Source organism: Carcharodon carcharias, chromosome 7 (assembly GCF_017639515.1).
Source record: "Carcharodon carcharias isolate sCarCar2 chromosome 7, sCarCar2.pri, whole genome shotgun sequence".
NCBI lineage: Eukaryota > Metazoa > Chordata > Chondrichthyes > Lamniformes > Lamnidae > Carcharodon > Carcharodon carcharias.
In genome coordinates this window covers 163,175,779-163,247,867 of record NC_054473.1, presented here as the reverse complement: position 1 = coordinate 163,247,867, position 72,089 = coordinate 163,175,779, and positions in this window count along the sequence as shown.

The window sequence follows — 72,089 nt, the reverse complement described above, 5'->3', positions numbered from 1 at the left end:
CTGAGTTTTCACCATGTTTGCAAATTATTCACATTCTTTACAATATGTTTCGGAAAGGGTTGTACAGTATGAAACCAATTACATTTCAGGAAGTTTTAATTATGTTTTAAAATATTGTGCTCACTGAAAATTCGCTATGAATTTTTTAATATGAGAAAGGCAATTTATGTAACAGAATTTAACAGCATAATACTTATACACTGTGTTGGGGGAAACAGCTATTTCATTAAGCTAATTTACTTGATTATGTATAACCTGTAATAACTTGTAATAGCTAAAGACCTTATGTTTTGCTCAGGGCTTTGATGGTTCTTTTTAAACTAAGGTTGATACAATGAGAGGACCACGCTGTTCTTCTGGAAGCCTCTGATGTAATTTATATTGGTTATATCTTGTTATTAATAGGGAATCTAAATAAAACATTTCTTGTAATACGTTTTGAATTCAAAAAGTGATCTACTGTACATTGTGTCTGATATTGTATTTTTAAAAAATTCCTACTAAGAGCATTCTGATGATAAAAATAATCGCTTCCATTTATTCCATGTTAATAGTGAATGGTACTCTGAATTATAGATTGCCAACAATATAATTGCATAAAAATATGTTTAGAAGTGGTTTCTCATGGCACAAAATGCCATCATCAAACACACAGATCGCTCTCGTTGAAAAACCATTCATTAAATATGCAGGCCTCTTTTGTATTAATAGTAAGCATTCCAAATATTACTCAGTGCTAGCGAATGTAGATGTCATTAAGGTTTCAAGTGCTAACTTTTCATTTGCACAGAATTTGACAGTCTACAAAGACGCAAAGTCAGTGCATGCATATAAATAAGTACCATCTTACCAACAACACTGAAAAGAGGTGCCCTGAGTGCCAACTGTGTTAAAGTCATCAGTGACTGAGTGATAATATCCGTTGGGTAAATTAGTGAAAGCCGTTGGAGAGATTTTTCTGTAATTCAGCTATGTATGTAAAGTAGATCAAATATTCAGAAATGGACAAAAGGTTATCCATATTGATAAATCCATTGAAAGGCAGTTGAATTGGTACTATTCAGGACTATAATAGATGAATGCATGCACACTTATGTCATTATGTTTATAATTCCATGGCAAACGCTCCAGAATTCCAACACCATTTGATTCGAGCTACAGTTACAGATCCATTCCTCCAGTAGAAAAAGCAGAGACTTCTTGAAATAAAATTTAAATTATTTTGTATCCAAGTGATGTTCGCTATTTTGCATATTATTATACCCATGTAAAGAACAACAGCGACATCTGCATGTTCACTGCACAAAATGTCGCAGTCAGCAGTGTCTGGCTTTTTTTTGCCAGCTAATTGTACAGTAGAGTCACGATGTAGCTCATTTGAATATTAATATTGGAAACAAAAGCGAGAGCGAAGGAAAGAACAAAGTGGCCTAATTTCCAAATGAATTCATGTGTTGTACATCAGCAACAGATTTCCATGCTTAATTGTCTTTCTAGTTTTCCCAGGAAGTAATTTTGATTATCTGCCAGAACTAAACAATGTTGGGGTGAATGAATTAAACCATTGAGAAGATGCACAAAGGCCTGCGATTACTATGTTATTCATGTATGAATGTGACAAAGACTCCACTGTATTTGTCGTGTACGCATAATAGGCTTTCAGACTAAAATAATTGATTAATCACATTAATGGTTTAATAGTGGCTATCAAAATCAGATGCACGCTAATTTGTGCAGAAATAGTTGATGCATGTTCTCTCTCTTTTAGACAAACAAACGTTGCAAGGTAATGATCCACCATTTCACTTAATCTTCACTTCTTACATTCTCCTTTTTAATTATAAAAAGTTTCTATTTTCACAGAAATTAAGAAATTATTAGCACAGCTTCCCTGTAGAGCAACATTTCCGTGTTAAAGGGATCCACGTTTCCTTAAATCTCCTTTGCAGTATCATTTTGAATATTTTTTTTCAAATTGCTGTTATAATAAAATTAGGAATCCACAATGATTTCCAGCCACTGTGTCTCAGATGTAACAAAGTCAGCGGATTAAAAGGGGAAAAAAAGCAGTCCATTGAGCAGGCTAGCTTCTCTGATATGGATCATATGAGACTCACATTGTATTCATCCCACTCTGAATACCCCATGCTTAACCAGCTTAATGATATGCAAATGAAATATGCATAAAACCATTCTACTGTAAGATGATTAAACACTGGGGACGTTAACTGCCACCACATGACTGTTTGACTGTAATAATTTTAGAACATTCACTTTGATTGCGGCGTATGGAACCTAGCAGCTGGTAGAGCCCGTGACCCATTTAACGTTATCCCTCTGCAGAGAGCTTTTTCCCCTGAACGTCGGTTTTCACAGGCGCCGCTGCCATTGTATTCCAGCCAAACGCTCGTAGATTCTTTCCACAGCACAAACACCTTGTTAACAAAAATCTCCTCCGTTTACATTCATAAGCGCACACTTGAAAATGAGAATGTACATTAAAAGATAAATCCAGAACTCATTATAAATTGCCCAGAAGATGCCAGGTTAAAATCCATCACCAGCAGGTTGAGTCGGCAGTGTATACAATTTGCATCATTCGTATGGCACTTGAAGAAGTTGCAGAAGTATTCCCTTCCATTGCTGCTGTTTCATGTTGTTTTGTAAAATCCATTTGTAATTATTTTCAAAATTTCTTTTGTACTTTTTGTTCCTTTTGTTTTCAGCTCTCATCGGTAACGCTGCGTGCGATGCCAACTGAACACCTTTCGGGATCCACGGCAACACTTCCACCGTAAGTAAAAGGCACTCCCTCCCAGATAGAGAGAAACATTTCATTTTCCCATTCAATGTACTGCAGGATTTATCCAAGTAGCACCTTTAAACCTTCTCACTTCAAGTTTGTACACGTCTCTGTGGCATCCCTCCTCCTTCATTCCCATAGTGGATCTTGTAAAAGGCTACAGATCGGCCCATTCATCTCCCTGGTGATAGCACTGAATGCAGATAAATCTCAGGCTGCCTGCCTGCTGCAAGAGTATGATTTTTATTTTCCTTGTGTACCTGGGTCAATTGATGGTTAAAAACACGCTCCAGATTAAACAGTAAATCTCCAATGTCCTGTCAGTAAGTATGTGAGCACCAAAATTGCCTTTATTCCCATTTTTGTAAGATGCAAGGTATTTTTTTCATACAAATCCTTGTTTTTTCCTCTGTCAAGTGGCAGTACCATGCAGACATGTACGCTTGGTTCACTGTCATTCCCCATGGCATCGGCTAGAAAGCATTACTCCAAAATAGTTCCTTTGTTTTTTTTGTTGGTATTGTTTTGTAAACGAACTTGAATAGAAAACAAGTCGACATCGAACAAAACACTGGCTCATGCTTTGACAGTTGGCCATATTGCCCCTGGCACCATGTCGTTACTACTGTTTTTTCATCTCCTGGCATCCTTCGAAAAGGCTGTCGATGGCATGGCGGCTTTTGTCTTCGAAGGGGGGAAAGTATCCGCAGTCGCTTCTGCACGGCCAAGCAAAAGATGATTAAACACAGACAGTGCACACATCCTTGTTTTCAACTTGAAACATGTCCTCTGAGGAAGGATTTACAGTGGAGCGCATGGTAATCCTGCCAGTTGCGCCTTCAGATATGACTTCGTGTTTGCTGTAGGGGTCTGGATAATCTCCCTTGGCTCAACAGTTCTGACAGACGTACATACGGGCCCTAACATACCCGCTGTTATCAAGAGAGCTGTGGCGCTGCCAGTGAATGGATGGCAGTGTGCCAGCTCTTGCCATTTGCGCGGCTTTCTATAGACTTGACACTAATTAACATAAGGGTTAATTGATTTTAAAAGCTGAAGAATTACAGTTAACATTCCCAAAGGGTAAACACACCAATAGCTTGGCATTACTGCCGTGCTGGCGCAGGGAAGCCCGCAGCAGCAGCAGGAACAGCACCGGCTGCTTATTGGACTATAGCTGATGGGAGACGACGCTTTACAGTCTCATCTGCTACAATATGTTGCAATGATATTTTGTTATAAATAATCAAAGCCTATTTAAATAAAAGCTGGAATGAAGTTGTAGAGAAATTTTTGTCATAACACCCTCGGGCTTTATTGTAATCAGTAAATTAGTCCCTTCTGTCATATTTGATTAAGTAATTATCAGCATGCTGTTTTACCTAACATTTGAAAAGATGAGGCAAAGGGGAGAGGCTTTTAAATTTTTTAAATACTACTCTTCTGTAACCTTCTTTCTTTGCAAGACAAGGTCAGAGCTGACTAATTGGCTCAGGTGCTAATTTAAATAAAGTACCTCATTAAGGCAAAGTTATTTCCCGCAATTAAGGAAAAAGAAAGAAATGAAATGCTGGAACACAGGTACCTGCTTTACTTAGATAATTTCTGACGGTTACTGAAGGAATTTACTTGACAAATCGGAGGCATGTTGTACAAAATAAAATCCTTTTTCAGTAAAAAGAACTTGGTTTGTGATATCAAAGCTTGCTGAATAGGAAGCAAAGAAAGGAGCGGTAGCAATGACAGGAATCCATTATGTAAACGACCTTCATTTGCATGTACCCTATGACTAGAATATGTAAATGAGTTGCATAATTTAGATCTGGCTGCATCTGTCTGAAACTGTTACAATAAGTTACAAAATGGAATGGCAGAATTCAAAATTAAAATGTGGCATATTTACCAAAATAGATAATTGTTTTTCAAGACAATAGGAAATTTAAATTGTTATTACAAGGACAAATACTGGATCAATATCTTTTTAATCTGATTTTTAAATTTAAATCTAAAAAAGATTTTCCAATGCATACAGCTGTTTTGTCACTTTCAAACTGGGAATATAAACATATTCATGTATTAAATTGGAATCGCTTTTTGTATTTTTTCAAGTATTTTTAAAAATGATTTAATGCACCAAGAATCGAGCAATGGAAGTAAACTTACTTTTTAAAAGTATTTTTCATTGTCATTTTTAGGATTAAAAAATTTAATGGACTACAGACTTAAAGTTGTTATAATGAAACTAAATAAGAAAACTTCTAAAAACTGGAATGGAACTTTTAAAGTGATTTGAAGATGCATTCAACCTAACGCAAAACAACTGGCTAAGTGGAAAAGAACAAATTTGCTATTCCTCCATCTTTAACTTTGATAATAAAATGTAAAAAAATCGACAAGTTTATTTTGCACATAACCATTTTCAGTATAAGAGGGAGGCATGGGGTGGGGTAGAAGATTCTGTCATTATTTTTGCTTTCAGCACCATCAAGTTTCAATCCAAGATACCGATTTCTTTTCTCTCAACTTGTGCATTCGCATTTTACTCCTTATTCAGCTGTGCATCTTCTAATTTTCCACCTCAATTACTTGCAAACTTGAACTTTTTTTCATCATAATATTTGTAATATTGGATGAACTAGAAAGTGCCCCTGCAATAACTTAGACTGCATTGGAACTTAGCAATACTTATTTTGTTTTCTGTCATTGACACTGAATAATTATTTTTAAAAATGAACAGTGATTTTTGCAAAATTAATATGTCAAATATTGCATGTTATAATTGTAGCTGCATGTTGATAAACAGTTTATAGTTTTACATAAGAGCAAAATAATTTTGTACAAAATATTTTCAATCCTTAGCAACTGTATTTAAATGTCTATAAATTCCATATTTCATTATATTTTACACTATTTGCTCACCCTTTCATATCACAGTTGTGATTAATAACATACAGAATTATAATATCAGTACATGAAAATTGATATGAAGTCCCTTAGACCCAAAGTTAGAAAGCACTTCTTCACATCAGAAGGTTGGATGGTCCTGTCTGAGTTGGATCAGTGGTTTTCTGCTTGTTTTAAACTTCTATTAGCACTGGGTGCCTGAGATGATGATGATGATGTATTCTGGTCATAGTACATTGGTTCATACGGCATTGGGAATGAAAAACACTGGCTGAAATTGCATTGTTTATTATTGGTAACATGCATCTTTGCATTGAACTTAGTCCATAAGATATTAGAATTGGATGTTTTACCACATAGGTATGAAATTCGTTGTCTTTTTAATGAAGGTTTCAACTTGTTTTACTTGTAATCTGTAAATCCTTTGCTGAATTTCTACATGGAAAATTTTTATCCAAACATGTTCATTATTAAAATCCCACAACATGATTTTAGCCGAGTTAAATTTTACATTGTTTTATATAAAATGCACAAAAAGCTTGTCCTTCCATCTACTTGGCTTTGTTGCTTTAGCTATATTCAGCTGTATTCCTTTTAATTTGTGCCTTACTGTTACCAGCTTGCTAGCATTGTCAGGGAAATTTTACCACTTTACTATTAGTTCATGTAATTGATTCAGCAATTGTATACATTTTTTAATGAATTAAAGTAATTGGCATTGTATTTTATTGAATGTCGCAAACAAAATTCACTGCTCATGGTGAAGCCATGATTGTTGCTGAAGTAAAATTAGATTTTCACCAAATGTTATAGTTGCATGAAAATTCTGATAATTATGGAATGTTTTTAAGTACAGAAGAAAATCTGGGTTTCTTACCAAAACACTAAGAATATGGTATTCCTTGAAAACCCTGCTGATGGTGTTTGGTTAAAGATCATCTGACACGACAAAATTGCCACAGCACTTTTAAGCTTCTGTTTCCAATATAGACTACTATTGTAGTTGCATTTCAGTCACAATTCTAAACCCTGCCTATAAAAAAAACTGGGATACTAGGTTTGGTTTTTAATATTGAAGTTTAATATTTTTTGTGCTTCAGTTAGTGCATGTGCTAATTGTGTGTGATATAGTAATTTTATGTGCCAGCACTGGTGAAGGGTACAGCTGGTATTTATCAGTGCTCCTAAAATCATTCTGGAGAGTAAACAGGTGAAACCCAGTGTTTCATGGAAATTTCAGCCAAACTTGCCGCCAACCACAAGTTCTTTCTCCCAGTCCCGCCTCCTTCGGCCTCCACCTCCCCTCCCCCATCCCACTGCCGCAGAATTACAAGCAGGAGAAATGTGAGAATTGGAAACTAGAGAACTACAAGAAATATAGTAAGCTTTTACAGTAGATCTCTTAGTTAATCCCAAGATCTTGGGCTCTAGGTTGGACTTTCATGTTAACTATTGGGTTTGCTATCAAAATGAACAATATAGCTTCGGTTTCTTCCATTCCTGCTTTTTATGTGTCTTCTTTGTTCTACCAGCTCTTCTCTCAGTCCTGTGTCTCCCAATGCTGACAATTCTCCTCTTCTGTCCCTCCTGGTTATTATCCCATTGCTCTTGCTTCCTGAACCTGGGGAATCTGAGTCATTTCTGATCTATTTTATGCATTCTGTTAGCTGCTGGAGCTTGTACTTCAGTTCCTGCTGTGCTGTTTTTCTTCTTTCCTCCTCATCAAGGACCATTATGTCTATAAAACAAAAAGAGAAATTTATTGAAGCATTTAGGTCAAATCGATCTTAGGACAGAACAGATAAGTTAACAATTCAGGTGTGGACTCTTCATTAGAAGCATCCCAGTTATGAGGAAGGGTCCACATTTGAAACAACTTGTCTGTTCTTTCTAGAGATGCTGCCTGACATGTTGAAATTTCCAATGTTTTCTGTTTTAGTTGCAGATTTTCAGCACCTGGACTACTTGAATCTCCCATCCTAATATTTTCCCATAGGAACATAGGACTTAGGAGCAGGAGTAGGCCATTCAGCTCTTCGAGCCTGTTCCGACATTCAATAAGATCGTGGCTGATCTGATTGTAGCCCCACTTTGTCGTCTGCCCTCCATAGCCCTTGACTCCCTTGTCTCTCAAAAATCTGTCTAATTCTGCCTTGAATAAATTCAATGACCCAGCCTCCACTGCTTTCTGGGGCAGAGAATTCCACATACTAATGACCATTTGAGAGAAAAAAATTCTCCTCATCTCTATCTTAAACAGTGCAGACCTCTTATTCTTAAACTCTGTCCTCTTGTTCTAGTCTCTCCCACAAGTGGAAATATGCTCCCGGTATGTACCCTATCAAATCCCCTCAGGATCTTAGATGCTTGTATAAGACCACCCTTCGATCTTCTAAACTCCAATGGTATAGGCCCAGCCTCTTCAACCTTTTTTCGTAAGATAATAAACCCCTCATCCCAAGAATGAGTCAAGTGAGCCTTCTCAGAACTGCTTCTATGCAATTATATCTTTTTTTAAAGAAAGATACCAAAACTGTACACAGTATTCCAGATGTGGTTTCATCAATGTCCTTTGGTTTGGTGTCCAACTTTATCAGATTATGCTCCTGTGAGGTGCCTTGTAACATTTTCCCATGTTAAAGGCATTGTATAATGCAAGTTTTGCTGCTTTGATCTTGCCGTTAAGTTTTGATCTTGCCATTTTGATTAATATGCCAGTCTTCAGCCAATTTGATTCACTCTATGTAATATCAAGAAATGGCTGAGTGCACTGGATACAGCAAAGACTATAAGCCCAAAAACATTCGGCTATAATGCTGAAGAACTGTGCTCTAGAACTAGCTGTGCCTCTAGCCAAATTGTTCCAATACAGCTATGACGCTGGCATCTACCCGACAAAGTGGAAAATCACTCAGGGCTATTCTATCCAGAAGAAGCAGGGCAAATCCAATCCAGCCACTTCCCACCACAAAGTGATGGTAGGTGTTGTTAATGGTGCTATCAAGTCACCAATAACCTGCTCACTGATGCTCAGTTTGGGTCCTGCCGGGCCCACTCAACTTAAGATGTCATTACAGTATTTGTCTAAATGTGGACAAAAGAGTTGATGAGGTAAGGATGATTACCCTTGTGATCAAGGCAACCTTTGACTGAGTGCCACACCAAGGAACACTTGCAAAATTGAAGTCAATGGGGATCAGGGAAAAACTCTTCTTTGGCTATAGTCATACATAGCATAATGACGGTTGTGGCTGTTGGAAGCCAATCATTCCGGCCTAGGACATTCCTGCAGGAGTTCCTTAGGGCAGAATCCTAGTCCAGATGTCTTCAGTTGCTTCATCAATGACGTTCTGTTCAACATGAGGTCAGAAAGGGGGATGTTTACTAATGATTGCACAGTGTTTAGTTCCATCTGGAATTCCATAAATAATGAAGCAGCCTATGGTTGCATGCCAGAAGACCTGGACAACATTCAGATGTGGGCTGGTAAATGGCAAGCAACATTTATGGCAAACAATTGCCAGGGAATGACAATCTCAATAAGAGGAAATCTAACCATCTTGGTAGTCAACAGCATTACTATTGTTAAATCCTTCACCATTAACATCCTGGGGTTCACCATTCACCAGAAACTTAAGGGTACCAGCCACATAAATACCATGCCACAAGAACAGGTCTGAGGTCAGGTATTCTGCAGTGAATGACTCACTTCCTGACTTCCCAAAATCTTCCAGCACCTATAAGGTATAGGTCAAGAATGTAATAGAATGCTGCCCACTTGCTGAATGAGTGCAGCTCCAAAAACACTAAAGAAGCTCAATACCATCCAGGGTGAAGGAGCCTGCTTGATCAGCACCCCATTCATCACCTTAAACATTCACTCCCTTTATCACTGGTGCAACACAGCTGCAGTGTGTACCAGCTACAAGATGCACTGCAACAACTCACCAAGACTTCTTTAGTAGCATGTACTAAAACCTATGACCTCTACCTCCTAGAAGGGCAAGGACAGCAGGTGCAGAAGAACACCATTGCCTCCAAGTTCGCCTCATAGCCACACATCATCCTGCCTTAGAAATATTGGATGGAATTTTCCGAGCCCGCTGGTGGCGGGCGTGATAGGTGGGGTGCGCGGAAAATATGGTGTGACCTGCTTCACAATGTCGTGAAGGCAGGTTGCAACCGTCTGCTCAGCCCACTGGCAGGCCGCATTTCCCTAATTGTAATACATCAGCATATAATTAAAAGGCCATCCCACCAGGCTCTTGGAACCCCGCCATATCGCCCGTCCACATTGGCGGGAAAGCACACCGACGTGTTTCACAACATGCAGGAAACATGCACTTGGCCTTCACTTTGGGGGAACTGAGGTGAGTGAGCAGCAATGTTCTCCACAGCTCGCCTGTTGTTTGCATGCCTCAGGGCCTCCGGAGGCCGGGGTCGGGGGGGAGTGCTGGCCATCCTCGGAGGTGACTGCTGAGGGCGGGGGGGGGCATTGTCAGGCGGCTAGTGCTGGCCAGCCTCGGAGGCAATCATTGTCAGTGGGGTGGGGGGGGGCCAAGTGCTGCCCTGGCACACACGCAATCGAGGTGGGGGGCAGGGTAAGCAAGGGAAGTGGCCATGCATTAGGGGCACCTGTATAAACTGACCATGCCTCTGCAACTGAGACAGATCAGGTGCAGCCACAGTGATATGATTGGGGTCGGTTTCCTAGCCTTCCCGCCCATGCAAATTGAACCACGGAGCAGTTGGACTGCACATGTTTTACAATCTCCTCGTCAATGCTGGCCATGTAGCAGTCACTGCTGAAGGCGCTCACAGCCCCTTGAAATCTCAGCATCTCGGTTTGTACCAGTGTCTCCCATGTCGCAGGTTGACAGGACAGACATGCAGAGTACTCATCTCTGGCCAGCCGATGGGTGACCAGCACACTCTGGGAAGCATTTAGAGGCAGTCACACAGGGCCAGGAAAGGTGCTAATTACAGCCATAACCATGTCTCTCTCTCTCTTTCATGCTGCTGGAAGACCACGTCAGGATCATGGATCCTATTGACCTAACTATGCCTGATGGCCTACAGAGACCATAGAAGATGGAGGAGAGAGTGACTGAGGCTCCTGGCTGCGCAAAGGCAGGAACAGTAACCTCATGAAGAAGGGGCAGCAGGGGCTCCCACACACGCTGCCCAGGAGCGACAGCGAGCCATGGCTGGTTGGCGCCTAGCAATACCCAGGATCTGTAGACGTCACCTGTCATTCCTGCTGATGACTGAGAACCAGTGTCGCCAATGACTGCACATGTCTAGGGATCTGGTGGCTCACATCTGCCACTTATTGCAGGACTTGGCGCAAAGGGGACATGGAGGGCATCCACTGCCAGTGGCTATAAAAGTGACCGCGGTGCTCAATTTCTATGCCATTGGCTCCTTTCAGGGCTCTACAGGTGACCTCTGAGATTTCACAATCCGCCACCCACAAATGCATCCATGAAGTCAGCTTCTCGCGGGCACACAACTTTGTGCATTTCACCTGAGACCGGGAAAGCCAGGACGCAAGGACCATTGGATTTGCCCTGATTTCGGGATTCCCATGCATGCAGGGTGCGATTGAATGCACTCGTGGCGCTCAGGTCTCCGTCGCTACAATCGGTGGACTTCATCAACCGCAAGGGCTTCCACTGACCACCAGAAAAGGTGTGCTCGAGAGGCCCTCATAGCTGTCAGATTTGTGGAGGATGATGACGACATGCAGTGAGGTGTCTCCATAGATCCCCACATCACAGTTGTGAATGTTTAACTCTAGTCTGGCTTATGGCAGCTCCAATACCCTCTGCAAGAACGCTCCTGTCATGGAGATGCAGTGGAGGCCCTAATAGTCGGTCGATCGCAGGAGGATGATGACAACATGCAGTGAGGACACACCATAGATCTTCACATAGCCCGGCCGAGAGCAGCTTGCTTGCGCTCCATGACCAGGGACATCTCAGATGCAACCATGAAACTTTACATGCATCTGATGCTGTGTCTGCCTTCAGCACCTCAGCCCTTCAGGAGCTGGTGCACAGCATCACTGGTTGCAGATGCTGGTGTGATGGGGGCCAGCCCCATCTTAAAGGTGCTGAGAGCACACAGAGAATGAGAGAACACCGTGACGCCTGCCCAGCACTGCAGAGGTGCAGGCATCAGTAATGTTTCCAGGGAGTGTGAGGCTGGACCATCACTGTGGTCTGAAGGCGGCACAGAGCACAGGGAAAAGGCCTTGGACTGAGACACCTGCCTTTATCTTGTGCACAAAGGCTTCACATCTGATTGACAAGAACATTGCTCATCAGAACAAAGAGCCATAGGCAGGGAGACATTCTTAGGAGTTCATTGACGATAGTGAACAATATGTACAAGTGATTGTCACCCGTGGCCAGGCTGTGCAACTACTTTTACCTAACCTTTGTAACCCTGTTGCTATGTCTTGGTGTTCCCCAGACACCCACAGCGGAGGTGGAGGCAGCCTGTTGACTGTGACATCCTGCCTGTGATGACTTTGGTGGGTGTCCTCTGGAGGGCTGAGACTTGGAGGGCCCCGGCCTGCTCTGTGGCAGTAGCACCCTTCTCGGCCTGTGAAGCTGGAGCAGTGAGGTCACAGGAAGAGAGGGCTCGGACGGGCCAGTCACTCCCAGAGTCACCTTGGTGGATGGTCCTGGAGTGTGCCCCTGCTGATCCTCCTCCCTATGGGTGCTGGAGGGACCCTGGCTGACTCCATGAACAGAAGGGGTAACTGGAGTGAGATCAAGCTGCCCAGCACCCCTCTCAGGTACATACTGTTGGAGAACAACTGTGGCATCAGCGATGGAGCTAAGCCCGCGCAGCTGTGCAGGAGTGATATCCTGGACCAAGGTCTCCATGGCGGCCGCCATCCTGATAGTGTTGACCTTGGTACATTGCAGTGCCGGCACTATTACCTCAGCCTGAAGAGGGACGGACTCCTCCATCTTGCCTTACAATCTGAGGAGTGCTGTGGACATCCCTTCCTGTTGTTCCCAAGCTTGCTTTTACAGCTCCAGCAACTGTGACATGACCGAGCCCAGAGGCCTGTCATATGACTCGGACTCAGCAACGTTCTGACCTCCAGCAGAACTCCAAGTGCCAGAGACCTGCAAAGTCCCTGCCTCCATCTGCTGTAGATCACAAAATGCGATGTGCTCACCAGATTGTGATCCTGAGGCTACTGTAAAGCTAGGTTCCACCAACCACTCTGCTCTGCTGGAGGGTCTGGGTGAGCGCTGTGACGGGACTTCAGGGAGGGTGCCTCCAGATTCCTCTTCAGAGGTTTCTTTGGGGCTTGATTGGAGGCCCTGGGTCATGGACTCTGTCGGCTGTTTGGCAGATGTACCTGCGGAAGCAAGGGGAGATTATTAGTGCATGGCAGTGGCCTGTGAAAGAGGACACGTTACGGCATGGTTGTCTGATGGATATTGCACTGCTGGATCCTCACTTGGTAGATCAGCGCCGAATTCACCATCAGCACAGGACCGGTCCCGATTATTGCCGGCCAGCTGGATTGCTTTGTTTTCGAAATCTGTCAGAACTCTGATCTCTAGCATTCCTCCACCTGCCTGAGACCTTTTCCTCCTGTTGTGTGCCAGCTTGTCCTACATGGATAGAGATGGGGAGAGTGAGTCAGGACACCTGCCAGACCAGATGGTAAGTATGCCTGTCCTGTGTGGGCGGTGAGTGGTTCCATGGATGGGATGCGGACAATGACGGTGTGTGTAAAAGAGTGAATGGTGATGTTCCTTGCACTGGCAGTGAGTGAGGGCCCTGTGGATGTGTGATGGGTTTGTGAGTGTGAATTGGAAGTAATGAAAAAGTGACTTACCTTGGCGGAACGGAGGAGATCATTCATCCTTTTGTGGCACTTGGATACTGTCCTCTCCTGCAGGGTGTTTGCAATGACCAACGCTGCCACTGCCTCCCAAACTAGTTGGTGACTTTGCTACCCATCCTGCGGCCAGAACAGGGGTGGAGCACATCCCGGCGGTCCCCCACGTCATCCAGCAGTCACTCGAGAGACCTGTCATTGAAGCGGGGGGCTGCAGTCTTTTTTCCTTTTGCTGGCCATGTCTCCCAGGCAGTGCTTTGCTGGAGGCTGTCTTTTAAAGATGGCGGCTGCCGTTATGCAACAGCAGGGTGATGGCAGGCGGGCGATTGAGAGCCTGCTCGCCATGGAAACGGCATGTTTCACGGGAGTGAGTAAATAATGAGGCGGGCTCAGGACGATATGGCATGAAACCCCCCCCCCACCCCCCCACAGCCTTTCTCCTTGGTGGGCAGGACTCCATTTTACCCACCCGCGACTGCATTCAGTTCTGGGAAAATTCTGCCCATTGTCATAATCATGGAGAATAAACTTATGGACTATAAATATAGACTCATGAAGTATATTCTGAAATGGAGATGTCCTTCTAACATAAAATGGAGCTGAGAGGTTGGGTGACATTTTTTCTTGTCAATACATATGCAACTGTAAAACACTGGGTTCTTATGTCTTGACAAAGTGATTAAAATGCAAATGACCTTTTCTGTGATAATGGCTGCATTTCTCCAACTAATTCAAAAAACTGGGGTAGGAATTGTCCCAGAATTGCACTAAGTGCGGTCGCAGGCGTGAAAAAAGACGTTCGCAGTACCATCCGCTTCCTGCCTCATTAATTATGCAGTCACAGGAAAGACGCCATCTCTCTGGTGGGTGGCCTCTGAATCGCCGCCATGCCGTCACTTCACCCTTTTCTCATTGCGGGTGCCATATCTAAACTACAGCCACACAAACAGTTCTCAATGCTTGCAGCCCAGGACTGCTCCAGTGAAGACATGGTCCTGAAAGCCAGGAAGAGTTCAATGACCTGCCACTGTGATGCCTTTTGGAGGTCGGTCGTGATGTCCTCCACCCCCGATCTGGCTGCAGGAGGTCCAGTAATCTCACCACTCCAGCTTGGGAGGTGGTGGCAGTGGTGGTCAATGTCAGTGCTGCTCAGAAGAGGTTGGCCATCCAGTGCAGAAACAGGATGAATGATCTTAACTGTGCCACCAGAGTAAGGCAACCACCTCATCAGCAAACTCACACACCCACAAGCCCATCACTGGCATCTCATTCCCTGCCAGCTCAAGGGATATCATCACTCACTCTCTCTCACACACCCTCACATCTCCATCTGGCCTCATCTCCTCTGGAGACTTCCTCCTCAGCCCTCACCATCTTAGAGTAGAGTCCTTGAAGTATACAGCACAGAACCATACCCTTCGGCCCATTGTGTCCGTGCCGGCCATCAAGCATCTAAATAAAGCTAATGCTATTTTCCGGCATTTGGCCCAGACCCCTTAGCCCTGTGTGCTATGGCATTTTAAATGCTCATCTAACTACTTCTTAAATGTTGTGAGGGTTCCTGCCTCTACCACCTCATCAGGAAGTGTGTTCCAGATTCCAACCACCCACTGGGTGAAAAAATTTTTCCTCAAATCCTCTCTAAACCTCCTGCCCCTTACCTTAAATCTGTGCCTCCTGGTTATTGACACCTCCGCTAAGGGGAGCTGTTTCTTCCTACCTACCCTATCTATGCCCCTCATAATTTTCTATCAGGTCTCCCCTCAGCCTTCTCTGCTCTAAGGAAAACAACCCTAGCTTATCCAGCCTCTCTTCATAGTTGAAACGCTCCAGCCCAGGAAACATCCTGGTGAATCTCCTCTGCACCCTCTCCAGAGCAATCACATCCTTCCTATAATGTGGCAAACAGGACTGCGCACAGTACTCCAGATGTGGCCTAACTATTGTTTTATACAGCTCCAGCATAGACTCCCTGCTCTTATATTTTGTGCCTCGGCTAATAAAGGCAAGTATCCCATATGCCTTAAATTAATTATCTAAGTCGAGATGGCTGGGCAAGTGATGTGCTGTAGCTGTATGATATGGGAGCTGGCAGATCCCATTGCGAGCCGCAGTGACCACATCTGCAGCAAGTGTTGGTTGCTGGAGGAACTCCGGCTCAGAATTGATGAGCTGGATTCTGAGCTCCGGACGCTGTGGCACATCCGGGAGTGGGAGAGTTACCTGGACACTTTGTTTCAGGAGGCGGTCACACCCGATAGATTAAGTACCTCTAGTTCGGTCAGGGTCTGCAGGGTGAGACTGCAAGGGAGGCAGGTAGAGGGATCCTCTGTTCAGAAAGAGAGGAGCCTCAGCTCTTGACCTTGTCCAACAGGTACAAGGTACTTGCTCCCTGTGTGGATTAGGAACAGGGCTGTAGGGTAGATGAGCCAGCTGACCACGGCACCGTGGCACAGGAGGCCATTCAAGGGGGGGAGCAAAAAGAGAAGTGGTAGTTGTAGGGGATTCTATAATTAGGGGAATTGATAGCATCCTTTGTAAGCAGGATCGAGAGTCCCGCATGGTATGTTGCCTGCCTGGTGCCAGGGTGAGGGACATCTCTGACCGGCTTGAAAGGATATTGGAGAGGGAGGGGGAGGATCCAATTGTTGTGGTCCACGTCGGGACAAATAACATAGGTAAGACTAGGAAAGAGGACCTGTTTGGGGATTATTAGGAACTAGGAACTAAATTAAAGAACAGGTCCTCAAGGGTTATAATCTCCGGATTACTACCCGAGCCACGTGCAAATTGGCATAGGGACACGAGAATAAGGGAAGTAAACATGAGGCTAAAGGAGTGGTGTGGGAAAGAAGGGTTCCATTTCGTGGGGCACTGGCATCAGTATTGGAAAAGGAGGGATCTGTACTGTTGAGACGGTCTCCACCTGAACCGATCTGGAACCAATGTTTCAGCGAAAAGGGTAAATAGGGTGGTCGACAGGACTTTAAACTAGAAAGTGGGGGGTTGGGGGGGGTGGAGGAGGGAACAGTAAAACTCCAAGAAGTTTGACTAATGGGAAACAAAGCAGCAGGTTAGCATGTTGGGGCGGGGGGGGGGGGGGGGGGTGGATTCAACTTCATGGAAAGGTATGAAAAAATTGAAAAGAAAGGAGAGCCCAGGAGAGGCTATTAAAGTCTCCAGAACACAAAATAGGACAGAGTGTTTGGAAAGGGCGAGGCATCTAATTTCAAGCACATCAGATAAAGGGACGACAATGAGAAAGGGGCAGGGAAATACAGGACGGAAGGTGTTGTATCTGAATGCACGCAGTATACGAAATAAGGTAAATGAGCTTGTGGCGCAGATTGAAATTGGCAGGTATGATGTGGTGGGCATCACGGAGACATGGCTGCAAGGGTATCAGGACTGGGAGCTAAATATCCAAGGATATACATCCTATCAAAAAGATAGGCAGGTTGGCAGAGGGGGTGGGGTTGCTCTCTTAGTAAGAAATGAAATTAAATCGATATTGAGAAATGACGTAGGGTCAGATGATGTAGAATCTGTGTGGGTAGAGTTGAGCAACCGCAAAGGTAAAAAAAACCATAATGGGAGTTATGTACAGGCCTCCGAACAGTAGTCAGGATGTGGGGCACAAGATACACCAGGAGATAGAAAAGGCGTGTAAGAAAGGCAAGGTTACAGTGATCATGGGGGATTTCAATATGCAGGTAGACTGGGAAAATCAGGTTGGTAGTGGATCCCAAGAAAAGGACTTTGTGGAATGTCTACAAGATGGCTTTTTGGAGCAGCTTCTGGTGGAGCCCACTAGGGAACAGGCAATTCTAGATTTAATGATGTGTAATGAGGCAGATTTGATAAGGGAGCTTAAGGTGAAGGAACCCTTAGGAGGAAGTGACCATAATATGATAGAATTTACTCCGCAATTTGAGAGGAAAAAGCTGGAATCAGATGTAACGGTATTACAGTTGAATAAAGTAACTACAGAGGCATGAGGGAGGAGCTGGCCAGAATTGACTGGGAGATGAGCCTAGCAGGAAAGACAGTGGAACAGCAATGGCAGGAGTTTCTGGGAGTAATTTGGGAGACACAACAAAAATTCATCCCTAGGAAGAAGAAGCATACTAAATGGAGGACGAGGCAACCATGGCTGACAAGGGAAGTCAGGGACAGCATAAAAGCTAAAGAGAAAGCATACAATGCGGCGAAGAGCAGTGAGAAACCAGGGGATTGGGAAGCCTACAAAGACCAACAGAGGACAACTAAAAAAGAAATAAAGAGGGAGAAGATTAAATATGAGGGAAAACTAGCCAGTAATATAAAAGAAGATTGCAAGAATTTTTTTAGATATATAAAGGGTAAGAGAGAGGCAAAAGTGGACATTGGGCCACTGGGAAAATGACGCTGGAGAAGTAGTAGTGAGGAACAAAGAAATGGGAGAGGAACTGAATAGGTACATTGCGTCAGTCTTCATGGTGGAAGACATGAGTAACATCCCCAAAGTTCAAGAGAGTCGGGGGGGGGCAGAGGTGAGTATGGTGGCCATTACCAAGGAGATGGTGCTAGGAAAACTGAAAGGTCTGAATGTGGATAAATCACTTGGACCAGATGGATTACACCCCAGAGTTCTGAAGGAGTTAGCTGAAGAGATAGAGGAGGCGTTAGTGGTGATCTTTCAGGAATCACTGGAGTCAGGGAGGGTCCCAGAGGACTGGAAAATCGCTAATGTAACCCCCTTGTTTAAGAAGGGAGTGAGGCAAAAGATGGGAAATTACAGGCCGATTAGCCTGACGTCGGTCGTTGGTAAGATTTTAGAGTCCATTATTAAGGATGAGATTTCAGAATACTTGGAAGTGCATGATAAAATAGGGCAAAGTCAGCATGGTTTCATCAAGGGGAGGTCATGCCTGACAAATCTGTTAGAATTCTTTGAGGAGGTAATGAGTAGGTTAGACAAAGGAGAGCCAATGGATGTTATCTACTTGGACTTCCAGAAGGCCTTTGACAAGGTGCCGCATAGGAGGCTGCTCAGTAAGATAAGAGCCCATGGTGTTAGAGGCAAGGTACTAGCATGGATAGAAGATTGGCTGACTGGCAGGAGGCAGAGAGTGGGGATAAGGGGGTCCTTCTCAGGATGGCGGCCGGTGACTAGTGGAGTTCCGCAGGGGTCAGTGTTGGGACCACAGCTTTTCACTGTATACATTAATGATCTAGATGAAGGAACTGAGGGCATCCTGGCTAAGTTTGCAGATAATACAAAGATAGATGGAGGGACAGGTAGTATTGAAGAGACGGGAGGCTGCAGAAGGATTTGGACAGGTTAGGAGAATGCGCAAAGTGGCAGATGGAATACAACGTGGGGAAGCATGAGGTCATGCACTTTGGTAGGAAGAATAGAGGCATAGACTATTTTCTAAGTGGGGAGAGAATTCAGAAATCTGGAGTGCAAAGGGACTTGGGAGTCCTAGTCCAGGATTCTCTTAAGGTTAACTTGCAGGTTGAGTCGATAGTTAGGAAGGCAAATGCAATGTTGGCATTTATTTCGAGAGGACTAGAATATAAAAGCAGGGATGTGCTGCTGAGGCTTTATAAGGCTCTGGTCAGACCACATTTAGAATATTGTGAGCAATTCTGGGCCCCATATCTCAGGAAGGATGTTCTGGCCCTGAAGAGAGTCCAGAGGAGGTTCATGAGAAAGATCCCAGGAATGAAAAGCTTAACATACGAGAAACGTTTGAGGACTCTGGGTCTATACTCGATGGAGTTTAGAAGGATGAGGGGGATCCGATTGAAACTTAGAGAATACTAAAAGGCCTGGATAGAGTGAACATGGGGAAGATGTTTCCATTAGTAGGAGAGACTAGGACCCGAGGGCACAGCTTCAGAGTAAATGGAAGACCTTTTAGAACAGAAATGACGAGAAACTTCTTTAGCCAGAGAGTGGTGAATCTATGGAATTCCTTGCCACAGAAGGCTGTGGAGGCCAGGTCATTGAGTGTATTTAAGACCGAGATAGATAGGTTCTTGATTGGTTAGGGGATCACAGGTTCCGGGGAGATGGTGGGAGAATGGGGTTGAGAAACCTATCAGCCATGATTGAATGGTGGAGCAGACTCGATGGGCCGAATGGCCTAATCTCTGCTCCAATGTCTTATGGTCTTATCGGCTTATGCCTTCTTAACTGCCTTATCTACCTGTGCTGCTGCCTTCAGGGATCTATGGACCTGTACACCAAGGTCTCTCCGATCCTCTGTTTTTCCTAAGGTCCTACCATTCATTGTGTATTCCCTTGCTGTGTTAGTCCTCCCAAAATGCATCATCTCACACTTCCCAAGATTAAATTCCATTTGCCACTGCTCTGCCCATCTTACAAGCCCATCTATATTGTCGTGTAACTTAAGGCTACCCTCCTCACTATTTATGACATCACCAATTTTTGTGTCATCTGTGAACTTACTGATTATATCTCCTATACTCAGGTCTAAATCATTAATATATACTACAAACAGCAAGGGTCGCAGCACCGATCCCTGCAGTACACCACTCATCATAGGCTTCCAATCGCAAAAACAACCTTTGACCATCACCTTCTGCCTCCTGCCACTAAGCCAATTTTGGATCCAATTTGCCAAATTGACCTGGATCCCGTGGATCTTTATCATCTTGACCATTTTCCCATGCAAGACCTTGTTAAAAGCCTTACTGAAGTCCATGTAGACTACATCAATTGATCTACCCTCATCTACATAACTAGTCACCTCCTGTAAAAATTGAATCAGATTTGTTAGACATGATTTCTCCCGACAAAGCCGTGATGACTATCCCTGATTAATCCCTGCCTTTCCAAGTGGAGATTAATCTTGTCCCTCAGAACTTTTTCCAATAGTTTCCCTACGACTAATGTTAGACTCACTGGCCTGTAATTACCTGGTTTATCCCTACTACCCTTCTTGAATAATGGTACCACAATTGTTGCTCTTCCGTCTTCTGGCATCTGCCCTCTGACCAGAGAGGATTTGAAAATTAGTGTCAGATCCCCTGCAATCTCCTCCCTTGCCTCACACAGATGAAAAGTAATCATTTAAAACCTTGCCCACGTCCTCCAGCTCCACACAGATTGCCACTTTGGTCGCTAATGGGCCCTGCTTTTTCCCTGGTTATCCTCTTGCTCTTAAAATGCCTTGGGATTTTCCTTTATCTTGCCCGCCAGTGTTTTTTCATGCACTCACTTCGTTTTTCTGATTTCTTTTCTAAGTATCCCCCTACATTTTCTATACTCTTTTAGGGCTTCCGTTGATTTGGGGAAGTGTGAGGTCATGCACTTTGGTAGGAAGAATAGAGGCATAGACTATTTTCTAAATGGGGAGAGAATTCAGAAATCCGGAGTGCAAAGGGAATTGGGAGTCCTAGTCCAGGATTCTCTTAAGGTTAACTTGCAGGTTGAGTCGGTAGTTAGGAAGGCAAATGCAATGTTGGCATTTATTTCGAGAGGACCAGAATATAAAAGCAGGGATGTGCTGCTGAGGCTTTATAAGGCTCTGGTCAGACCACATTTAGAATATTGTGAGCAATTTTGGGCCCCATATCTCAGGAAGGATGTTCTGGCCCTGAAGAGGGTCCAGAGGAGGTTCACAAGAATGATTCCAGGAATGAAAAGCTTAACATATGAAGAACGCTTGAGGACTTTGGGTCTATACTCAATGGAGCTTAGAAGGATGAGGGGGGATCTGATTGAAAATTACAGAATACTGGAAGGCGTGGATAGAGTGAACATGGGGAAGACCTTTCAATGTCTCCTTCTTAGTAGGAGAGACCAGGACCCGAGGGCACAGCCTCAGAGTAAAGGGAAGACCATTTAGAACAGAGATGAGGAGAAACTTCTTTAACCAGAGAGCGGTCAATCTATGGAATTCATTGCCACAGAATGTTGTGGAGGCCAGGTCATTGAGTGTATTTAAGACCGAGATAGATAGGTTCTTGATTGGTAAGGAGATCAAAGGTTATGGGGAGAAGCTGGGAGAATGGGGTTGGGAAACTTATCAGCCATGATTGAATGGCGGAGCAGACTCGATAGGCCGAATGGCCTAATTTCTGCTCCTATGTCTTATGGTCTTATGATTTTCAGCCCTCTGTACCTGCATAAACCTCCTTTTCTTTTCCTTATCTAATCCTCTAAACCCCTTGACATCCCTGGACTTGTTGGTCCTACCCTTCACCTTTACGGGAACATGTTGGCCCTGAACTCTCACTATATCCTTTTTGGATAGATCCCACTGGTCTGATGTAGACTTTCCTGCAAATAGCTGCTCCCTGTCCACTTTGGCCAGATCCTGTCTTATCATATTGAAATTGACCTTCCCCCAATTCAGGACCTTTATTTTTGGTCCATCTTTGTCCTTTTCCGTAACTACCTTAAACTGTACAGAGTTACGGTCACTATTCCTGAAATGCTCCCCATTGACACTTCTACCACTTGCCCGGCTTCATTCCTGATTAGGTCCAGCACCGGCCCTTCCCTTGTCGGACTCTCTACGTGCTGGCTCAAAAAGCCCTCCTGGATTAAGAATTCTGCCTCCTCTAAGTTTTTCACTCTAAGACTATCCCAGTTAACATTGGGGAAGTTGAAACCCCCTACTATTATTACCCTTTTATTTTTACACTTCTCTAAGATTTGTCTACATAATCTTCTCCTCCATCTCTTCTTGACTGTTTGGAGGCCTATAGTACATTCCTAGCAAAGTGATTGCCCCCTTTTTGTTTTTAAAGTTTACCCATATGGCCTCATTTGAGGAACCTTCTAAGATACTATCCCTCCTTACTGCAGTAATTGACTCCTTGATGAATAGTGCAATGCCACCTCCTCATTTTCACCCCTCCGCCCCTGCTACCATCACACCTGAGGATTCTATACCCTGGAATATTGAGCTGCCAATCCTGGCAACACTATCATATTCCCATGTGTTAATCAAAGCTCTCAATTCATCTGCCTTACTCATAAGACTCCTTGCATTAAAATAGATACAGTCCAGCTTTACATTATTCCCTTGTGCCTTAACAGGTCAATATTTGCTCTGCCTTCCAGATTGACATAGTTTCTCTTCCATATTTGGTTGTGTATCACCCCCTACTGTACCTCCACTCTGTATCCCATTCCCCTGCCAAATTAGTTTAAATACCGTTAATCTGCCCGCTAGGATGTTGATCCCATTCCGGTTCAGGTGCAACCCGTCCAACTTGTACAGGCCCCATCTTCGCCAGAAACAGACTCAGTGATCCAGGAAACTAAAGCCCTCCCTGCTGCACCATCTCTTCAGCCACGCATTCATCCTTTCAATCCTCCTATTCCTATGCTTACTGGCACGTGGCACAGGGAATAATCCAGAGATTACAATCTTTGAGGTCCTGCTTTTTAATCTGCTACCTAGATCCCTAAATTCTTGTTGCAGGACCTCATCCCTCTTTCTACCTTTGTCGTTGGTACCAATGTGAACCACAACCTCTGATTGTTCTCTCTCCCCCTTCAGAATGCCCTACAGCCATTCTGTGAGATCCTTGACCCTGGCAACAGGGAGGCAACACACCTATGGCAACACACCTACGGCCGCAGAAGCGCCTGTCTGCACCCCTGCCACTATTGCTCTTGCATTCTCACTCCTCCCGTCTCGAGCAGCTGAGCCACCCACAGTGCCATGAAGTTGGCTCTGGCTGCAGTCTCCAGAGGAACCTTCACCCTCACTGTTTTCGAACACAGAAAAATGGTTCTTGAGTGAGATGCACTCTGGGACTCTCCTGGCTACCTGCCTGCCTCCCTTCTTCTGACTGGTGGTCACCTATTCCCTCTTTGACTGCATTTTCTTAAGCTACGATGTGGCCATATCTAAAAATGTGCTATCCATGTAACCCTCAGCCTCGGGGATGCACCGCTGTGTCTCCAGCTGGCGCTCAAGCTCCGTAACCTATTGCTCAAGCTGGTCAAGCCAGTGGCTTGACCATTCCTGCACATGTGGCCATCCAGACTGCAAGGAATGCCGAAGAATTCCCACATGCTTCAGGTCGTACAACGCATGGGACTGGGTTCCCTTGCCATACATTTTTGTTTATTTTTAATTAAAAGACTATTTCCATAAATTTAAGCCAAGTAGAAAACTATTTAGCTTTTCTTAAAAAAAAAATGCTGAGAATCTTTATCTTCTGAAATGTTGCTTTAAAGTGGAGAAAAAACTACTTAGCTACTACTACCAATCAGCTCTCTCTGTTGTCCTGAAGTCACTTTTCCTTTTGAGTTCCAGCGCCGCCGAGTGTCTGGTTGAGAACTGGCCCCCCCACACAGGTAAACTCCGCTCTGCTCTTTGTACAGGTGCTCCACTCCCAGTCTTTATACAGTTGCTCCACTCCCTCACAGGGAAGCTCCCGCTCTTTATACAGCTGCTCTGCTCTCACTCTTTTTTGTTGTTTTACCTTTACTATTTATTTAATTTCCGCCTACCCTTAAGTTACTAATTTAATAATAATCAACAAGTGATAGTTATTCAGCTGCTAATTTAAATCTAAAACAAAGCTGAAAGCTGAAAGACTCACCAGCCAATCACCTGCCTGCTCTCTTGTGACGTCACTCTTTGTTTTTTCAGTGTTGGTTTGAACCGCTATTTGGGGCCTCTGTCTCTCTCTCCCGCTCTTTCTTCACTCTTTCTCTGTGTTGTTATCACTCAGGGCTGTTTTTGCACCTGCTGTTGATAGAACACAGATCAACATGTACCTGCACACACACCCTGGAATACCCCCCTTCCTCAGTACAACCCTTCCCATGAAACTTCTTCCTTTGCCTGAGGCTACTTCTCCCCTTTCCCTAAGCAAGCCCTAGCCATGCAGCAATTGAAAAGCCACCCCTGCTTTATGGTTGGTCTGGTAGGTGGAGACCTGCCCATTAGCCCTGCCCCTAAAAGTGATGTGGCTGAAGTGAAGTGATGCAAAGCCTGGCTCTGATGATTGCGAGTACTGCCCAAAACAAGACAGGCAAGCAAACCTGGAAGCCCTGAGCGAAGTGCAGCTCGCCAGGTGCACATCGCTTATGTGCAGTTGTGAACGCGCCCTGATGATCAAACGTGGGGGGATGATTCCAGCAACCAGGGCCTAAAATGAGATGCTGAAGTATTGAAATTAGGTTCTCGATGTGCGACAGCAGGAAACATGTCCCGCCATTGATGGGTGGAGTGGACGATCACAATCTGGTTTCGCAACGGTGTAAAACTGATTTTTGGCCTTCTTGCCATATTGTCCAGTCATGCTGCCAAACTTGCCTGCCGCCAACGGGAGTGGAAAATTCCACCCTGTGTTCACAATGCTGTTGTAGCCTCTGCGTCTCCATACCTGAAATTCAGAAACAATGGGCAAAATCTTCTGCTCTCGATGGTTGCAAGCTTCAACAGGCGGGGTGATGGCATACTTGAACTCCGGCTCCTGTCTGCCTCCCCCAGAATTAAGTACTGTACAGACGACCCATGGTCGACCTTCCTGCCTCACTGCCAATTGAGGCGCTTAAGTGGCCAATTGATGATCATTTAAGAGCTTCATTCCGTCACCGCTGGGATTAACCCCCGCTGCAAGCGTGTCTGCCGCCATGTGGCATGCATGAGAGATGAATCTATGCCTGCCGCTTGTCACCTTGGAGGGCAGGGGTCCCTCGATCAAAGGCACTCAGTACCTAACCGAGAGCCTGGACATCGGAATGGAGGGAGCGGGACCCTCTGAGAGCCACTTGACTGCCCTTACTTCAAGCCCCCATGTTCCACCTCTCCCCGACAATGGGAAGAGATGCTATGATCCCATGGCCGAAACAATGGGCGGAATCATCCCAGATTTACAGTACATGTGATAGCGGGCAGGAAAAAGAACGTTTTACTCTCCAGCTGCACTGGTGGCTTTTCATGCCGTTTCGTCCCAAACCCACCTCATTAATCATGCATCCCCAGGAAACACACCGATTTGCTGGTGGGCATCCTCCGATTCGCCCACCACGACGTCACCTCGTTGCTTCCTCATACCAGGTGCCACATTTAAAGCGCAGCTGCGTGCACACCTCTCAGTTCTTCCAGCCCAGGACTGTTGCACAGAAGACATGGCCCCGAAAGGCAAGAAGATTGCAGCCCCTTGATTCAGTGACATGTCCCTGGAACACCTTTTGGAAGCCATGGAGGCCCACCATTATGCCCTCTATCCCTGCTCTGGCCACAGGGGAGGCAGCAACATCAACAATCCGGCTTGGGAGGCTGTGGCAGTGGTGGTCAGTGCCAATGCTTTGAAAAAGAGGGAAGACACCCAGTGTTGAAAGAGGTTGAATAATCTCCTCTGTTCTGCTAGAGTAAGTCACTCTTCTCATTGCTCCCAACTCACACGCTCATAAACCCGTCACTCGTTCACAGGGATCTGTGGTAAAGTGAGGTGCCCTGTCCCTTTAAGCGAATGCAAATGTACTGATCATGTGACATCACTGACAAATCACTGTACAGTGTGAGCAACTGGGAACTGTCAGTCTAGTTCTAGAGGTTTCTGTGTGAACACCTATGACCTGGTGCTCTGCCCTATGTCTCAATAAACCATCACTGTTTATCCTTACATCAGTTTCTCCCCCTTATTGATTGTAAGCAGCAATTGAGGAGAACATAGGAAGGCATGCAGTTAGAGTTCAGTTGACCAACGAACTAATTTACCCAAGACATAAAATTGATGATGTGGATAAAAACATTGCAAGACTCCTGAGTGAGGGTCCACAAGATGGGTGAGCAAAGCATTGGAAGGAGCATCTGTACTTAATCTATAAAACAGGCGACAGCTGGCAATCGGAGCAGAAAGTAGTGCTGCAGTTTAAAATTAAAAAAACCCTGTAGAATCGCAATTGCGGGGATCCTGCCAACACTCGAAAAAAGCGTGAAACCCAGCAGCGAAAAGCTGACAGCTGCAGAGACAGCCCGAGTTTAAAAAAACAGTGACTGATTCGAGGGCTACAGGCCAGGATCCATGTAGACCCAAATGCAACTCCCAGATTTATAAGAGCCAGACCAATCCCTTATGCTCTAAGGGACAAAACTGAAACTTAACTGGACAGACTGGAAAAATTGGGCCCCCTACAACCAGTGCTATCTTCTGAGTGGGCGGCAGCCATCGTGCCTGTACTGAAGCCGGATCAACGTGTGTGTTTATGTAGTGATTATAAGCTGTCAATAAGGTGGCCAAACTTAATAAACACCCAGTACCCAAGATTGAGGAATTGTATTCAAAGTTGGCAGGGGGCGCCACATATTCGAAATTAGACATGAGCCATGCCTACCAGCAGGTAGAATTGGAAAAGGACTCTAAGGAATTCATCACCATTAATACACACCGAGGATTGTTTCAATACGCACGTCTACCCTTTGGGGTCTCCTCGGCATGTGCTATTTTCCAAAGAATGATGGAAACCTTGCTCCAAGGATTGCCCCATGTTATTGTTTACTTGGATGACTTATTAGTCACGGGACTGACCGATGATGAACACTTAGCAAATCTAGAAGGGGTGCTCAACACTTCACACAAGTGGGGGTACGTTTAAAACATGAGACATGTCTGTTCCAAGCTAAAGAGGTAGTTTCTTGGGCCACAAGGTTGATGCGCAGGGCCTGCATCCTATGGAAGAAAAAGTGCAGGCCATTCGCAAGGCACCTGCCCCGAGAAATACCACAGAGCTTAAGGTCTTCTTAGGCATAGTAAACTACTACAGCCGATTCCTCACAAACCTCTTGACTGTGCTGGCCCCATTGTAGGGCTTGCTTAAGAAGGACCATAAATGGAATTGGCAAGCCCCGCACCAGGATGCCTTCCTGAATATGAAGCAATTGTTAAGATTGTCGACCTTGTTTGATTCACTTTGACACTTTGACCCCAAGAAGAAATTAATTTTAACATGTCATGCATCCCCTTATGGAATAGGAGCTGTCCTTTCACATTGGATGGCTGATGTCTCTGAATGACTCACTGGTTATACATCTCGCAAACTCAGTGTCGCAGACCAACGATATTCCCAAATTGAAAAAGAGGGTTATCTATTGTGTTCGGCGTCAGAAGTTTCATCAATATTTCTACAGTCTCCATTTCCATATTATAACTGACCGCAGACCCCTGCTGGGATTATTTGGAGAAGATAAAGCAATACCACCTATTGCATCAGCTTGCACCCAGAGATGGGCAATAATATTAGCTGCCTATGAATACACTTTTGTCCACTTTTCGGGAACTCAAATCACACATGCTGAAGCACTAAGCCGCCTTCCCCAGCCAGCTAATAATGGGGAGGCTCCGATTCCCCAGGAACTGGTCTCAGTGCGAAATTTTCTGGATTCCTCCCGTGTTCAGATCAGATAAATCCATGCGTGTACTAATCATGTGACAGCACTGATATAGTTGCACAGTTTGGGCACAGGTGTAAATCAATTGTACATAATGTTCACTTTGTTAATAAACTCTCAAGATTCCCTCTTTGCCTTTGGCTCCTTGTTCTGATGAGCAGTATTCGTGTCACGCAGAATCCTTGGTCACTTCACAAGATAAAGGCAGGTGTCTCAGTCCAATGCATCTTCCCTGTGCTTTGTGCAACATTCTAAGCACACTGATGGTCTGCCTTCACTGTCACTGGTCATATCAGTCATATCTGCACTCAGTGGGGCTTATCATTGCTGCCATAATGTTCTGGAACGGCTGTGCAGAGTTCCGTCATTTTCTCTGTGTGCTCCCAGCATCTTTGAGGTGTGGCTGGCCCGCATCTAATCAGCATCTATGTCCAGTGACAGTGTGGTCCTGAAGGGTTCAGCTCACGAAGGATGCCATAAGATCAGGAGAAGTTAAAGTTTCCCTGCTGCATCTCCATGCTATGACCCCATTCACAGCACTGCAAGCGAGGTGCCATTTTCTAGACAGGAGTCAGACATTCACATAGGCCATGTGAGGATTTATGGAGTGTCTCCACTGCATGCCGTCATCATCCTTTTGGAATGTAGCGATTATGGGCATCTGCTGTGTCTCCATGACAGCAGCTTTATCACAGAGGGTATTTGCGCTGCCATCAGACAGACAGGAGTCAAACGTTCACAGATGCAATGTGAGGATCTATGCTGTCTCCTCACTGCATGTCCTCATCATCCTCTACAAATCCAGCAGCTATGAGGACCTCCCGAGCGCACCTGCCTTATCTGGCCAGTGCGATGGCCTCATCGCCGTCATCCTTGCCTTAAAGGACCTGCTCACCCTCATCCCTGTTGACATCCTCCTCATCAGAAGAGATGTGCAACTCCTCCATTTCCTCCTCAGCTAGCTCCTCTCCCCGTTGCATCGCCAGGTTGTGAAGGGCGCAGCAGGTGACGGAAATGCATGACACCCTCTGTGGACTGTATTGCAGGGCTCCACCAGACCGGTCCAGGCACCAGAGCCTCATTTTCAACATCCTGATGGTTTGCTCCACCAAGGTGCGAGTTGCAGCATGAGCCTTGTTGTACCTTCTCCCTGCTGCACTCTGAGGCCGTCGCAGGGTTTTCATCAGCCATGCCCTTGTCCCCAAGGAGCCAATGCTGCAGCCTCCCTGAACCCTGGGAGACATCAGGGATCTGAGACCTCCTGAGAATGTAGGAGGCGCGGACACTTTCCTGGGATCCGTGCACAGATCTGCAGGATGCCTTTGTGGTGGTCATGCACCAGCTGAACATTCAGCTAGTGGAAGCCCTTGTAATTGACATAGTTGACTGCTTGTTGCCACGGAAATCTGCATGTGCAGTTGATGGCACCCTGCACCTGTGGGAAACCTGAGATCTGGGCAAATCCCAGGGGAAAATACCTTTTTTTTTAAACATGCTGCCTTTTGTCAGGGCATAGGTGAAGAAAAAGGGAGCCATGCCTGTCAGCTCTCCCTTTCTGTAACAGTATATCATTGTTACTTTATCTTTGCTTGGTCATTGCCCTGGAACTCCCTCCTTATCAGCATGGTGGGAGTGCCTGCAGCACACTGACTACAGCGGTCCAAAAAATATGCCTCATCACAATCTTCTCCAGGGCGACTGGGGAGGTGCAATAAATGCTGGATGCGCCAGCAATGCCCACATCCTGTGGATGTATAAATTAAAAAATTACAGTCTAATTGCCCTTCATTTAACTTATGCATTTGTTTAAATCTAAAAAATCTCTGAAGTATCAAGTTATGTTGACCATCTTGGTTAATGCATAGGAGAACCTACATTCTCTTGCTGTAGAAACTGGCTTTGAGATGCTACTAAATTCTAAGACTCCTCCGGGTAATATTAACACACAAACCCGGTGTTAAATGTTCTTTTGTTAATGGGAAAATTTGTTCAGGATTCACTTTATTCTCATGTAGCATCAATTTTACACAATCAAAGCTGATGTAAGGCACCAGAGAGGGTTGGTATACCTCATTTAAACTGGAGTGTCCAAACTCGGCATGGAGAAATTTAAGTGTGGCTGATTTCCTCTGTTCTGTAGTCTGTGTCAACCCATTTATTTTCTGCACGTAATGGCACTGTTGGGACCCCATGGTGCAAAGTGTTATGATCATTAAGAACTCTGTTAAAAGCTTAAAAGGATGAGAATGTGATGTTGAACACTCAAAGTATCTGAGATTTGCTGGCTATGAAATTGGACAGGGCCTGAAAACGGTACAGGGGTCATGATGCAGGATTACTCTGCGTCCATTGCTTCCAATGCTGGTAGCCCACAAACTTTGTGCTACTTTCTAATTCAGGTGATTGTAGCGTGTAGCCAGCACTAAGTGAGTAGAGCAGGGGGTGGAAAATTGTGAGAGGCTGGCACAAGTTCAAGCTCGTCTGCAAAACACAAAACCATGCTGCACCTCTTAAAGTGGAGGTGCACTTGGTTGGAAAATGTGCAGCAATATAAAAGTGTATTTGATCTGGGAAAGACCAGTATTGGCACAAAGTGGTAGAGTGGGCTCCAAGATTTCCTGGCATACTAGAAGCCTTGGCGCAGGAGGTGTAGAAGTGAGATGTCATCTATCTTAAGGGGACCAGGAGGCCCTCCAGACAAACTTTGTGAAGCCCATGCAACCGGTGGTATATAAGTATATAAATAGGGAATTCTTGCTACAACTGTATCGGGCATTGGTGAGACCACACCTAGAGTATTGTGCACGGTTTCAGTCACCTTACTTAAGGAGGGACGTAGTTGCATTGGAAGTAAATAAGAGGAGTTTAACTCAGCTGATTCCTGGGAAGGGATTTGTTCCCAGGTTGGGCCTGTATTCTTTGGAGTTTAGAAGAAGGAGAGGTGATCTTATTGAAACATATCAGACTCTGAGGGGACTTGACAGGCTAGATGCTAAAAGGATATTATCGCTTATGGGGGAATCTAGAACTAGGAGGCACATTTAAAAAATAAAAGGTGAATAATTTAAGATGGAGATGGAAATTTCTTCTCTCAGAGGGTCATTAGTGCTTGGAATTCTCTTCCCCAGACAGCAGTGGAAGCTGGGTAATTAAATGAATTCAAGGTTGAGTTAGTCAGATTTTTGATCGACAAGGGAGTCAAGGGTTATTGGAGGGTGGGAGGTGGGGGGTGGGGTGGGGTTGTGGGGCAGTGACAGCAGGAAAGTAGGAGTTAAGCCCACAATCTGATCAGCCATTATCTTATTGAATGATGGAGCAGTCTCGAGGGGCCGATGACCTACTCACACTCCTATTTCTTATGTTATTGTGGATGCTGGAAATCTGAATTGAAAGCAGAAAATGCTGGAAACTCAGCAGGTCTGGCAGCACTTGTGGAGAGAGAAACAAGAGTTAACATTTCAAGTTGAATATGACTTCTTCAGTTCTGAAAAAAACTCATATTCGACTCAAAGCATTGACTCTGTTTCTTCTACCCAAGAACTGCAATCTGGCCAGGCAATGGTGGAAGAGCAAGAGGTGGAAGAACAGTGATGAAGAAGAAACACCGTCACTCACACTCACACAGCCATCAGCTCAGATGCAGACACTGCACGTGCATTAGTGGATAGATTAGAGGCTTGATAGTGAGACACCAATTATGAGTGACCTGCAGCCAGGGCAAGGAATAAAGGTAGTGCAGATGCCAGTTTATCAGAGTTCTGCAGAGCACACTGATGAAGACTTTAATGGGGTAGCGTTCAAAGGAAGGCTGATAGGCATGTTCAGTGAAATGCTTGGTGTATTTGCAGGCCCTTCAGAAAATCTGCCATCAATGTCAAGGAGCTTGGAGGAGTCCAGCAACAACTTTGCACAAGCTGTCTGCAGAGCTTGGAGCCCGTTCACTGCAGCAAGGGTTTCCAGATAGTAGAATATGGGAACCAATCAGGAGTGCTTTGGAATAGTCACGTCTTGATGTAACGAAGGCATGAATGAGGGTTTCTGCAGCAGATGAGCTGAGACGGGGCATGTGGGAGGTATTGCTTGTAGACATTATGCTCATATTTCAAATATGGAGCCATCAGGGCGATACAGAGTGCAGAAAAAATGCAGCTTCTACATCCATCAGGTAGTATAATATGCCTTTGGCATCCTGGAGCAGCAACCCCATTACCTGGAGTGCTGCAGTAAAGCCCAGGCAAAGTCTGTAAGATTATTGATGCTTGTTTTGTCCTCAAGAACCTTGACCTTTTTTTTAACTCATTCATGGGCTGTTTGTGTTGTTGGCTAGGCCAGCATTTATTGCCCATCCCTAATTGCCCATGAGAAGGTGGTGGCCTTCTTGAACCGCTGCAGTCTATTTGGTATAGGTATACCCACAGTGCTGTTAGAGAGAGAGTTCCAGGATTTTGACCCAGCGACAGTGAAGGAATGGCATTATATTTCCAAATCAGGATGGTGAGTGGCTTGGAGGGGAACTTACATGTGGTGGTGCTCCCGTGTTTCTGCTGCTTTTGTCCATCTCGATGGTAGCGGTTGTGGGTTTGGAAGGTGTTGTCTAAGGAGCCATGGTGAGTTCTTACAGTGCATCATGTAGATGGTGCACACTGTTGCCACTGTGTGTCGGTGATAGAGGAAGTAAATGTTTGTGGATGTGGTGTCAACCAAGCGGACTGTTTTGTCCTGGATGTGTCAAGCTTGTTAAGTGTTGTTGGAGCTGCACTCATCCAGGCAAGTGGAGAGTATTCTATCACACTCCTGACTTGTGGAATTGTGGAACTCCTGAGATTGTGGAAAGGCTTTAGGGAGTCAGGAAGTGAGGTACTCACCGCAGGACTCCTAGCCTCTGACCAGCTCTTCTAGCCACAATATTTATGTGGCTAGTCCAGTTCAGTTTCTGGTCAATGGTGACCCCAGGATGTCGATAGTGGGGGATTCAGTGATGGTGATGCCATTGAATGTCAATGGGGTGATGGTTAGGCTCTCCCTTGTTGGAGATGGTCATTTGCCTGACATTTGTGTGGCACGATTATTACTTGCCACTTGTCGGCCCAAGCCTGCATTTGGACGTGGACTGTTTCAATATCTGAGGAGTCACGAATGGAGCTGAACAAAGCGGCCTAATGATGGGCCACTAAAGGTTGGAGTTAACTTAGAAACATAGAAAAATAGCAGCAGGAGTAGGTCATTTGGCCCTTCGAGCATGCTCCGTCATACAATATGCTCATGGCTGATCCTCTATCTCAACGCCATATTCCCGCTCTCTCCCCATTTCCCTTGATGTCTTTACAGTCTAGAAGTCTATCTATTTCCCTCTTAAATATATTCAGTGATTTAGTCCCCGCAGCCCCCTGCGGTTGATAATTCCACAGGTTCATCACCCTCTGAATGAAGAAGTTTCTCCTCATCTCAGTCTTAAGTGGCCTATCTTGTGTCATGAAATTGTGACCCCTTGTCTTAGAGCCCCCAGCCAGAGGAAACATCATCCCTGCCGAATATTATACGTTTCAATGAGATCCCCTCTCATCCTTCTAAGCTCCAGTGAATACAGGCCTAGTCGGCCCAATCTCTCCTCATACAACAGTCCTGCCATCTCAGGAATCAGCCTAGTGAACCTTTGCTGCACTCCTTCTATGGCAAATATATCCTTCCTTAGGTAAGGAGACCAAAACAGTACAGCACACATTACTTCCAGGTGTGGTCTCACCAAGGCCCTGCATAGCTGCAGTAAGACATCTTTGCTTCTGTACTCAAGTCCTCTAACAATGAAAGCCAGCGTACCATTTGACTTCTTAATTACTTTCTGCACCTACGTGCTTGTTTTCAGTGATTGATGTACAAGGACGCGCAGGTCCCTTTGTGCATTAACATTTCCCAATCTATTACCATTTAAATAATACTCTGCGATTCTGTTTTTCCTACCAAAGTGGATAGCTTCACAGTTATCCACTTTATACTGCATTTGCCATGTATTTACCCACTCACTCAATCTGTCTAAATCACCTTGAAGCCTCTTAACATCCTCCTCAACACTCACATTCCCACCTCATTTTGTGTCATCAGCAAACTTGGAAATATTACACTTGGTTCCCTCATCCAAGTCATTGATATATATTGTGAACAGTTGGGACCGAAGCACTGATCTCTGCCGTACCCCACTAGTCACCAACTGCCCTTCCGAAAAAGACCCATTTATTCCTACTCTCTGTTTCCTGTCTGCTAACCAATTCTGAATCCATGCCAATACCTCCATCCCATGTGCTTTAATTTTGCACATTAACCTCTTATGTGGGACTTTATCAAAAGCTTTCTGAAAATCCAAATACACAACATCCACTGGTTCTCCCTTATCTATTCTGCTAGTTATGTCCTCAAAAACTGCAGTATGATTGTCAAACATGATTTCCCTTTCATAAATCCATGCTGACTTTGTCTAATCCTGTTGATATTTTCTAAGTGTCTTGTTAGCACATTCTTTATAATAGATTCTTGCATTTTCCCTACCACTAGGCTAACCGGTCTGTAATTCCCTGTTTTTACCCTCCCTCTTTTTTTAAATAGTGGGGTTACATTTGCCACCCTCCAATCTGCCGAGACTGTTCCAGAATCTACAGAATTTTGGAAGATGACAACCAATGAATCCACTATTTCCATGGTCACCTCCTTTAGTACTCTCGGATGTAGATTATCAGGCCCTGGGGATTTATGGGCTTTCATTCCCTTAATTTCACCAGCACTTTTTTTTAGTTATACTAATTTCCTTCAATTCCTCCTTTTCCCTCAACCTTTGGTTCCCTAGTATTTCTGGGAAGTTATTTGTGTCTTCCTCAGTGAAGGCAGAACTAAAATAGTTGTTTAATTGCTGTGCCATATCCTTGTACTGTATTATAAATTCTCCCATTTCGGACTGTAAGGGACCTACATTTGTCTTCACTGATCTTTTTCTTCTAGCATGCTTATAGAAGCTTTTACAGCCCTCTTTTATGCTCCTTGCTAGTTTACACTCATACTCAATTTTTCCCTTCTTAATCAATCTCTTGACCCTCCTTTGCTGAATTCTAATCTGGTTCCAATCCTCAGGCTTCTTATTTTTCTAGCAACTTTATATGACTCCTGTTTGGATCTAATACTATTCTTAATTTCTTTTGTTAACATGATTGGGTCACTTTTCCTGTTGTGTTCTTGCACCAGAAAGGAATATAACTGTTGTAATGCATATATTTGTTCCTTACCTATTAGTCATTGCCTATCCACCTTTTAATGAAATTCCCCAATCTATCATAGCCAACTCATGCCTCACACCTTCATAGTTTCCTTTGTTTAGATTTAGGACCCTAGTTTCGGATTGGACTATTTCACTTTCCAACCTAAGGAATAATTCTATCATATTATGGTCACTTGTTCCCTAAAGGACCCCACACAACAAGATTATTAATTAAACCCTTCTCATTTCACAAAACCAAATCTAGGATAGCGTGTTACCTAGTTGGTTCCTGATGTACTGGTCTAAAAAACCATCTCATACACATTCTAGGAATTAATCCGCCACAGTATTATTGCTGATTTGGTTTGCCCAGTCTATATGCAGATTAAAGTCACCCATGATCACTGTCCCAGCCTTGTTACATGTATTTCTAATTTCCTGTTTAATACCATCCCCTACCTTAGCACTACTGTTTGGAAGCCTACATACAACACCCACTAATGTTTTCTGTCCCTTGTTGCTTCTTAGCTCCATTCAGACTGATTCTACATCTAGATTCCTGAGCCAATATCCCCTCTCACTATTGCACTGATTTCAGCCTTAACTAACAATGCCATGTCACCTCCTTTTCCTTTTTGCCTGCCCTTCCTAAATATTGAATATCTTTGGATATTCAGTTCCCAGCTTTGGTCACCCTGCAGCCATGTCTCTGTGATCACAGTCATATCATACCTGTTTACATCTATTTGTGCTGTTAATTCATCTACTTTATTGCAAATGCTCTGTGCATTCAGATACAGTGCCTTTAGACTCGTCCTTTTACACATGGTTTTGTACATTGGCCTTATTTGCTGCTAGCTGCCATTTCCAATGCTTTCCACTTCTGCTTTTTACTTTTCTGTCATGCATTTCTATCTTTGTTTCGCTCTCTTGTGTCTCCCCACTCAGGTTCCCATCCCCCTGCCACTCTAGTTTAAGCCTCCCCCACGGTACTAGCGAATACCCCTCTGAAGACATTGGTCCCAGTCCTGCTGGGGTGCAACCCATCCAGTTTGTACAGGTCCTTTCTTCTCCAGAATTGGCCCCAATACCTTAGGAATCTAAATCCCTCCCTCCTGCACCATCTTTCCAGCCAGGCATTCATCCGGTCTATTCTCCTATTCCTGATCTCACAAGCATGTGGCACTGGGAGTACTCCTGAGATTGCTACCTTTGAGATCCTGCTTTTTAATTTATTTCCTAGCTCCCTATATTCTGCTTGCAGGACCTCACTCCTCTTTTTACCTCTGTCATTGGTACTGACATGTACCATAACCTCTGGCTTTTCACCCTCCCCCTTCAGAATGTCCTGTAGTCATTCAGTGCCACCTTTGACCCTGGCACCAGGAAAGCAAAATACCATCTTGGTGTCACGTATACGGCTGCAGAAACATCTACCTGTTTCCCATACGCTAGAATCCCCTATCACTATAGCTCTTCCACTCTTTTTCTGTCCCCACCCTGTGCAGCTGAGCCACTTGTGGTGCCACGGACTTGGCTCTCACTGTATTCCCTTGAGAAACCATCTCCCCCAGCAGTATCCAAATCGGAAAATCTGTTAGAGAGGGAGATGGACCCAGGGGACTCCTGCACTACCTGCTTTGTGCCTTTACACTGCCTGGCTGTCACCCATTCCCTTTCTGCCTGTGCACTCTTTACCTGCGGTGTGCCCACCTCACTGTATGTGTTATCCACCCTGATCTCACCCTGCGGATGCTCCATGATGACTCCAGGCGCTGCTCCAGATCCAAAACGCAGATTTCAAAGTAGCTGTAGCTGGAGACACTTCCTGCAGACATGGTCACCATGGACTACTTCCCACTTCGCACAGGAAGAGCATCCCATGTGACTGAGCTGCCCTATCATGACTTACCCTTAAATTACTCCCTTTACTTTTAGTTCATCTAGCTTAGAGAATATTAAGGACAGTAGAAATACTCACCAAGTTCTGTTTACCAAAGCCACCGCTCTTCTTTCTGAAGAAATCCAGACAATGAAAGGATCACCTCCTTCCCTCTTCACTGAACTCCCTCACTTACCAAACTCCAACTGAAGCACACAAATGCAGCCCAAAGCAGCACTCCTGTGCAGTAATACACCAGAATGGCATTGCTTTTGGGGCCACTGTTTCATTACATTATTCTGAGTCACCCCAAGGGAAAGCCTTTCCATTAATAGACGATATTGCAGTGCTTCAAAATCTGATATCCCCTCTGCAGGAAAGGTCACACTTACTGGGAAGAAATTATTTATGGATACTGTTTGGGGTCACTTTATCTGAACTTCCTCAGCCAATCGACTCTGCAATTCTCCTGTCTTTCAATTGGCAATGATAAACCAGGAATCTAGCTTGTGAGTTATAAGTGAGCACTGTTTTGCAAGTGATCCCTTTACAGCAGTCTCCAACACATTTGACAGTGGTGAAAGCTTGAGAGCTCTTCGGGGGATAGGGATAACTGGCACATCAACTATCTTCAACTGAGAGTGGTAAGGCTGACCCAGAACATGGTCAGACACTGATGGAGAGATCATTGTGCATTTGAAAAAGTTAAAACACAGTGCTGAAGGGACATCAGGTTTTGAATCATTGCAAAGAAGTCCAGTCTGCAGGAAGAAATTGTGCTGAGTTCTTTTTGAATGTGTTGAGTTCACATTATGTGCATATTTTGATTGTTAAAAACAAACTTGTGTTTCATGTTAAATTATCAATATTTAATTACCTTTTTATCTGCAGCAATTGGTGCTTCTATATAGGTTTGTACATAAAATTCCAGTATGCTCATCTCATTTTTTTTGTAAAATTGCCGGAGACCTGAAATGAAATAGGAAGTGCTAATAAAGCTCAGCAAGTCTGGCAGCATCTGGGGAGAGAAAATCAGAGTTACCATTTGGAGTCAATATGACTCTTCACAGCTGAACTCGGTTCTGAAGAAGAGTCATATAGGATTCGACACGTTAAAACTATTTCTCTCTCTGCAGATGCTGCCAGACCTGCTGAGTTTTTCCAGTTTTATCTCATTTTTGTGTTGTTCCTTAGTATCTCCTAACCATCCATTGTGAGTGATATATTTCAAAATAGCTCAATTATCTTAATGTTGATGGCATACCGAAGAGCTTCCATCATACATTTTAAAGGTTAATATGTTCTCTGTTTCCTGTATACCAGCAAAATGTATTAATTGCAACCGAGACTACCATTAACAGTACTCATCTGAGATGGTACCTAGAGTAGCAAAAGATGACTACGTTCAGAATTTGTTTTTCAAATCCTTCCCAATACCACCCCCTCCACCTTTCAAACAATGCTGTGTGTTTATCTACTTACCATTCCTCTTTAACAAGAGATCAAGAACTCAAAGTGGGAGAATCATATTGTGTCTCACTTTTCTGCAGAGCCATGCATTGGTGCTCCAATATTTTGTATAGTGTTAGCTTCCAAACTGCCAACAGTATTCCAGGGAACAGTTGGATAGTAATGTATCTAATGATGGGCTGATTAACAACTAGCAATTTGCAGCAGGTTTAGGGATGTATTCAAGTAATATTGTCTGAGAAAAATTCTTTTTTCATGTACCTTCTATTTGGCTGGCCATCTGCCCAGAAGGAAGGCTGCAGCTGGCACAACTGTCAGATTTGGGTCCAGTGGCACTGAGGGGCAACACCTTCCACAGGCAGGGTGGAATCCTGAGCAGCAGAAGGGATAGGAAAGGAAAGAGGGGCAGGAACGCCACAGAGGCCATACCATCAACACAGGGTCAACCATCGAGGACAGAGCTCTCTGGAGATGATCAAGACCCAGTGCCGCAGGAGAATGCCACTCTCCAAGCAATGGTCACACAGATATGTGCCCTTGCTGCCAAAGACCTTGCTCTTTGCAGTGCTAGTTGCCATGCCCTGTAATTGAGTACATAGAACATTTATAAAGGGAAACTGCTGCTACACTGGGAGTAGTAGGTAGAAGGCAAACACATGTGACACTACATTCTGTCAATAAACCTATTATCAAGAAAAGGATTTGAGTCTAATGTAATACTTTACCATCTGGCTTAGTGTACAATTATCATGAACTGCTTCCTCTTTCACTATGTCCTGAGCAGCATCTTCTTCCTTGGTAAAGACAGTGCAAAGTTTTTCATTTAATACCTCAGCCACGCCCTCTGCCTCAATGTGTAAATCCCCTTATTGGCCTACTCCTCTTCTTACCAAACTTTTACTATATAAATATGCTTATAGAAGCCTTTTGGATTCCCTTTTATGTTAGCTGCCAGTCTTTTCTCATACTCTCTCTCTTTGCTTCTCTTACTTGTTTTTTCAATTCTCCTCTGAACCTATTTGGCCTGGTTCTCAATTGTATTATCTATCTGACATCTGTCATTAGCACACTTTTTTCTTCTTCTTTATCTCCATCTCTTTTGTCATCCAGGGAGTTCTGGATTTTTGCCCTACCTTTCCCCTTTGTTAGAACATGCCTTGACTGTATTTGAACTATTTCTTCTTTAAAGGCAGGCCATTGTTCAGTTACAGCTTTGCCTGCTAATCTTTGATTCCAGTTTTTCTAGGTCAGACCCATTCTTACCCCATTGAATTTGGTGCTCCCCCAGTTAATTATTTTACTCTGGTTTGCTCCTTACCCTTTTCTGTGGCCAACCTATAATGATCACTGTCCCCTATATGTTCCCCTACTGATACTTGATCCACTTGGCACACCTCATTCCCAAGAAGCAGGACCAATTTGTTTCACAGTTTTATGGAAAACTGAAGCATAACATTCTGTAGTTACAATAAAAATGAAAGTCATAATTTAACAATAACTGCCTGGATTTTCTATCTCATGATAAAATATAATTTGGGATAACATTGTGCTGAAAGGTTTTAAATGTGTAAGCTACACGAATGGCATTGTAGCAATATTACTTCATTAAGATTTTTTGTGCTGTTTTGTATTAACTTAATAGCTGGGTTTTTGTAACCTCCTAGTTTCAGATTCCAGCTCTTTTTCTAACAATCTATCTTATGCTGCAGCATGAATTCCAGTGAGGTTTTAATGGAATATGAAGAGGTTAAGTTCCAGTTGGCGGCAAAAGAACAGGCGATCCAAAGCTTACAGAGCCAGCTTCGAGAGGCTGTTTATCTCCAACAGCAGTCAAAATATGAGGTTGGTTAAGAGTCCGGTGATGTAATCTGTGAAATGTAATAGCTTGTGTTGCTCTATATTCTGTAAGGAAATTTTCTGTAAGAAAATGCAGAGAAAATAATTTTTTGTTGCATTAACTTTTTATTATCACTTGCATAAGGTTTCTAGATCTTCAAATTCTTGTATGTTAATAATGTAGCTATTTTCGTCAGTCTTAAGTCAAAATACACTTTCATCAGGTTCAACTAGAATTGAAACAAGTAACCATGTATCAGTGAAACAATCCGCTGCTATGGCATAGAATCACCCTAGTGAGAGAAATAGTTTTTTGAGGATATTAAATTTTTCTATTCGCTTCCTTGTATTCTCTAGGCTTACGATGATGCATTTACTTTGCAGTGAGAGTGGGTGGATTGCTCCCAGGCTTCCATTGATGCTGCTATTGTGTTAACTTGAGTTAGCACCTAAAAGTAGCTAATGGACAATGCCCCCTTTTGTACTTTCCATGTTGCTTCTTGTGAAAAGGTTCTAGTCTCTACTGGGAGCCTTCCAAAAGTGATGATGTTAGGAACTCCACAGAAGAGGGGATTAAATTGCCATGTGCAGCCCTATCATGCTGTGATCAAAGAAACATGCACAATTGGGAGGTAAGAACGTTTACCATTCATGTCCGCAGCTAATGTCCGCCAGATGTATGCAGAGAAGGCAGACCATGATGTTGATCATTGTGAAACACTGATTTGATATCAGTGTGGCGTTTTGAAGCTAAATACTCAACCCAATGCCCTCTCTTAACCTTGCACAGTTAAATGCGTCTTACAAAGCAGGAAGGGACTCCTCCATCAGCACTTCTTTTTTGTTCATCCATGGGCTATAGGTGTCACTGACAAGGCAGCATTTATTGCTTATCACCAAGTGCCCTTGAGATGTTGGTGGCCAGCAGCTTTCTTGAACTGTTGCGATCTGTTTAGTTCAGGTACTCTCACAGTGCTGTTATGTATGGACTTGCTTGCTTTTGACCCAGCGATGTTGAAGGAGTTTCATAAACTTCTAAGATGGTGTATGACTTGGATGAAAACCTAAAGTTAGTGGTGATCCATGTGCTGCTGCCCTTGTCCTTTTAGCTGTTAGAAGTCATGGATTTGGGAGGTGCTGGTGAAGAAGCCTTGACAAGTTGCTGCAATGCATCTTCGATATACTGTAGCCACCATGCATCCTGGTGGAGAGAGTGAATGCTTAAGCGGGTGGATTCTGTGCCAATCAAGTGGGCTGCTTTATCCTGAATGGTGTTGAGCTTCTTCAGCGATGCTGGAGCTGCACGTCCAGGCAAGGGGAGAATATTCCATCACACTCCTGACTTGTGGTTTGTGGTTTGGGAATTCAGGAAGTTGTTATGATCCTAGCTGATGTTATTGCTGGACAAATCAGATATCAGGGTGGAACCTGGTTTGATAGATCCTAACTTTTATTTTTTGTTTAGAAACGTGGAGAGTGGCTACTGAATAGAGTCACAGGAGTCAGCTGATGAACATTTAACAAAAGAATAAAGCATTTGTTAAGCAAGAAAAGATGAACTACATTACAATACTCCTTCACCCACAACTATACCTTTGCAGACATATGCAGATTCGTAAGGAATAACACGAGTTACAAATTCTGTCTTATACTCTAATGTTCCCAATAAGTACATAGTCCATGTAAACCAAAAGGCGACCTGTGGTCAGGCACATGAGCTCTGAAACTAAGTGACAGATGCCACCCCAAATAGATGCTATGAATCCCTCATCGACTCCCCACAGACACTTGTCACACCGTGATCCAATTGGTCTCACTAAACTCCAACTTTCACACGAGGGTTTCCAATCTCCAGGCTTGAAGAATTCACTTTGAAATCTTCTCCCAAGCGACGTTTTCTCTCAGACGCCTTCCACAAGGGTCCACCTCCAGGGTTTCAAACCCCCTTTCCAATGTTCCTCTCCCCTGGATCACCATGTGCATTCAAGCTTTGCCTTCCATGCATTCTGTCTTAAATGCTCAGCTGTGCCAACAGTACACCATTGCTTCACATGCCCATAATAAAGAATTACAGACCATTGACTGTCTCCTTGGATCTTCTGGCTTCTCGCAAGCCTATTTTGCTTCAAGCCTATGTCCTGCAGCTTTCTCCCTTAAAGCTTAGAGCCTTTTTCTGTTCCTCAATCTTAACTTCACTTAACAGGACTTTTTCCAGATTCCTGTCCTTTGCCCTTTGACTTTACTTAAAGGGCTTCTTGGGCCTTTCTCTTTTTCCTTTAGGATCTGCTCCCTGCAGTTCCATCTCCCAGTAGACTGCTGATAACTTGGTATCTCCCTTGAAATCCAGAACCCACTTGACAGTCACTGGTACTTTAACTTTAGAGCAACTCATCTAAGATTCTTAGACTTATTCTCCTCAGCAGTCAGCTAGTATACTAGCTAGAGAGAGACTTAAACTGTTCCCTTCAGCTTGGAGCAGAAAGACCAACTGAACTCAAACTGCTTTCAGTTTCTTTGTGTCTGTGTGGGGCCTTTTTCTCTGGACCTCTGCTTAAGCAAAAGCACAGTTTTTTCCTACCTTTTGTTTGTTTTAGCTCCCCTTCAAGAATCATAAACCTCATTAAAATGCAGACATATTTAAAGTGAAACAAAAATCCAAGTTCGTTCTTTCTTAACGCACAAATACAGAAATACGAATTAAACTTAAAGCTAAAACTCATTCCTAACACCCAGAAAAACAAATATAACTAACTTAAACTACCTCTAGTCCCTGACAAATTGAGTTACTTGTCGCAGAATACACAGCTTACTTGCTCTTGTAGTCATGGTATTTGCGACTGATCCAGTTATATTTATGGTCAACAGTGATCCCCAGGATGTTGGTGGGATGTTTGATGATGGTAATGGTGGTGAATGTCAAGGGATAGTACCCGGAACTTGTGTAGCGCCAATATTACTTTCAACTTATCAGCCCAAGCCAGAATCTTGTCCAGGTCTTGCTGATCCGATGAAAGGTTATTGACCTGAAACGTCAACTCTGGGGGAGTTTTATGGAAGCGAAAGGGGTCGCAGGCACAGACTGGAGAGCCGATGAGAAACCTGCGATGCCTCATCTGGAAAGATCAACTGGTACTAGGTGCCAGTCAGGCAGTTGAGAGATCATCGGCAGGCCTTCCACAGGGTCAGGACCCAAGGGATGGGAAGTCCGGCCCGCCGAGAGCTGCTGGTTAATCAGAAGCTGGCAACGTTTTTGCTCAGCAGTGCCACTGGGGAGGCGGTGGTTGCAGCCAGAATGAGACACCCCCGAGGCCCAGAATCGGTGTTCTCTCACCACAGATGCAGCTGACTTGCTGAGTATTTCCAGCAATTTTTGTTTTTATTCCAGTTTTCATGTCACTCCTTCACTGCCCTGTGTATGTGTATGTTGTCATACTGCCTATCTATCTTCAAATTATGGGTGGAGTCAGAACTTTCTCCAACTGAACATTGAATAAAACTGACACATTTTTTCAGCCCTTGCCAAAAGCTGTATACTGTTACTCCTCTCTGTATTCCATCTCCAGTTGGTCACTTTGGTTGAACAAGACAGTGCACAAGCTTGGTGTCCAGTTCAACCAGTAGCTAAGATTCAAACCCCATATTAGTATTCATAACTGAGTCCATATTCTATAACATCTGCAACATGATCTGTCTTACACCCCACACCACCCTCAACACCACATTTTTATTACTTCAGAATTCACTTTCCTGCATTCTTTTCTCATTGACTTCCCAAGCTTCTTCCTACACAAACTACAACTTCAAATCTCTGTTGCTCATAACCTGTTTTATTTTAAGTCCCACTCACTTATCATCTCTATTGTCACCTAACTCTGATGGCTCCCTGTCTTCCAATGAACCGACTTCAGAAAGATTGTCCTCCTTTACCAATCTTGTCTTAGGGCTTCCCCTACTCTTTTTGTGCAGCCTCCTCCACCTTGCATCTCAGGCCATGTCCTATGATCCTCCAATTCTGGCCTTCTGTGTGCCCTCCCAACATTTCTTATTAGGTGACTGGGCTGTCAGTCAATCTTTATGAAATTCCTCCCTGAACCCTATTGCTTTGCCACTTCTTTTTCTTTGACCATAGAAAACTTCTTATTTTTGTTTAGGCTTTCAGTCAGCTATTCTTTCTGCCATGTTAAATCTTGATGCACTTTATTCATTACGAAGTAACACACACCTTGAGGTTGAAGTAATGTTTATAAAATGTATGTAAAATACTGAAATTTTACCCTGTTGGGCAGAACAGCTTCTGAGTCCTCAGTGAGATCATTGCCTTGAGATCAGTCTCAGATATTAATTCTTCTAAGTTTCATCATACTGCCCTTATTTTTGACCAAATATTAGTGGTGGTGTCCTAGGCCCAACCATCTTCAGTTCCTTCATCAATAATCTTCCCTCCATCATAAGATCAGAAGTGGGGATGTTCACTGATGATTTCAAATGTCCAGCACCATTTGCAACTCCTTAGATACTGAAGCAGTCTGTGTCCATATGCAGCAAGGTCTGGACAATATTCAGACTTAGACTGATAAGTGGCAAGTAACATTCGTGCCACACAAATGCCAGGCGATGACCATCTCCAATAAGAGAGAATCTAACCTTCTGCCCTTGACATTCAGTGGCATTACTTTGCTGAACCCCACCATTATCAACAGCCTTTTTTTCCACCACAGATGAACAGTGACAGCAGTACCAACTATAAGATGCACTGCAGCAACTTACCAAGGTTCCTTTGACACCACCTTCCAAACCAATGACCTCTACCACCAAGAAGGACAAGGACAGCAGCTGCTTGGGAAGACCATCACCTGCAGGTTCCCCTCCATTCCACACACCATCGCTGTCCCTTCACCGTTGCTGGGTCAAAATCCTGCAACTTTCTTCCCAACAGCACTGTGGGTGTACTTACACCACATGTTCTCCAGCAGTTCAAGAAGGAAGCTCATCACCACCTTCTTGGGGCAATTAGGGATGGGCAATGAATGCTGGCCTAGCCAACGATGCCCACATCCCATGAACTCTGTCAAATGAACACATTCATTTGAATGTTACTGCTCCACTAGTACTCGCTTGTGCTTGACCCTGAGACTGCATCTCCGGAAAGCTGACCATGGTCGCTGCTGCCTTCCACCCTCCGAGGCGGACTGCCCACAGTTTCCACTGCCTCAATCACCTCCTCACTGGGACATGCTCCTCATCTTATGCCAAACATTCTACCCACCATCATGGACCCACCAAAGTGCTAGTATTCGTCCTGAAGTATGTGCTAGATTCTGGTGGCAGTGCATTCCCAGTGTCCCATTCGCCCACTGAGGCCTCTACTGTCTCTTCTGGTGCCTCCTGGTTTTTTCCAACATTGGTCCTGCAGTGTAGAGAGCTTGCATCTCTCTGCGGCGCTTCACACTTGTATGACCATTACAAAAATGTCTGCATAAATCAACATTGATGTAATGATGTAATACAACGCAGTGAAATTATTCAGGCATTATTTGTTATCCTCCCTTGGGTGCACCCATATTTTGCCCTCGGTTAGTGTGAGTCATGCAAACAAACAAGCAATTTACAAAGCCTTGTCTTCCGTTGGCTTCAGGTGCAAGATGACAGCCAGTTCATCCCAGTGCACTCCCTCACCTTGCCATTGTGTGCTCTCTTTGCCTGCGAGGTGAAGAACATCATTGCATAATTTTAGGGGTTCCCATCTGCATCATGGAAGCCATTGCATCATTTAACACCTTTTGGACTCTTAATGCCATGATGCCATTCTCATTTCTTTCATCACAAAGTGAACCAAGATGCGCAGGTCCCTGTGTTGGTGGGAGTTGTTATCATTGCATCATTGTAATGTATAGGCCAGCTACGCTCACCATTCCTTTGTATGTGCCACATGTGTAGGTCACGCCGCTCACTTTCCCTGCCCTCAGGAGGTTAATGAACCGCTTCCAGCACTGAATCCAGATCCTCTTTACAATACTACAGTAGTTCCAGCCGCACCTGCTTTGTCAGTGTTGCTGGTTTCCTTCTCTTGCTTTCTGAAAACAATATGTGCCTGCAGGCCCTTGCCACCTCACGTGATCTCAAGGGATGTGTCATTGAATCTTGACACTCCTCCTCCGGACCATACCTCCACTTTATTTCTCCTTTATGTTCCTTACTGTCAGCACTCTGAGTACAGCTAAAGCTATTACTGGCAGGTGCCTTTTAAATCAGCTGTCGTCCTCCTAAACCATCCCCTTATCCGTAATTGGACGTAAATGCAGAGGGAGTCTGTTAATTGGCTGCCTCTTGTAAGATCCAACCGATGGACAGACATCACGTACAAATGTGGGTGGGACCTGAAAATGGTCCTAGTCTATGATTAAAACAAATATCAGCAAGCTTCCGCCCATAGTCTGCATAGGAATGGGTTTATTGTAATAAAAACTGATACCTTTACATATGAAAATATATTCATTCAATTATAGAATTGTTTGCTCAAAACCTGAACAGTATTTTAGTTATACTGCTGAAATTACTGCACCTGCTGATAGTTCTTATACCAATATTCAAAAGCATTCACACCTTCCAATGCTCTACAAATCACTAATTAAGCTGATAGTGCTGGCAGGTAATTCAAACGATCTAAATATTCAGCAAATAAGATTCAAGAAGTAACACAGAAGTGAAAATATATATGTTATGACTTGATTCCCTGGATCTGCTGCCCCATTTTAACCATCTACTTATTTAAGATGGTCTTTGTTATACACCATTATGTGACTTCACATGCTGTAGTTAGGCCACTGCATGCATCACTCCTGAATATCCATAAGAAATGTACAAAAGTGGTGTAGGCTGCCTCATTTGGTGATCCAAAACAAAAACAGAATTACCTGGAAAAACTCAGCAGGTCTGGCAGCATCGGCGGAGAAGAAAAGAGTTGACGTTTCGAGTCCTCATGACCCTTCGACAGATTGACTCGAAACGTCAACTCTTTTCTTCCCCGCCGATGCTGCCAGACCTGCTGAGTTTTTCCAGGTAATTCTGTTTTTGTTTTGGATTTCCAGCATCCGCAGTATTTTCGTTTTTATCTCATTTGGTGATGTTCAGTCTCTGTGACAAAGTAGTTGACCTCATTCTATGGCTCCTCCTCCTCCCAACGGAATGAATAAACTCAGGTAGTCCTCAAGTGGGGAATTGTAAACAAAAGTCCACTTTCTATCATTTTGCAGCTAGTTGAGTTTTAGTACCTTTTCTTTATTCATTTACGGGATGTGAGTATCGCTGGCTATGCCAGTATTTATTGTCCATCCCAAATTATTTATTGCCCATCCCTGTCCATGTACCAATATATTGTGCACTTTGATTTTGAGATTTGACGAATTCTGTATTGTTCCTTTAAAGTGGTGAATTTGTGGAAGTAGTTTTCTTTCTTGTTCACAAGATGCACTTTTTTCCTATTCTGTAGTTTGAGTTGTCAGTCAGCAGAGCAACAGTAAAAAAAATGATCAGCGATCGTGATGCTTTGCTGTTAGGAAGAAGTTAAAAGGAACCATAACTGTATGATTATAAATAGCACACCAACTAGAAATTTGCCCCAATATTTAACTTGCCGCTTATTTATTAATGTTCATTTTGCCTCTCACCCATGAGGTTGTCTCTTACTGTCAGATGCTTCATTGTCACATGGCAGTTACTGTTTTGTATGGTAAACTGGCCTCAACGTTTTGTTACTTCTTCTCAAGTGGTTTACTGATGTGAAGTTTCAATTGTCAGTGACAGTGAGATTGGTAAAAACTAGCTAATAAGAATAAGCAAACTGAACTGTCACCTACACAGAGAATTCAGCTTAGTTTTGGAGTCCGTTTCTTCATTCCTGAAATGGTGATAACTCCTTTTTGAAAAGCCTTTAAGAGCACTTCTACCCTCCCATATGAGATCCATGATGCTTCTAAAAAAATGAAGTAATATTGTTTAGTTTAGGTTTAACTGTTCCTTTAAATCTAGACACAATATATAAGGAGTTTAAAAGACAACTGCAGTTAAAATCCATGACTCCAGCCTAAATTAACATGTGTGTTGTGGTTTTATTTGTGCCCTCCAAGGATATGAAATAGATTAGACCACATAATTCAAATATAAAACATATTGTGTGATTGTTATGATCGTTATGTGAAGCAGTAATATGTATGATTGGCAACCTCTTTTTGAATGGAATCGTATGTAAAGTATCTATTTAAAGAATTATAATTTAGTCCAAATATTGCTATCATTTGTTTTTCTTTTGAGAAACTTGATTGTATAATTACCCCTGTAAATACTACTATTATTTACTTGGTTACCTATAAGTTTGAGTAACAGTCCAAGTTTGAAACAGAGTTTGATGTTGTAGTAGTCTGCCACTTTTTGTAGTAGGGTGCCATAAAATAATTACAATAGCTATTCTAATCAACTAACAAGACAGGGGGTGCGGGTGAGAAACTGGGCTCTATAGCACCTGTTTTTTGACCTAGAGGTCAACAATAGGCTCTGAGGTGCATGTGCACACATTTGACAGGGACTTCAGAGTGTGCAATGCTGATTTGACACCAGTGCTGCCATTTTTGAATGTCATACTCCAGCCAATGACCTCTCACAGCTGAATATGCGTTTAGTGGCATTAAGTTAAAATCCTGTTTTAAATAAGTTAAAATTAAATTAAAATGACTGAGTCTTTCCTGCATGACTACATCCTTCCTGTCCCCTCCCCACACACCCTATCTCACCATCAGTGCTACTTAAAGGGATCAAGAGCTACTTAAAAGTAAATTGCCTAATTATTCTTTCTGGCTCTGTTGCAATTCTAAGCATTTTGAAGCTTTCCTATATTTGTCTAAAGTTTCGGTAGTCTGGCTGGAGCTAAGTTCTTTTTTTTTGTGGTTTAAAGACTTGTGCTGAAACAAGTTGCTTCCAGGTATGGGTGGCCAGGTAGACCTTCTTCTTAGAATTAAGCATGATTGGGAGAATGAACAGCCATCACACAAAGCAAGACAAACTGCTGGAAGAAGGAGGAGGCAAGAAGCGCTTTCAGCAGGAGACCATATCTGCTCAGGGTCTTTAGGGAGCAGTTCTCTTATCTGAATTTCAGTGAGAATCAGTTCATGAGATGTCTGTGCTTCATTAAACAGATTGTGACTGAAATTTGCCAATTGCTGTAACCACAACTGCAACCTCAAAGCAGGATTGCCTGGGGCTTTCAAAGTGACCATGGCTCATAACTTTTGTGTATCTGGCTCCTTCCAGGTTGCTGCAGGAGATAAAAGTAACATTTTGCAGTTTGCAGAGTACTGCTGCATAACGGAGGCCACTGAGGTTCTCTATTCAAAGAGAGACAGCTTAATCTCATTCCTTTTTGCCAGAGACAAAGTTGGAACGAGCATGAGGGCTTGCCCTGATTTCAGGTTTCTCGAGATTTCAGGCAGGGTCCCGTTGCCTGCAGCCACATTGCTTTGCGTACTCCTCGAGTGAACTCTACCATTTTCAAGAACAGCTAGGGATTTTACTTATTCAGTTTGCAGCTGGTGTGTGACCAGAGGCAATTCATTGTAAAGGCAAATACCCATTACCCTGACATGATTGCTGTGTGGTCATGAATGATCATGGTCCTTTACCTCCAGTACTGTTGCGCGTGACTACAGGAGTGAATATTTAAAGTGGTGGATGGGATGCCAATCAAATGGGCTGCTTCATCTTGGATGGTGTGGAGCTTCTTGAGTGTTGTTGTAGCCATAGAGCTCCCAGCATTTGACCAGCTTTTGCAAGCACACTATTTATGTGGCTGGTTCGATTATGTTTCTGCTCAATGATGACCCCCTACGATGTTGATAATGTTGGTAATCAGCAATGGCAATGCCATTGTGTGTCAAGTGAGGAAATGGTTAGATTCTCTCTTGTTGGAGATGGTTATTACCTGGCACTTATATGGTGCAAATGTTACGTGCTACTTATCAGCTTAAGCCTGAATGTTGTCCAGGCCTGGTTGTATGAGGGCACAGACTACCTCATTATCTGAAGAGTTATAAATTGGAGTAAACAGAGTGCAATCATCAGTGAATGTCTCCCCACCGTTTGACCTAATGATGGAGGAAAGTTGGTGCAGTACTCCTACATACTCCTTGACATTGAGCACAGGGTTCCTTGCCAGCTTTCCAGCACATCAAACATATAGGTGTGTATCAACCTCCTATCATAGCCTGGTCCATCAAAGTCAGCAACTGAGTCCTCCATAGCAGAAGTAATGTCAGACTTCTCCCTCTGGCGAACTGGTGCCTGTGCTATCCTTCACCCCCATGCCTTATCTCCTATGCATTTGTATCACCAAGTGCAGATCCCTCTCCTATCCAAGCCTCTAAAGGATGTACAATGTCAGCATCTAAGCCGGTGTGATTTATATGGATAATGTATAATTGAGTGACAGTATCTCTTCACTTCCTTTCTCTTTCTCCACTGCCTGGGCTGTTTCAAGTTCTTGGGTATCTGAAATGAAATAAAGTTTGTAGTGAGGGGAGAAGAGAAAGTAAGAAATGTGTGCTTTCAGCCTCTGCAGCCTTTCAGAAGAGATTGAGGCAAGCTCTGCAAGATGCCCTGTGCCAACTTGGAGCAAGATTTATTCACGCTCTTTGACAATGACAGGAAGTAGTCTGGCAAGCCAACCAATTTACCCAGCATCTCAGTGTGCATGCCCATCACTGTTTTCCTGGATGCCACCCCATCACGGTCCTCATCTGAGTCCTCTGTAACAGGACTCATTTAACACTGGACCTTCCAGGCAGCTGACACACAAATAATCCTTTCCCCTGGTCTAACTGCAGCCTGCTCATGCCTGGTGACTCACCACGTGTAACACCCAATCCTGTACCACCTCTGAGGTACCTATAATGCCTATATTTGAGCTGGTGGCTGAGTGTCAGATCAAGTGATGGGACCTCTTCATTAATACTGAGCTGTTACACGTTTCCTCCTGGGGCTGTGGTGGCTGAGCAGATGATAGTTTTTGGGTGTCTGAAAGGAGAAATTAGAAGGGGAAAGTTGGGATGAGGAAAGTGAGGTGGGATAGAAAGTAAGGATTCCATGGTTCTGCAGTTTGCTCAACATGCCAGATAGTCGGATCAGAGTAGCTAGGAGTTGAGAAGTGGCATTAGGCAGGAAAATACCATCATCCTCAATTTTCCCAGTGAAGCTTTATGCCACAGGGTTTGTTGCAGCTGGCCACATGATGTAGGGAGCCATCTCCTCCAAAGTACGCTGGAGATGCAGGCATCCTTGTTCCTCTGGCTCTGCTCTGCTCACTTCCCTTCTATTGTGTGCCATCTTGACCTGCAACAGAGAGGGAAGACTATGTTGCGCTGCGTTTGTGTGATATACTTGCCATCGCTGATTAGCTGGAGGTATGTAAGTGCAGCAATAGATGGATGTGAGGCTGGCAGCATTGGTATGTGTGTGAGAATGAGAGGGAGTATGTGTATGCTTATTGTGAGTCCTAACTGGTGCTGGCTGAGTGATGAAGTTGAGCTACATTGAGCAATGTGGGAGGGTGGTGGAGCGGCAGGTAGAAGATGTCCTGTGAAGATGTATTCACTGACCTCGACCAGCTACATCAGGTCATTCAACTTCCTATGGAGCTGCTGCCAAGTCTCAGATCCAGATGTGAGAAATTGGCCTCCTACATCAATGCTCCGAATCGCTTCTGAGGTTGGTCCAGAAGAGCCTCCTGGCCACAAACAGATCCACCGATGCCTCTTCCATCCACCAACAAGACATACAGCACCATATCCGTGACCCTGAAGCCCTCTTGTCTGGTGTTTCATTTTCTTTTTCTAGAATCACAGCAGTTCTAGCTGCAGCCTCCTGTAATTCAGTACAACTTCACTTTAAGAGGGACAGGTTGTCTTTAAGAACATTAAGGTCTTGGCTACCCCATGTGCTATCAGCAACCACTGTTCAGATTCCTCTTGAGTGCAGAGGCATACAACAGCATGACAAACACTCAATCATGAGATACATTCATGGAAGTGAGATCGCAGCAGCAAACTGCTACCTCAACTTGGACTGGTACGGGCCGGTCATGAATTGCAGCTTTTGTGCATGAATAATAAGCAATTAAATTTTTAGCCTTAGAATTTGAAATTTTTAGGCAACTGCGCGCAATATAATATTTTGTAATTTTTGAACTGTAGGTGGTAAAGGCTAGGAAAAAATCAATAGTGTTGAATAATTATTAATATGAATTATACATTTGAAACATCTTTTGGAGTTCACTTAGCTAATGGAGTTATGTTGTGGCATGTTAGAAGACAATGACCTGAGATTCCAAATCAGAAATGGTTTCTATAGTATATAATTTCAGATAAGCGATTTTAAAAGATTGAGAAGTAAATGAGAAGAGGCTTATGGAGCTTGACTGGATGACATAGAGCAGCCATATGTCATTCTGACTTTCAATATGATGTTAGAATCTGTACATTAATCTTTTTTCATTATATCTTCAATATTATTTTTCTCTTTATTGGAGCCTAGAGACCTAGTGCACATCAGAGTGCCATATTGTACAAGGATCCTGAATATTGATATTGTCTTTCTGTTTATATATTTATGACAAATAAATAATCAGGTCTGGAGAAGAGTGTAAAAAATAGTGAGAAACATAAGGCATGAAAGTGACCAACATAAATGAAGTAGGAAATGTAATATAAGAGCCTTTAAGAATTGTTAATTATAAAATAAACCTTCACAAAATAACATCTGAAATATTCAGAAGACTCCTTTTTTGCTATTCTTTTTATTAAATATTTAACTTTCATCATTGCAAATAAACTGTACATTAAAATAATTATACATTTATTGGAACCTCACTTTTGATGGTTGTGTGACAGTATTCTGTATACTATGTAGTATTTGTATACTGTATAGTGGTGAACTGAGAGATCAAATTGAGTAGAACACAGACCCAAATTGCATATATTTCCTGTCATCTTCTGATGGCAAGGTTGAGTTCTCTACGTTTTGGTATATGATATATTGTGCAATTTACAATGGCTAATCTTGAATATCAGTTTTGTTAAAATTTATGAAATTGTAGAGTCTAGCATCGCAAACATTAGTTAGATTCCAAAAAGGTACACATGAAATATCCATTTTTTCTTTTACATGAAATATCCAATCTTCCAATATCAGTCATTTAAAAAAAAAATAATGGTTGATATCCAAATATAAATTGACTGCCACCAGAAAAAAAATATATATGCGAGGACAAAGACTAAGAATTGGAGCATCATTGGGATAGGAATTACATCACATTCTTATTTTTTTTGTCAGTATTGTCATTTTTGTGTAAATTGTTGTGAAATGGATCTTACAGAACTGGATTATTATTAAAATTGAATATTTTATATAGTGATGTTTGGGTGGTGGTGAAGGGCCATTAGTCTTAAAACTATTCCTCCCTTAAAGGCAAACTTCAACCTTCAAACAACTTGCATTCATTCAACACACACATTGCTGCTTCAATATCTACTTCAGTGGAGTAATTTGTTTTATCATTTCATCTATAGAATTCAAAGTGAAAAATTTCCACTTACTGAAAGCACCCATGTATTGCTTTGGAGAGATAGCCATCTTTTATCACTGGATCATGATGTTGCAATGCCTGCTGCTGACTGAAGCTGCATAGACTTCTGTGTATTTAATTTTCTTTTTATACTCTTTGACCTTTGAGTATGGGATTAATAATTAAGATACAGTAAACTCTTCTACTGTTTAGTCTGTTATTTAGAGCCTAAATTGTAAAAATGCACACTGGTGTTTATAATTATATAACTTGGAGGTAATGAATAATTTGTGTTCTGGTGATAAAAAGTGACCAAGTATTTCTTCAAATCAGCAAGTGGCAATGGCAAATTAAAAATTTCGCAAGTAGATTAATGTATTTTCTTTACATATAAGTTATGCATGCCAATCTGTTGTACATACATCAATATATGTAGAAAAATAGAATAATATGCATACCAATATATTGAATATAAATGGAAAAGTCAAAAATATAGAGCAAAATTTTCCCCCTGTTGGGGGGAATGTGGAGGAGCGGGGTCGGGCGGGCAGGTTCCCGATCGGCGTGCCACCATTTTATGCAGGCAGGCCAACCAAGGCCCGCCCAGCGTGATGTCCGTTCGGAAGCGCTGTGTGCTCCCAGTGTGGGTGGGGGGAATTCCCTGAGTTGGGAGTGCGCTCTTTTGCGCAAAGTGCCGCCTTAGGGAGGTCGCTGGAAGTTTCAAAAAGCTTTAGAAGTGTGAAAAAAAATTCCTGACACGTCCCCTCATGTGACACTGTCACACAATCTGGGACATGTCAATTTATTTTATTTCAACATTTTGTAAACATTTAAAATCCCTCATGAAGCCTCATCCCACCCGTGGCTGAGGTTTCATGTTTTTTCAGAAGCCCGCCTGGGCTCCCGGTCTGTCTGCCAACGTTAAAGTTGGACGGGCATGTCCATTGATTACCTCAATTACTTTATTAATGGCCTTAAGTGGCTGTTTACAGGTTGGCGGGCACGCAGCTGAACTGAAAATGTAAATGGTGCAAGGTGACGTCGGGACGCACGCCCGACATCACTGCATGTCATTTTACGCGTCCCAACCAGAAGATGCATCCCATCATTTTTGTTGTCTTTAACACATCTCTCACTGTCGCATTTTACTCTCATTTTGTTTATTAACTGCAGATGGATCTGATCCTTTAAAATTCTCAGCCTTATGTTCAAATTACTCCATGGTCTCACCTTCTCCTTATCTTTGCACCCTCCCCTGAGAACTCTACACTGCTCCAATTCTGGCTCCAGTTTTTATGTCCCCTTCATTGGCAGCCTTGTCCTCAGCTGCCTAAACCCTAAGCTCTGAACTTCCCTCCTGAAACTTTCCAGCTTTGTAAAACTATCTCTATGACCAAATTTTTGCTCACCTCTTCTAATGTTTCCATATGTGATTTGGCATCAGTCTCTGCCTGATTATGCTTCCATGCAGTACTTTGGGAGGCTGTGGCATAGTGGTATTTTCACTGGGCTAGAATACCACAAATACAGGGTGATGCTCTTGGGACCCAGGTTCAAATCCCACCACAGCAGATGGTGAAATCTGAATTCAGTAAAAATCTGGAATTAAAAGTCTAATGATGACCATGTGAAAACCCATCTGGTTCACTAATGTCCTTTAGGGAATGAAACCTGCTGCCCTTACCTGGTCTTTTCTACATGTGACTCCAGACTCACAGCAATGTGGTTGGCTCTTAAATGCCCTCTGAAAAAAAAGGGCAGTTTAGGAACAGGCAATAAATGCTGGCCTAGCCAGTGATGCCCACACCCCATGAATGAACAAGTAAAAGAAAAATTTTATTACATTAAATGGCAGGTGCAAGTTGCTGTTGTTGATCACTTTACATAAAGGACACATCCAAACTTTTGAATAATACAGAAGAGAACAGTGATTCTGGTACCTTATGTCAGAATGTAAAGCATGGTAAATTAGGGATCTTTATTCTTGGAAAAAGCACTTCATGGAAAATATTATGCAGTGAGGCAGGATTAATTAGTAATCTCATAGTGAAAGATCAGCTGGGAAATGGTGATCATAATACAATTGAATTCCATATTAAGTTTGAAAGTGACACTGCAAATACAAAAAAGAATCCTAAGCTTAAACAAAGCAATTACATTGGTATGATGGGACCACTGGCTAAGATTTATTGGATAAATAGGCTGTAAGGTATGGTGGTAAATAAACAGTAAGAAACACTTAAAGAAACAATTTGAAGTGTTTAACAAAAATATATTCCATTTAAAACATAAAAACTCAGCAAGAAAGATCTGCCTTTGGCTTACTAAAGGAATTAAGGAAAGTGTAGGATTAAAAAAGAGTCCTATAATGTTGCAAAGAATAGTAGTAAGTCTGATGATTGGGAGTGTTTTAGAAACCAGCAATGGGCCACCAAAAAGTTGATGAAAAGGGAAAAAGTTGAATATGGGAGTAAACTATTTAAAAACAGATTGTGAAAACTATTGGAAATATATAAAAAGGAGGAGAGTAGTTAAAGTGAACCTTGGCCCCTTAAAGGCAGAGGAGGAGAAATTATCATGGGGAAATCAGGAAATGGCAGAGACTTTGAACAAGTACTTTGTGTCTGGCTTCACAGTAGAAGACACACATTACATACCAGAAATAGAGTGTAACTTAGGGGCTCACAAGAGTGAGAAAATTAAGTTATTTAATATCAGCAGAGGACTAAAATCCAACAAATATCCAGGACCTGATGGCTTACATCCTAGGGTTCTAAGATGGCTGCAGAGATGATGAATGTGCTAGTTATGATCTTCCAAAATTCACTAGATTCTAGAATGTTCCTAGTGGATTCAAAAAAAGTGGGAGAGAGCAATCAAGGAACTACAGGCCAGTTAGCATGATATCAATTGTTGAGAAAGTGCTGGAATCTATTATTAAGGAGATCTTAACAATGCACTTGGAAAATCATAGCATGATCATAGTCAGCATAGTTTTACAAGGGGAAATTATGTTTAATAAATTTATTAGAGGTTTTTGAGGATGTAACAAGTGGGATAGATAAAGAGGAACCCGTGGATGGAGTAGAGTTGAACGTCCGTAAGGCATTTAATAAGGTGCCACACAAAAGGTTACTATACAAGATAGGAACATTGGACAAGGAGTAGGCCATTCAGCTCCTTGAGCCTGCCCCGCCATTTAACTAGATCAAGGTTGATCTTCTACCTCAATGCCATCTTGCTATGCTATCCCTGTACCCCTTGATGTCATCGGTTTGCAGAAATCCGTCAATCTCTGCTTTGAACATACTCAATGACTGAGCCTCCACAGCCCCCTGGGGTAGAGAATTTCAAAGTTTCACCATCCTCTGACTGAACAAATTCTTACTCATCTCAGTTCTAAATGGTTTTCCCCTTATTCTGAGACTGTGTTGCCTGGTTCTAGCCCCCGCCCCCCCCCCCCAGCCACCAACCAGAGGAAACATCCTTCCTGCCTCTATCCTATTTAGCTCTGTAAGAATTTTGTTCAGTTTAATGAAGTCACCTCTCATTCTTCTAAACTGTAGAGAATACAGGCCCAGTTTCCTCAATTTGCCCTCATAGGACAATCCTGCCATCCCAGGGATTAGTCTGGTGAACCTTCATTGTACCACTCCCTCTCTGACCAGTATATTCTTCCTTAGGTAAGGAGCCCAAAACTGCACAGAATACCCAGGTATGGCCTCACAAAGGTTCTATACAATTGCAGCAAGACTTCCTTACTCCTGTGCTCATAAAGGCTAACATGACATTTGCCTTCCTCACTGCTTGTTGCACTTGCATGTTAGTTTTCAGTGACTTATGAACAAGAACACCCAAGTCCCTTTGGACATCAGCACTTCCCAATCTCTCCCCATTTAAGAAGTACTCTGCATTTCTGTTTTTCCTACCAAAGTGGATAACTTCACATTTTTCAACATTATATTCCATCTGCCATGTTCTTGCCCACTCACTTAGCCTGTCTAAACCTCCTTGAAACCTCTTTGCATCCTCCTCACAACTCACATTCCCACCAGGTTTTGTGTCATCAGCAAACTTGGAAATATTGCATTTGGTCCCCACATCCAAATCATTGATATAGATTATGAATAGCTGGGGCCCAAGCACTGGTCCTTGTGGCACCCCACCTGTCACACCTGGCTAACCTGAGAATGATCCATTTATCCTTACACTCTGTTTTCTATCCGTTAACCAATCCTCAATCTATGGCAGTAAATTACCCCCAATCCCATGTGTTCTAATTTAGCTTATAACCACTTGTGTGGGACCTTATCGCTGAAAATCCAAATACACCACATACACTAGTGTTCTCTCTTATCTATCCTGCTAGTAACACCCTCAAAAAAACTCCAACAGGTTTGTCAACCATGATTTCCCTTTCATAAATCCATGTTGACTCTGCCCAATCCTACCATTTTTTTTAAGTGCCACTTATTGCATTCCCTATAATAGATTCTAGCATTTTCCCCACTGCTGATGTCAGGCTAAGAGGTCTGTAGCTCCCAGTTTTCTCTCTCCTTCCTTTTTTAAATAGTGACTTAAATAGATAAGGTCTCATGGTGTTGGGGATAATATACTATGGATATAAGATTGGTTAATAGACTGGAAGCAAATAGTAGGGATAAGGCATTTTCAAGTTGGCAAGCTGTAACTACTAGAGTGTTTCAAACATTAGTGTTGGGCCTCAGCTATTTACAATCTATGTTCATGGCTTGGACAAAGAAACAGAGTAATAGATAAAAGCAAAATACTGCGGATGCTGGAAATCTGAAGCAAAAACAGAAAATGCTGGAAAAACCCAGAGGCTTAACAGCATCTGTGGAGAGAAAAAAAACAGAGTTAACGTTTTGAGTCCGCATGACTCTTCATCAGAGCTAAAGAAAAGTAAAATGACCTGAAGAAGTCATATGGACTCGAAATGTAACTGTTTTTTCTCTCTCCAAAGATGCTGTTAGACCTGCTGAGTTTTTCCAGCATTTTCCATTTTTGTTTCAGGGAGCAATGGACCTAAGTTTGCTAATGTTATAAAGCTAGGTGGGAATGCAAACTGTGAGTAGGATGCAAAGAGGATGCAAAGCAATATAGACAGGTTAAGTGAGTGGGCAACAAGGTGGCAGATGGAGTATAAAGTGGGGAAGTGTGAAGTTATTCACTTTAGTGGTAAGAATAGAAAAGCAGATTTTTAAAAAAAAGTATGAAACCTGTAAATGTTGAATTTCAAAGAGACTTCGGTGTACTTGTCCAAGGAACGCAGGGACAGCAAGCAATTAGAAATGCAAATGGCATGTTGGCTTTTATTGCAAAGTGATTGCAGTACAAGAATAAGGAAGTCTTGTTACAATTATACAGGACTTTGGTGAGACCATACCTGGTGTACTGTGCAATTTTGGTCTCCATATCTAAGGAAAGGAACACTTGCATTGGAGCCAGTACAGCGAAGGTTCACAGGATTGGTTCCTGGATTGAGAGGGCTGTCTTATGATGAGAGCCTGAGTAAATTGAGTCTATATTCTTTTGAATTTAGGAGAATAAGAGGTGATCTCATTGAAAGATACAAGATTCTGAAGGGGGCTTGACAGATGCTGAGAGGTTGTTTCCCCAGCTGGAGAACCTAGAGCATAGAGGCATGTCTCAGGATAAGGTCCCTATCATTTAGGCCTGAGATGAGAAATTTCTGTACTCAAAGCTTGTGAATCTTTGAAATTCTCTACTGTAGTGTTGTGGATGCTCCATTGTTCAATATATTTAAGGCTGAAATAGACAGATGTTTGTTCACTTAGGAAATCGAGGGATATGGGGAGCAGATGGGAAAGTGGAGTTGAGCCTGAAGATCAACCATGATCTTACTGAATGGTGGGGAAGGTTCAAAGCACTGTATAATCTACTCCTGCTCCTATTTCTTAAGTTCTTATACTTACCAGGACAGAGTAAGAAATGGTTATATATAAATAGGGGGGAGGCGATGGCGTAGTGGTATTGTCGCTGGACCAGTAATCCAGAGATCCAGCACAGCAGTGCAAAAGATAAGGCTGAAGCATTCGCAACAATCTTCAGCCAGAAGTGCTGAGTGGGTGATCCATCTCGGCCTCCTCTGGAGGTCCCCAGCATCACAGATGGCAGTCTTCAGCCAATTCAATTCACTCCACGTGATATCAAGATCCAGAGAGTGGTGAGCCTGTGGAATTCACTACCACAGAAAGTAGTTGAGGCCAAAACATTGTATGTTTTCAAGAAGGAGTTAGATACAGCTCCTGGGGCGAAAGGGCTCAAAGGATATAGGGAGAAAGGAGGAGCAGGCAATTGAGTTGGATGATCAGCCATGACCATAATGAATCGTGGAGCAGGCTCGAAGGGCCAAATGGCCTTCTCCTGCTCCTATTTTCTATGTTTCTATGAAACGGCTGAAGGCACTGGATACTGCAAAGGCTATGGGCCCTGATAATATTCCGGCAATATTACTGAAGACTTGTACTCCAGAACTTGCCATGCTCCTAACCAAGCTGTTCCAGTACAGCTACAACACTGGCATCTACCTGGCTATGTGGAAAATTGCCCAAGTGTGTCCTGTACACAAAAAGTAGGACAAATCCAACCTGGCCAATTACTGCCCCATCAGTCTACTCCATCATCAGTAAAGTAATGGAAGGCATCATCAACAGTGCTAGCAAGCGGCACTTGCTTAGCAATAACCTGTTCACTGGTGCCCAGTTTGGGTTCCGCCAGAGCCACTTAGCTCCTGACCTCATTACAGCCTTGGTTCAAACATGGACAAAAGAGCTGAACTCCCAAGGTTAGGTGAGAGCAACTGTTCTTGACATCAAGGCAGCATTTGACCAAAACTGAAGTCAATGGGAAACTGGGGAAAACTCGCCGCCAGTTGGAGTCATACCTAGCACAAAAAAAGATGGTTGTGATTGTTGGAGGTCAGTCATCTCAGCTCCAGGACATCACTGCAGGAGCTCCTCAGGGTAGTGTCCTAGGCCCAATCATCTTCAGCTGCTTCATCAATGGCCTTCCTAGCATCATAAGGTCAGAAGTGGGGATGTTCGCTGATGATTGCACAATGTTCAGCACCATTCGCAACTCCTCAGATACTGAAGCAGTCATGTCCAAATGCAGCAAGACCTGGACAATTTCCAGGTTTGGGCTGACAAGTGGCAAGTAACATTCGCGCCACACAAGTGTCAGGCAATGACCATCTCCAGCAAGAGACAATCCAACCATCTTGATGTTCAATGGCATTACCATCATTGAATCCCCCACTATCAACACCCTGGGGGTTACCATTGACCAGAAACTGAACTGGACTATCCATATAAATACTGTGGCTACAAGAGCAGGTCAGAGGCTAGGAATCATGCAACAAGTAACTCACCTCCTGACTCCCCAGAGCCTGTCTACCATCTGCAAGGCACAAGTCAGAAATGTGATGGAATGCACCCAATTTGCCTGGATGAGTGCAGCTCCTACAACACTGAAGGAGCTGGACACCATCCAGGACAAAGCAGTCCGCTTGATTGGCACCACATCCACTAACATTCATTCCCTTCACCACCGATGCACAGTAGCAGCACTGTGTACCATCTGCAAGATGCACTGCAGGAATTCACCAAGGCTCCTTCGACAGCATCTTCCAAACCCATGACCACTACAAGGGCAAGGGCAGCAGATAGATCAGAACACCACCACCTGGAAGTTCCCCTCCAAGTCACTCATCATCCTGACTTGGAACTGTATCACCATTCCTTCACTGTTGCTGGGTCAAAATCCTGAAACTCCCTAACAGCACTGTGGGTATAACTGCACCATGTGGACTGCAGCGCCTCCAGAAGGCAACTCACCACCATCTTCTCAAGGACAACTAGGGATGGGCAATTAATGCTGGCCCAGCCAACGAAGCCCACATCCTGTGAATGAATAAAGCTTTCAGACATTCAGTACAGAAGTGCACTGGTCCAAGTTTATGGTGCCAAATTTTGGACAGGCATCAGGAAATATTTTCTTATATCCATGAAATAGTTTGCTAACAAAGGTGATGCTGCCAGGTTAATTTAAAAGCTAGACGATGTAAGATAGCTTAGATATTGCTGGCATGAATGGCCCTTTCTTGCTATTGATTTCTTAAATTGTTCGGCATTCTGGAGATGAGATCAAATCATCTGAACCTGCCTTAGAATGATTGTTTGAGCAGGAAATAATATTAGAGCAGTTTTGCTGTCAGTAATAATGAAAGAATATTCATCAGTTTTTCAAAGATTAAGAGATGAAATGTAACTGTCAAGCTTGCTTACAGTGGCGGAAGTTGGCAAAATGTCAGGAACCTGGATGTTTCAGGAGATTGTCGGTGGCTTTTTAACACAAACAGTATTTATATCTGACATCTGTGTTTCACAACCAATTGTTGCAGGTGAGTGTGATGACAACTCACATCAGCCTGGTACAGCTCCACTGTTTGAAGGGACCCTTTGGGGCCATAATGAAAACATTGTCAAAATGCCATAACAGAGCCAGGCACTTAACAGATGATATGTCAAATTGGAAAGGCAGCACCACAGTCCTCAGATGCATCCCTGGACATCAAGCTGTGGGTTATAATGACTCGAAGGGAGAATCTATTCCTGCAGATAGGAGGAAGAAGGCAACCTCAGAAAACAAGAACGCACGGCTGGAAGTGGCAAAGAAAGTCATCAGCAGAACTGTGATGCCACCCTCCTGGATATCTTGCCACAAGAGGTTTAATGGCCTCATCATGACAGAAAAGGCATGTGTCGTGGCACATTCAAGCACAAATCCCATCAATCCGCCTTCCCCAGCCTTCTCCTGCACATCACTGCTCAGAAAAACCAAACTTGCAGATACAGTCACCCCTCTCAAAGTACCTATCAAATCATCCTCACCTGACCAGCCACCACTGACACTCACCCTCATCTTATTTAAATGTCATGCCTATCTCTCGCAGTTATTTTCTGCAAATGTTGTCCTTCCATCCTCTCAAAACAATCCACAACTCACATTCCGAAGAAGAGAGCAAAGAACACCAGGCATAGGCACCTTGACAGCTGCAGAGGAGGGACACTGGTGATTACATATGGCCATTAGAGATAGAAAGATGGTGTTCTCCCATCTAAGTGGTGACAAAATTAAATAGAATACTATCGCATGACATAAAACACTCACTCATGTAAACTTGATGTCAGCAGCCTCTAACATAGGGTGATCAGCATAATGATGACCTAGAAACTCTCTTATCATGTCAGTTCTGATTCATGTCTTTCATCTCACACTTGTTCCATCAGGGACCCACTGAAGTTGGTGCCAGAGAAGGATGAAGACTCCTTAGGGGAGGTCACTCTGAGAATGCATGGACACAGGGCACAAGTGAACCTTCCACCAAATCAGATACACTCACCTCACTGGGGCCTGCAACTCAAGTAGTTGGGTTGTCACATGGTGAAGCATGTGTCTTAAGTGAGCAGAAGTAGCTGTTGGAGACGAGTACACCAGTGGAGAGCCCTGTTTGGGGACACAGGACCCTCAGACCTCTGAGCCTCAGGTGTCATCAATAAAAGAACTATTCTGGAGCAGCAGCAGAGAATATGTGAGGTTCTGTCTGCCTTTCCGATGCACTGCACATGATTGGAGAGAGATCAGAGGATTCCGTCTCCAGTATGACCACCATGATTTTCAGGTCTTTGCACTGATGTCCATGTCCATGGAAAGGTTGGCCATCTGCATGGAGGATTTGATACAGCAGGCAACCAAGTGCATGCTGACCCTCACTATGATCTGCACAGTTAAGTTTAAACAGGGTGGAGGAAAGCCTTGCCTTGGCCATTAAATGCCTCATTGAAGTGCAGCAAAGTCTCTAGCTATTGGCCAGCAGGTGGATTATGAGATAGAGAAAGGACAGGTGGAAGACGGGACCCCTGCTCAAGATGCTTCCATTCTTTCCCCCTTGCCCCCCTGCCTTAGTCAGATCCCACAAGCTGCCTCTTGTCTTGATGGCTGAGTCTGCACCTGCATAGGTGGAAGTGGGGCAGTCTTTGGCATGACACTCATGGGCTCTAATATCTAGAGGTTGTTGCCAAGAGCGTCCAAGCAGTCAGAAAAGCATGTATCTAGCTTTGCTAAAGGCATAGGGGTTACACCATGTAGGAGTACTAGAGAAATGATTTGTAATTGCACAAGAGAATTCACTTGGGTGTTTAACACTGTTGCATTGTCACTTTTATGTTCACTTTTTGTGATCCATAAATTTTATTCTGAAGCTCCATTGTCCCGTTCTCCCCATTGCTGCTTGCCAGCAGCCAAGTAGTCTTATGCCTTATGAAAAATAGTGCGACAAGAGTAAAAGACAAGCAGTGGCTGCCAGTGGAAGGGATGGATTGTTGAATGTGGGACTGCTTTGTGCTGGGGGTGGCACAGTGGGTTCCATGTTGATTTGCCAAATGGCTGCACTGCCTCTGATTAGCTGAAGCATGCCTGAATTGGTCCACCTTGGGCATTCCAGCCAGCTAAGTGAGCAGCTACAAGTCCATATCAGGCTCTTGCTTTGAAGATACAGAGTGCTCATCACCTCCCTTCTCCAGTTCTCACTGCTGCGCAGTGTTGTGCAAGACACAGCATACCACTCTTATTCTGGAAACTATTGCTGGTACATACTGAAGGGTGCCCATGGATCTATGCAGGCAGCCAAATTGAAGATGCACTGCAGGTACCTGGACAGATCTGGAGACTTCTTTCAATGTGCACCAGCCAAGGTCTTCGGAACGGTTGTGGCATGTTGCACTCTGCAGAAAATTGCATAGCAGCAAGGTTTAGAGCAGTAAAAGGAACAAGCTGCAGAGTCTCCTCAGATAACTCTGAGGACTGTGATATGGCCAAGGCACCAGCAGCAGCGCTCAGCACTTCCTATCAATACCTTCATTATTTTGAGTTTGCTTAGGATCCACCAGTCTATAAGACCATAAGACTATATAAGATGTAGGAGCAGAAGTAGGCCATTCAGCCCATCAAGTCTGCTCTGCCATTCAATGAGATCATGGCTGATCTGATAATCCTCAACTCCACTTTCCTGCCTTTTCCCCATAAGCCTTGATTCCCTTACTGATTAAAAATCTGTCTATCTCAGCCTTGAATATACTTGACGACCCAGCCTCTACATCCCTCTGTGGTAAAGAATTCCACAGATTAACTACCCTCTGAGAGAAGATATTCCTCCCCATCTCTGTTTTAAATGGGTGACCCCTTACTCTGAGATTATGCCCTCTGATCCTAGACTCTCCCACAAGGGGAAACAACCTCTCAGCATCTACCCTGTCAAGCCCCCTCAGAATCTTATATGATTCAATAAGGTCATCTCTCATTCTTCTAAACTCCAATGAGTACAGGCCCAACCGACTCATCCTTTCCTCATAAGAAAATCCCTCCATCCCCAGGCTCAACCTAGTGAACCTTCTCTGGACTGCCTCCAATGCCAGTATATCTTTCCTTAGATAAGGGGACCAAAACTGTTCATAGTTTTGTAGGTGTGGTCTAACACTAAGGTGTGGCCTTTTATAGTTTTAACAAGGCTTCCCTATTTTTATACTCCATTCCCTTTGAAATAAAGGCCAACGTTCCATTTGCCTTCCCTGCTGAACTTGTATGCTAGCTTTTCATGCACGAGGATCCCCAGATCCCTCTATGCGGCAGCTTTCTGCAGCCTTTCTCCATTTAAGTAATATTCAGTTCTTCTATTCTTCCTGCCAAAGTGCATAACCTCACATTTTCCCACATTGTATTCCATCTGCCAAGTTTTTGCCCACTCACTTAACCTGTCTATATCCCTTTGTAGACTCTTTGTGTCAGCCTCACCACTTGCCTTCCCACCTATTTTTGTGCCATCCGCAAACTTGGCAATAGTACATTAATTTCCATCATCCAAGTCATTAATATATATTGAAAATAATTGTGGCCCCAGCACTGATCACCGTGGCACTCCACTAGTTACAGGTTGCCATTCTGACCACGTGCCCATCTGACAGCAACATTCAAAAACCCTACCTCCTCACCTCACACCTTCTTCCATAAACAAAAGCCCTGCAAGCAGCCAAGCATCCCTTTCACAGCCCTGAGTTGCTTGGCATCAATTCTATCAAAAAATGGACAAAATCTCCTGCTCACCATGTTGGGAACTTAGTTAAGACATTTGGTTCCCAAAAAACAGGTGTCCTGCAGTGGAATTTCTAGGCCACTATGTCACATTGCCTTTTCTTCATTAATTTGGCATGCCCCTTCACCCCCCGCCCCCTTCAAACTGTTGGTAATGACGATCTGCTCCTTCGAAACTCTCAATCAATAGGTTATTTCCATACACATACTCATCCATTTGCTTTCTGATTCTTTTTCCATTTTGCATTTAGATTTTATATTCCATATTTTAAGTAAGGTTCCCTTGTGTTTGGCATTGACTGTGTGCAATACAGAGAGGAAAATCAGCCAATGAAGATTGAACAGTGATGATTGGGATCTGCCTGCTTTTGCATCAATTAATTTCAATTGGATTAAATATTGTGCAGTCTCCATTATACAAGTACAATCGTACCTATCTGATTTTCATTTATACGATTCATCCATGCCTTAGCGAGTGCAATATGAGGAGCATCTACCCCTAGATTTTTAAAGTTTTATTTTTTCAAGGTATAAAAGCCATTATTAGTACAATCAGTGCAGCCTTTTGTGTTTTCTTAACTCATCTAATAGTAAACACATTTCCCTATCTTTTGGGTTCCACGATAAAAGTATTTATGTCTTGGACCCTAACCTCTGAGTATATTATTTATTGGCATGGATCAAAAACACTTAACTTTTCTTCTACAAAATTCTAAATAAGGGCTGTTGGAATGAATAGATTTTTATGTTTGATTTCCACCTTTGCCTTTTGCATTAGAAAATAATGTACTTGAACGCTAGATAATGGGTCTCTAAGTAATGTACAGCTCTCACATGTGGCCTATGCTGTATATCATCTACCCTCTCCCATGATCTAGTCCTCTAATATATTTTATATCAGCATCGTGAACCACACATTAATCCTTTCTTTAGTGTTTCTCCTTGCCTCACTAAATACCACCAAAAAGAATGTTGCGGTAAATGTACGTGCACTCTACAAACTAAAATATGAATTCAACCCTTAAAGGGTCAACAGTGAGAAACCCTATTCACATGCATTTTGCACAGCAGGATACGAGAGATATGATGCTAATAAGACCATAAAATGTGTGTGAGCTGGACTCATGGGATTAGGCTGAAGGTTTCTGTAAATTTTTAAAAGAAAGAACCTTCTGGAAAAATTATGATAGCTGCTTTTGAAAAGCATTGCCACTGAAATGTGATTTTAAATGTGACATCTCATTGCGTATGAAGAACAAATCTGGAAATGTTTCCAGGAAACAGTACATCTTGTAAAAAATAATCAACAACATGGAAGGAAAAATCACAAAATTAATGAATATACTGAACTTGGCTTAATTTTCTGATGTTACATATGAATATATATTCCCCCAGCATGAAGTTTTAAAAAAAAGATTGCGATATCCACGACCCGCATTTTGCATTCTTTCACTTCATTGCATCTTCAGTTGACCTTTAGTGAAGTATTGCAGATTTACAGGCAGTGTGATGTTTTTAATCACTTAGTTAAGGCTCTAGGTCGTTTCAGCAATTTGAGATTTAAAATGGAAAATAATCACCACCTTGAAGTCACCAATTCAAAAGCGAGAGATTAATCCTTGAAAAGATGAGTGCAGGGTTTAGCTAGACTGGAATATATAAAGCCTTTGAAGATATTTATTGGTTTTATATATTTCTACAAAAGTTCAAAGTAACAGTCAGGTCAATCTGCCTGCTGATTATTTTCTTTTGTATACCATTCAAAAATACGATTGCACAAAGCTGATTTCTTATTACACTAACACATACTTTCACAAACCTCAGTGAATCTTCTCATTATGAAAACGAGAAATGTATGAGGTTTAAAAAAATTGATTCAAAACAAACCAGTGCATGGTATCTCTCTTGTATTATGACTAAACACATTAAAATTAGAGTGCTATCATTATTTATTTATGAGTAGTTTGACATGTTTAAATGATGTACAAATTATTGATGATTTTTGTTTTTCTTAAAATTTACAGAGATGTAGTGCCTGCTGGTATAATCCGAACAGCAGTTCAGAGAACAATGATTAAAGATACATAAGTTGCAGGGGAAGAATGTACACACCTCTGAAGCAGTCTGATTTCAGCATTATTGTCATGGCCTGTCTGAATGGTGCTTAATTTTTACATTCACTAGGGACCTACATAGGCCTAAATTATTTCCATTGCCTTTAGTACATGCACCAGAAGAATCTCTCCATGTTTACATTGTTTCTTCTTGTCCAGCTGGCTCCACCTGCCACCCCATGCTATGAACACGAACCTTCCATTTATTTAAATGGCATACTTTCAGCCGCCAGTCTGTATTCCTGTATCTTGTCCTCCACTTAATTACTGGAAGTGAGTTTGGCAGCCCTAGTACTGGTCTGCCATCTACATACTTTTAATAGCTGCAGAGCAGTACAGCTCAGTGACCCGTGGAGAAGTGAGTACCTTCAGATAAGTTCCATGGTGAATTGGTTCCTGATTTGTGAAAGCAGAGTGTGGGGGTTGTAGCAGGAAAAGGAAATTTCTATTAAAGGCGAGCAGATGTGATTTCCAGCAAACTAAAATGGATGAATTCTCGAAACAGTATAATGACACACTAGCGCCCTCCTTCTGGATGCTACTGTCACAGAGAAAAATATTGCAGCTTCTGGAGGTATATAAGTAGGAAATTCATAAAAACTACACAAAATGTGGAATATTATTTTGTCATATATTCATTTGGAAGGAATATAAATGTTTTCATGGGCTTTAGCAGTCTAAGAGACATGGCTTAATCAAAAGATATCACACACTGTGATGATATTCAAAAGCATTCTCTCCCTAATTTACTTTATAGTGGATTCTATTTAAGTGGGAGACAACCTTATAATTAACTGATGTGGCACAAAAATGCTGTTCGCACAGAAAGCCATCCAACAATGGAGAGATGAGTAGACAAAGATGTCCTTTCACAGTCTGATGTCTCTGAATACATTTCATGGAGAGTGAGCACATACATATGTACATTTATTAGATATGTAGAGCAGCATGTGGGTTGCGCTTTGTTTATTTGTTAATTTCAAGTTAGCTCTACCAGTGGAAGAGATGACCCCCTTCAATTACACAATATATTAATGAGTGAGGACACTTTGCTGATAAAGGATGTTAAAAAAAGTCATATATTCAGATCTTCTCAGAGTAAATTTTTGTGTGTCTCTGTCTTACATGAATTTATCGGACACATTACATCAGATTTGCCTTTCATAATTTATGTTGAAGATGCTCAATGCCTTTCTGTGAAATATGATTATTTTCACATGCAAGGCTGATTAGATAACTTGGGAGGAATGCAGTTGTGAAAGAATTACAGTCACTTTCAAAGGTGAATGCAAAATATATGTGTGTTGCTTATCATACTCACTATGCAGTTTTCTAATTTCATGATGCAGCTGTGGAAATATAAAGCATAACCAGATTTATGAATCAGAAGTATGAGATGTAGATAGGATTTTTATAAGGAGCTAAAGATAAAAGGCTTTCTTTAAAAAAGATATTAATGAGCTAATGATTTAATGAACTAATGTTCTAATGCATAGGTTATGCAAAAGTGGGTTAAGTGTTGTGACCTTGGCTAAGTCGTCAAAAAATAGGACTTAGTGTGGAAAAGTGAGGGAAATCTGATCACATGGCAACACTAGGAATTTTTTGGAAGTTCTTAACATATAAGTTAACATAAGCTTGGAGTAGATTGCTTTTTTTCTTGCTTGTTGGCTGAAGAATAGTATGCAGCAAGGGAAGGGGCCTAAGTAGGAGAAAACATAAAATTTAAAATAGGGCCTTAGGATAGTTAAAGATTCTTCAATGCCATATTCCTATCATAGAATTATACAGCACAGAAGTAAGCCATTTGGTCAATTGTGCCTGTGGCCCTGCTTTGTTAGAGTTATCCAGTTAGTCCCATTTCTCTGCTTTTTTCCTCATTGTCCTGCAAAATTCTCCTTTTCAAGTATATCCAATTCTCTTTTGAAAGTTACTATTCACTGTCCTCCATAAAACCAAACCTTGACCAACGTTCCCTTTAAAATATTGTTGTTGAGAATGGCCAGTTTTTTCAGTGTGCACTAGTTTAAACTTTTTTGCATGGCTGCACATGCATGGTACTTAACACAAAACAAGGTCTGCATGCTACCTTCAGGTTGCTACCTGGCCATGTACACATGCAGCTTAGCTGTAACATTGTCCTTGACCCCATTGTCTTCAAAAACTAGTGTCCAACCTCCAAATCCTTACAAGCCCTTGAGCTTGTAGTTACCTCCTTAATTTGTGCCATCATTCCAGGAACTCCATGTTCGAACCATGTTTGAACGTGGAGTAATCAGCCCCAGTGAGGGAAGGGAGAGGAGTCGATCAGAGGAGATATCGATTGGTGGGGTTGGAGGTGGAGTCGATTGGGAGGAGGTCGCAGGAGACTGGGGTTCATAAGAAGGGAGGAGTGGGTTCAATCGAGGGGTGGTGGTAGAGGAAGGGGTCTGATTTGGAGAACTGCCAATCTGGGAGAGATCAGCTACGTTAATGGGGGTGGTTAAACGGGAAGAGAGTATTGGAGGCCTGAGGGGATGGGATGTCTTGGAGGGTGGTTGGGGAATTGGGTGTCTGGTGGTGATTGTGAGGTCGGAGGCCTCACCATAGAATCTGATGGGTACCTGATTGCGGATGTGCCTCAGGCAGGCATTTACCCGCCGGATCCACCAAGTCCTCATCTCTATGAAGCTGCCAAGTTTCCTAACTTTTGGAAACCCAGCTGTCAAAAGTTAATGTCAAAAACCTGGATGACAATAAGGCTCAATTTACCATTCTGGAAACTTAAGTGCAGTGGTGAACGACAATGACGGCGTGATTCCCGCTTGGCGGCAGGGCAGATCTTTGCACCCGATCTTCCTCTTTTCAGTTCATTAATTATGCATCAGTGAGGAACTCATTGAATCAAATGGCAGGGCGGGCAGTGATTCATCCTCATGGGGCTGAAGGCCCTGGTGCCACATTTAAATGGCACCTGCACAGACATTCACTCATTGTAGCCCAGGTATTGTGTCAAAAAGGAAAACAATGGCCCCTAAGTGAAACAAACCCTCTGCTCCACGGAGGCCTCCCTGGATATTCTCCTCTATGCCATCCAGGAAAGATGGGAGGTCCTCTTTCCTCAGGATGGGAGCCGGAAATCCACTCACTTGACTAAGCTGGCCTCAGAGGAGGTTGCCAGGGAGGTCACCCCATGTGGAAACAAAAAAAGACTGTCTTACAGTGCAGGAAAAGGATGCATGATCGGATGTGCTCCACTGAGCTAAGTGAATCTTCTCCTCACTCCAAACTCTCACTCTCATAAGAGCATCAAGAGTGTCAAAACACCTGGGACACCTTGATAGAGACAACAGATCTTACAAAAAACAGCAAGAAGGCATGGTCTCTCATATGCAAATTTGAAGGCGATCCCAAGAAAGTTGCCCAACATCCAAATGTGTCTGCAAACCAAGTTGTACACCACTTGCTCCTAAATGGAAAAATCACCAAGAAACAACCAAGAGCACAACTAGATAGGAAGAAGTACAGCGATGACCCTGGCTTCACTGGACCATACACCATGGAAGAGCTGGAAACTGGTATATCTAGTCTAAAACACGGGAAAGCAATTCGTTTTGACAACATAGCAATGGAGCAGATAAAGCAATTTGGACAGCAAGCAAAGAAATGGCTCCTACAATTGTTCAACCGCTGCCTGGCAACACACAAGCTACCTAATATTTGACAGAAGGCACATGTAATAGCACTAGTAAAGCCCGGAGAAGATCCCTCAGATCCTAAGAACTTTCGGCCAATTTCACTGCTTTGCC